The sequence below is a fragment of the Lygodium microphyllum genome, chromosome 4 (genome assembly GCF_053477565.2).
Source record: "Lygodium microphyllum isolate KBCC chromosome 4, Lygodium_microphyllum_v1.1.10, whole genome shotgun sequence".
Taxonomy (NCBI): domain Eukaryota; kingdom Viridiplantae; phylum Streptophyta; class Polypodiopsida; order Schizaeales; family Lygodiaceae; genus Lygodium; species Lygodium microphyllum.
In genome coordinates this window covers 105,447,796-105,519,884 of record NC_141138.1, presented here as the reverse complement: position 1 = coordinate 105,519,884, position 72,089 = coordinate 105,447,796, and the positions used below count along the sequence as shown (strand labels likewise).

General features: G+C 40.7%; 1 protein-coding gene across 1 annotated transcript; it reads left to right on the top strand.

Moving 5' to 3' along the window:
• The first annotated feature begins 22,780 nt into the window (after window positions 1-22,780).
• On the top strand, window positions 22,781-68,772 carry GPS1 (geranyl diphosphate synthase 1). The gene is made up of 13 exons (XM_087676368.1): window positions 22,781-23,100; window positions 23,282-23,340; window positions 46,811-46,906; window positions 47,079-47,159; window positions 48,591-48,662; window positions 48,935-49,057; window positions 49,169-49,255; window positions 63,151-63,222; window positions 64,255-64,340; window positions 64,655-64,787; window positions 67,357-67,446; window positions 67,694-67,792; window positions 68,009-68,772. The coding sequence occupies exons 1-13, from the start codon at window positions 23,016-23,018 to the stop codon at window positions 68,186-68,188; spliced, it is 1,263 nt and encodes a 420-aa protein (XP_087532494.1). The 5' UTR covers window positions 22,781-23,015; the 3' UTR covers window positions 68,189-68,772.
• The last annotated feature ends 3,317 nt before the right edge of the window (window positions 68,773-72,089 follow it).

Below are 72,089 nucleotides of genomic sequence, written 5' to 3'. Positions count from 1 at the left end.
AATGACATAGGTCAATGTCTAGAAGTGTTTAATATCCAAGTCACCACAAGACCACCAACCCCACAAAAAACCATTATGGAGGAAGTGACAGGAATACCAACAAACAAAAGCCATGACGGAAACGCCACTGGATGAGAACCCAAGGACACCTCTGCAGAAAGCACATATTGCAACTGAGCATGGCCAAAGCATAATCATCGATTACCTCCTCCTTCTTGGCCAAACTCTATGTTCAGGCAAGAGCCATGCTCTCAACAAGGGCAAACGTCTCTTCATCATCCAGGATTCAATTCGCAAGATGCTCTGCCCTTGTCCATGCACAGCTCACTCCAAGTGCTATCTCAATTGTTCGATGTCTCACATGTTACAAAGAGGTTTGCAAAATTTCAAGTGTATCTCTTCATCTCAATAACAGTTCCTCTAGTATCAAGGCTGGTGACACAATCATCTTTGTAATATCCATTCTTCATAGCCTTTGGATCCCAACATTTCTCAATCCAAATGAAAGGCTAACAGCCTCAATGTATGGCATTGATTGTATTCATTTTTTCCACCAAAAAAAAAAAGAAAAAAAGAAAGAAAAGAAAGAAAAGAAAGAAAAGAAAGAAAAGAAAAAAAAAGAAAAAAAAGAAAAAAAAAGGGGAAAAAAAGCACACACGATCACAGCACTACACCTAGGGATCCTCAAATTAGGTACATCCAGTGACCTTGGTCGGCTGGCTCCGTCCCTAATCCTCTAGCCCTTTGTATATCCCCCACAATTGTTCAAGGCACATTAAGGGCAGGACATACCTAGGGAGCTCGCCTCACCTATGATTAGACCTGTCACCCTTAACCACTTGCACAATTCTTTTGCACTCCATCTCAATGCCATTACAATCAATAGTGGTAAGCAAGGCATGAAAGACAATGAAAAAGTACACTATACTTTTCAAGCACTACAAGTAGCCACTAGCTACCAAAAGCTAAGAAATCAAGGAGCTCAATTATGCTACATTGCCTTGACAAGACCATAATGATGTCTCAAGCAATCTTCAAGTGTACTCCCCGTCTTCATCGATAAATTTTTCCATCAACTTAGCCCCTTGCTTCATTGACCCATTGCTATTCGAGGAACCAGGCCCATAGTCTTCTAACTAAGTAATAACTAAATACACACGTGTACTCACTTAATATTCACAGTGTAACCTATACACGGTTTAGGTCCTCAAGTGCAGGACAATACTCCATGCTTACGTAGAGTTCGACCTGTCTCCCAAACTAATCAAAATATGTCTTGTGCACAATAAGAAGACTAGCACTACCCCTTAAGGAGAGACCACATGAGAGGTTTCTCAATTGCAGGTATTGAAGACTCCAACAACAGTGTCATTCGCACTTCATCGACACCCAACTCTGAATTCTTATCCTTTATCGTCCTGCAAGCCCGCCAAGAATCATCATGTGCCGAATCCCCAACAAAGAACAGCCCTACCACCAACTCCAACAACCCTACCACCAGCCACCTAGGCCACCAACGTGCCCCCAATGACCTTCCTCCACACCAGCACCAACACTCCTCCACGGCAGCCACCAATGTCCCTGCCACCCACGTCTTCAGTGCATGCTAAAGCCTGCTACCTATGACGGTGAGTGCCATGGGACTGGCACTCGTCTAGGAGGGGGGAATGTTAACCGTTAGACAAACAAGGTGGAAAATCTGAAAAAGCTAAAGCAGAAGACAAAGGCCAAGGCAAAAGTGAAATGGAAGACGAAGGCACGCCAAGAAAAATATGGAAGCACAAGAAATGCAGAAAAGTCCTAAATAAAGGAAAAGGGCGCACAAGAAAAAGCGCAAATCAATACTTTTGTAAAAGAGCGCAAGCGCATCATGGTTTAATTTAAAGAGCGTTGGGCTCTCACCCGTGCAATTTGTAAAGGTAGATGGGTGGTAGGAAGGAAGCTAGGAAGATAGAAGAGCAATGGGAAAAAGGGCCTACACCACGGTCGGCCATGTAAAAAGGGGATAAGGGGATGACCGCCCAAAAGGGATTTAGGGTTTTGTATATAAAGTTGAAAAGTGAATGAGAAGCTCATTCTTGTATATGGCCAAAAGCGGCTCTCCTCTTCTTCTTCTTCTTCTTCTTCTTCTTGCTTGCTTGAGCTTGTGCTTGAGAGAGGGAGTGTGAGAGTGTGAGGGAGCGTGTGTGAGGGTGAGGGACTGTGGGGTGGAGAAGCTCTCCATCTTCTCCTCTCTTCTTCTCTTCTCTTATCTTGCTCGCGGCAATGGAGCTTGGAGCTTGGAGCAGGAGGAACGAGCTTGCTTGAAGCTTGCACTTGGATTGTGGAGCTATCAGAGTGTGCGGGAGAGGAGGCAACTCGATCGGCATGAAGGTAAGCTCACTACACCCGGTAGGCATGAGAGCGTGTAGGCTATGTGAGAGGTAGCTATTAGCATTCGGCTTGAAATTCTTGAAGCAATAAGCAGTCCATGGGTCTTGGTGGTTGAGCGTGAGCTCCCACTACAATCCTCATGGAGAGAAAGGTGATGGATGATGGCTCCACCTATGCACAAGTCCGTATCAAGGATGGGACGAGAATGGTTTAGTTTATGACAATATGTATCCATCATTTGAGAGACAAGGACTCTTTGCGTGATGCTCCTTTGCTAGTAGCAGACATGAATTTTTGTTAGGTACCCCTATCCTACAAGACAATAGGGGTATGAGGTGGGCTTAGTTCTCCCCTCCTAGTAGTGGTATACTTGCTTCTAGTTTTTTTGGGTTTTATGCAGATAATTCAATCTCTTATCAAAGGGTTTTTGACATATCAAAGAGTGCCAAGTAGTTCATGTGAAAAAAGAGAAAAGTATTTAGGGAGATAGGTATTTTATAGGATGACGAGGATATAGATGGCTTGTTTGATGTATTGTCTTGTGCACATACAGATGTAGAACTTGAGACCATGTTGAAAATTGGTGACTTGGCTTGCTCTAGTGATGTCTTGTCTTGTGCAGATACAATTGCAAAACTTGAGACCATGCTAAAAATTGGTGACTTGGCTTGTTCTAGTGGTTTCTTAGTGCATTCTCTAGAGAAGTACAATGAGATTGTTACATTTATGCATTTAGAGGCAAAGGTAGCTCAGTTGAATGAGTATAGGGTTGCTTGTATTCAATCCATAGAGTCATGTGGGATGCCACAATATGTGAGAGTAGGAGAATATATAGAGACCAAGGTGTTCACTAAGTACAAGACTATGGACAAGAAAGTTAAACCAATTGCAAGTCCGCTACCCTCAAATAAAGAGGATTAGATGAGGAGGGCTATAGGGAAACCAGTATAGATTGGCCACAAGCTCTCAATAGAGAATTTAGTAGAGTAGAAAATTGGAAATTATGAGTTTTTGCCTCCTATAGAGAAGCAATGCTTTATGGATATGTTGGAAAAGCATGGTAGGGTATTTGCTTTTTTTCTTGAGGAGATTGGGTGTGTTAGACAAAAGGTAGTAGCTCTGATGGTTATCTTTACTATTCCCCATGTTTCTTGGAATCTTTGGCCCCTTCTAGTGCCAAAAGTGTACTCTTATGAGTCTCGAAGATTTTGACAAACCAATGCATAGTTTAATTACTCTTATGAGTCTCAAAGATTGTATGTAGGTGGCAGATTCTCCTAATACCCAAAATGTTTTGCTATTTATGAGGGATCAAACTATAGGGAGAAGTAGAGGATAATATAAGGAAATAAAGGAGAACTAGTTGTTACTTATCCTCTTGTGTTAATAGGTACAATGCTAGGAAAAACAAGGTAGTGAATCTTGATTGTCTTGCTTATTTAGCTTTAAATCAAGAATACAAAGAGGCAATAGTGATAGAGGAATAAGGGATGAGGGTTTATGCCTTGTGTGGGTAATTTGCACCTTTGAAGAGTGGCATAGCCTTGTAATAACTCCAAGTAGTTGTGCCTTTTGCATATGATACCTCACCCAAACCTGCACCTTTGGGATCCATGACAGGGTGAGTGGTAATTACAAACCACCCACGTGTTTGTTGTTTTGGTCCTATAGTAGATGCCTATTCAAACAATTAAGACCATGAAATTTTGCTTGTCTAATTTAATGTGAGGATATACTTTTGCTATTGCCATAGCAATGAGTTACCAAATACAGGATCTAGTAGAACCATTCTTTTGTAAAGTTTTTCATGAGTAAGTGTAAGTTCTCATAGGTGGTGTCCGCTCGGTTATTGGAGTAAAGTATAGGTCCAATAAGTGAGATAATCACTTTGTGCGACCATCCTAAAAGACAATTACTTGCCTAATATATATATTTGCTAGAATGGAATAATAACTTTTTTGTTTTGTCATGGGTTTTTAAAATCATGATACCATTATCATAAGAGAGTTAGATATTCAAGAAGGTAGTTGCTTGAGATACAAAGTGGCCCATTTCCAATAAGAAGAAGAAATTTTCAGAGTAGTCGAACTCAAGGGAGACTCCTTTATAGATGGTGAAGATAGAATTTATTCTCCCACCAAGAAATATTGTGGGGTTAAGTACATTGATCAAGAGTAGGTTGTCATAGTACTTAAAGGTCTCCTAAAGGTATGTATGAAGCATTTGAGAATGTCATATCAATTAAGGGCTAGTAAATTTTTGTGAAAATTGTATTCAAAGATTACTAAAAAAAGGTTACACCATAGAGGTGAGCAATTGAAGCCCATAAGGATTCCTTTGCTTTTAATAATGCCATTGAGGGTAATGAATGTGTTGTTAATTATCCAAGTGTTGGGGTGTAGGTACTCATCAAGGGAAAGAGAAAGGCCCTTGAATGATTTTTGTTTGTCCAACTGCCATTTCTTTTTAATCGCGAAAAGAAATCCGTCTTCTTACAATGGAAGGCCTATTTGATAAGAGTGTTGATAATAGTAATGAGACCAAATTCTCCATCATGAGAGGAATGCTTTTATAACATTTCTTTATGTTACTTAAAAAGATGGTGAAATTATTTTTGGTGGGTTAATAAAGGCCGGTTGACTTGAATCTTCAATCCAAAAGGATTGGATGTTGATCCCAGATAGAACAACCACTTTTCTATTTATTTCTCCATAAATATTTATTAGCTCATCCTTACAGGAAGAGAGAACCTTTGCCAAGATAGTAGTATATTGAGAATAAATGTAGCTAGAAGCATCAGCAATCCATGTATTGTTAGGATAAAGTCTAGATAAGATAAGAATATGCAACATGTGAACAAAAGGATCCCATGGTGATTATCATTGTAAATATTGTAGATATTTAGAATAGGAGCTCACCTACCTCATTTAATGTACCATGTATATATATAGCTCTAATAGCAAAGAAATCAACAAATACAGTTCATTCTACTTTTTATACTATCTCTAGATCTCTCTTTCTTGTACATTGTGCATAGTATCTTCTCACCTACTTATCCTCTAGTCTATGTTTTTCATCACATGGTATTAGATCCCTTGGTAACTTCTCTGCCATCTTCAAAATCACAAATCACTTATCTCCCTTTACAATCACTAATCCAATGGCTCTTGTCAATGCCACTACCTCTCACAGTGGCCACATCAAGGCGAACAAACTCAATGGCAACAACTATCAAGTCTAGAAGTTGAGGATGAAACCATGGATATCCCAAGCTAACCTCTGGAACATCATCAATGGCAAGGAAGAATGCCATGAATAAGAAGGAGCAAACAAGGAAGATTGGATGCAAAGAGATGTAGCTACAAGGATGGAGATTCTTATCCATTGTGGAGATTGACAAGTGCAACTAGTAAGAACAATATCCACTACAAAAGGTATTTGGAAGGCCTTCAACAATAGCTATGAACACAAAGATATTGTATATCCAATGACCATGTTCAAAAAGTTAGCCACTGCCATTATACATGAAGATAAATGTGCTACTAAGTTCTTAGAGTAGTTGTAATCCCACATAGATGAAACCATAATATCTGGATTAGTCATCTCCTGAAGAACTACAAGTTATGTTTCTTCTCTCCTCTTTGCCTCTATCTTGGAGAGCCTTTATCACCACTCAAATCTCCACTAATAAACTCAAGCTTCAGCCTTTCATCAATATAATCAAGCAAGAACAAATTATGAGGGATACTCTTTCCACTTCTTCTACTCAAGAGATCAAAGCCTTAGATGTAATCTCCTACAACCCAAGACATCTTCACAAAAGAGCTCACCCAACCTAAGTTTTCTCCTTGGTCCAACTTCAAACAAATGCTTGGCAATCCTCATCACAAACCCAACTTTCATCAATCATTTCAATCCTTATCCATTTCTAGAAATCCTCACTACCTCTTATATGCAATGTTCATAAAAGACAAAGTCATATAGAAAAGGATTGTTGGCAAAAAGATAGATTTAACAAAAATCACTCAAGAGGGCAAGCTCATTTTGTTATCATTGGAAACTATGACACTAAAGATTGATTGACACCATCATTAGTTTAGCTACAAGTGATTGGGCACCTCATAAAGTCTCCAAAGAAGAATATACATGGTTCCTAAACTCTAGAGCTACTCATAATAAAACTTTCCACAAAGAACGATTGGTAAACTTCAAAGAGATGTCTACTCCACTCAGTATAGCCATGGGGGACAACAGTATCAAGTAAGCTAATCAATATGATACCATTCAAGTGGAGCTTCCATCCAACCACATCATCAAGTTACACAAAGTCTATTATGTTTCAAATCTCAAGAAAAATCTTCTAAGCATCAGTGAGCTCACTTCTTAAGCCTCTCTCACTTCTCACTTCTTCAAGGACCACTATATCTCGTAGCTACTTTCATCTTCTCTCAAACTCACTTGTCCAAAATTAGGCAGACTTTACACACTTGGTTACTCAATTCTTAAACTTCCATTTTGTCAAGCTTGTGCTCTAAGCAAAGTCACACACCTTCCCTACTCTAAATCTCATTTGATCACAACTCAACCCCTTCAACTAGTACAACAACTTGACATTTGTGGTCCTATCAATCTTGCATCACTCAGCAGAGCAAAATACTTTATGGTACTCATTGATGATTACTCTAGATATATTGTTATATATTTTCTCACAAGGAAGTCAGAAGTATTTTCAAAGTTTCAAGAGTACAAAGAAGTGGTGGAGAATAAGCACGTACACATGCAATGAGTTTGAAGACTACTAGAAGGCCTTTGGAATTCATCACGAGCTTAGCATATTGTATCATCCACAAAAAAATGGATTTGCTAAATGTAAGAATTGCACTTTGCTAAATGATGCAAGAGCTATACTATTAGTGGCCCATGTTGATAACGAATATTGGGAAGAAGCAGTTGCTATAGCAACTTATCTTCAAAATAGGTTGTATCCTACCTCTCTTCACAACCACACTCCCTATGAATTATGGTTTGGTCATCCTCCTAACTTATCACATTTGAAGATATTTGGATGTATTGTCTTTCTAGTCAACATAAACCACAAATCAAAATTCTCACCAAGAGCCACATAGCTTATCTTCACTAGATATGGTGAACCTTATGACCACAAAGCCTACAAATTTTATGACCCAAAAAAAAAAAGTCTTTATCTATGGTAGGAGTGCTATCTTTAATGAACTCATATCTTACCAGCCTTCTCAATGACCACAAACTCTCAATCTCTTACTCTCTATCCAATTGCACCCTTTGAAACAACATCTTCGAATTCATCCCCTACCAAACACACATCCCATTCTGGGTCTTGCATATTATCCTCCCACTTCTCTTCCCATAAGGCCTCAAATACACATTCATGGGATAGACCCCTTCCACTTGTTCAAGGACATTTAATCCCTCCAAGGTTCAACAAAGGCACAAATCATACTAATCTTCCTTCCAGCTCACGTTTTGGCTCTACGCCTACTACCCCTATGGCTCTATTTTAGAACCTTCTTCTCCTCTTCACTCCATGCCTTATCCTCATTATCCCCTTCTTACAATAGTAGGGTAACCTTTTCATCATCTCTAGCCTAAACTAGGCCAATCACAGGTTGTAAACCAGCTCCACTCATTCATAGAAATGGCACCTGACAATTTACACCAGCAAGCCACATCATTATTCTATAGCACACCTGTTGTCCTAGTGCTATTATGAGCTCATATCTTATCAAAAAATCCATCCCCAAATCATTTCAATACCAGCTCATTAACTACACACTCAAACTTACCTCCATTCCAACTCAACAATGGTCCCTACAATGCAAATATAATGGTAGACCCACCATACCCAGTTGTTAACCCTCAAATGACACAAGGCACAAAGAAGTCTTAAGAAGGAGCTTAAGAAGACAATCTGATGGAAAAAGAAGACCAAGAAGCACGGGAAAATTTTTAAAATCAAGAACATGGCACACAAGAAATAAAGTGCATTTTAGCCCTTTGTAAAAGAGCGCCAAGCTCTCTCCTGTGCCAATTGTAAATAAAAATGTGCATGTAAAGGAGCCATGAGAATAGAAAAAGAGTGGAAAAGAGGACCAAGGGCAAACGACCAATCATGGAAATGGGTTGGGTGCCCAAGGGTAGAAGGGCATGTATAAAAGACAAAAAGCTAATGGACCTTGGTGTGTGTGCAAACTAGCTCTCTTCTTGTTCTTATTCTTGCTTCTTGCTTGTGCATGAGACAAGGAGAGTGTAAGTGTGTGAGAGTGAGGGACCATGAAGAAGCCCTTTTTCTCCTCTTATCATCTTCTCATTCTTCTCTTCTCTTTTCTCGCACATGCGCGGCTATGGAGGTTGGAACTTGGAGCAAGGAGATGGAGCTTGCTTGAGCTAGTGCCTTAAATCATGGAGCCATGGAAGGATTCAAGGAGGAAAATGATTGCAACAACCATATTCAATAGTAAGCTCACTATATCCTTATGTGAGAGTGTGCATAGCTATATAATAGGTAGCCATTGCTACTCACTTGAAACTCTTGACTTGATAAGCGGTCCGTAGAGTCTCGACAATTGCTAGTGATAGCAACGACATTTTGGTTCAGTTGTCGAGACTAGCGAATTCAAGCTTGAGTACTTGCATGCTCCAAATCGAGCGATGAAAGAGTAGTTCATCTCCAAAACACTACTCTTGGTATAGGTAGGAAGTGAGGGAGTCGAAAGGTATTCGATCTTATTTGCCAAATAGTTTAGGTTTTGGAAGATTTAGGAACTTTGGTTAGATCAATGGTATTGTGCTTTTCATTAGTAGGATGCATTAAGGTTGAGGTAAGGAAAAAGAAAGATAATATAAGTTTCTGTAACAACTAGGAGCAGGGAAGTAACGAAAGAAAAGAAGAGAGATTTTGAATACATTAGAAGGAAAACAGAGAGTAAGGGAGGAAAGAGAGACCATTAAAAGAAGAGAAAGGGAGAGAAGAGCTCATTTTGGCATATGATAGATTGAGAGAGAGAGAGAGAGAGAGAGAGAGAGAGAGAGAGAGAGAGAGAGAGAGAGAGTGAGAGAGAGAGAGAGAGCAACAATAGCAAAAATCCATTGTATCATTACTCTCAGTGATTCCAAGTATGCTCAGAACCTTTTCTACTATGATTGATGAATAAGGACAAGATCATAGCTGGGTACACATGTGATTTAGTGAGTCATCTGTCATCAATTTTTGGTATTCAGTATGTTTTCTGTTGCTCAGACGGTGCTAGAGGCCTCAACGAATCAACCTCTCAGAGAGTCCCACTCGGATAGCTCCCACTTGGATGGTCTCTCTCGGGCAGTCCCACTTGGATATCTAAAAGTCCACTCGGAAAGCCCTCACTCGAATAGACGGCCTCAGATAGTTGAATTGTTCACACAAATGCACCCTCTCGGACTCGGAACATGCACCCTATCCGAGTTGGGCCCAATGACTTGGACAAGCCAAATTGAGCACTCGGACTGCCAAGTGAGGGGCTCGAATGGACAAAGACTTGCAACTCAGACATTCGAATTTGTAGATAACTTGAACTAGAACACATTTTTAGGGACCAACCGAACTCCCGAAACATACCAAAGGCTGTGAGCTAATCACCGGGTTACCCTAGCTAGATCCTAGACGTACAAATGTGACCATAGAGTTGACCAACACCAGAATTTACCTTGATAAGCCCAAGAATTGACCAAATCAATTAGTCACTTGCAATTTACTTCCTCAAGGAAGTTACTATATGTATATCCTCAACATCACGTGTGTTCAAGGCCTATTTATAAGTTTTCATATATGTGAATTTTTATTGAATAAAACATAACCCTTTTCTATTCAATCTGCAAAGAATCCCTTATATTACACCCTTTTGTATGTAAAAAATGGTATTTTAAATATACCTTATTCTGAATCCACATGATGCACACATATATTGACACTATTTGATTGTGTGGGCGGACCACACAACATTAGGATCCCATGGAGGGTCAAAATTGACCGCCATGTGTGATTGCAACTCGCATAAAAGAGCTGCAACAATATGGAACTGACTACTGAGGTGTGTGTGTAAATGATTTTGTTGAAGGTTGTTCATTGCATTGTAGGCACTTAGGTGCACGAGAAAAGTTGAAAGCCTGATTGTGCACAGTTCACCTTTCATTGCGCCATTCAAGTGTGTGGGTAAGCATAAACTTGTGAAGTGATTAATATAACAAGGAACACACTAAAGGGGAATTAAGCTAAGAAACAAACCCACCAGTAGGACTTGCAAAACCCGTGGGACCATGAAAACAAACCAAAAAACCCAACATTGAGAAGTGAATAGCCCCAAACCACTTGATAACCAAGCAAATAAAGGAACAAACCACAATTAGAGATGCATCCTTAGTCAACCTAATCACCCTCATTTAAACCTTAGTGGTTCAAGAGACCACCAACATGGTAGGTGCTAGCACAAACATAGATAACCAAGAACTTTACTTGGGAGATTTTCTAGTCGACATACGGCAACTCATATCACAATATGACCGTCAAACAAAAATAGCACACTAGGAGAGATCCGCAGATGAAATCCTAATTGATCTCAAGGAGGAGAGGAGGCTAGGAAGAGCTACCCTACAATGCATAGCGAACTAGAACAAGGAGCAACATGCTTTGAGGCTATGCCAAGAGATAGAGCTCAACAAGGTCTAATGAGTCCTCACCATCACAAGTAGAAATAGAGTAGGAGCAAATGCCAATAGGGAGAGAGCATTAGAAGCTAGAGTATATGATCAAAGCGATATTCCGAGCATAGATGAGGACAGTATGCAAATAAAGGGGTCGATATTGCAAGGAGTGGAGGCCACCAAAAGATTAGAGCATGTAGAGGAGCCATTATTGGGGAAAAATGATGGAGATATAGGAGTCCAAGAATTCTTTGAGAACAAAATGGACTCATCCTTTTGTGATGACATGTTTATCGACATTCCAGTGTATGCAGAGTTGTGTCAGGAGATTGACATGGGACCATAGGGTACTTCATACTTGGAGCATCCACCTACTCAATTCGTTGATGAATCGCTTATAAGGGTACATAAGATATGCATTTTAAGTAAGATCATTTTTTAAAGATTTATATTATCGTGCTTTGTATTATTTATATTGATTATGCTAACATCAATTTTTGTCTGTGCAGGTGACCTTTGTGGATATTTAGATCATCATGATGAGTCAAGGGATGAGGGACGAGGAGCTACAGGAGATCTTCACACGTATGTCTTCAGATTAGATAGCGAGATTCAGAGATATGGCGGACCAACAGCTGTCTCAGACACCATCAGGCCATTCTATTAGATCTACTTCGGCGCGCTCTAATGCTTCAGTTTCCAGTAGACGAGGTCAACGCTCCAGACTTGACCCAGACGAAGGGAATGGTTTAGGGGGATGCTGCGAAGATATGGATGCAGTGAGCTCTCGTAGGCGGTTCGAGAGAGCGTGGCTTAGGTGGTTGCTGTGGAGGTATCGACGCAGTGTCTCTGTCTCGCTGTTCTACTGGAGTTGTGTCACCCGTAGGATTTGTCACACCTATGGGGACGTCTAGTCCAGTCACTCAAGCTTTTGCTCAACTGTCCCACAGGTGGCACCCCTATGGGTGCTACTCCGAGAGATACTACCCCCGTAGGTACACTAGATGTACATAGGTATTCTGGATATGCCCAGGAGCGTGATCGTAGGTGGGAGAGGACCCATCTTAGGCATGGGTATGCCTACCTTGTAGATGATAGGACAGGAGCCATCATTATGAATGATGAGGGGAGGAGGGTGATGGCTCGTATGAGAGAGTTGTGCCAACAAGTTTTTTGGCACAACGTCTTGGATCATTGGAAGAACATACCAGAGGGAAGCAATGACTACATAGTAGCATCCTTGCATGAGGAGTTTCTGGTACTAGCCACGGCAAATAGGTTTTCCACGAGCTAGATGATGGAGTGCATACATGCGTATATGTCACACAAACGATCGGATGCACGCAAGGCACTCAAGAGTGGGGCTTCAAAGCCCGAGTGGCTAGACGCGGATGACTAGTGTTGACTTAGGGAGGAGGCTACAGATTCTCTAGGATGTTGGAGACAGCAGCGCAAGGCGGTGAGGGTACGACTGGAGGCCGAAGTGGTCCATCATCTTGGGAGTGGCAGCCACATGACATATCTGGAGGATTTTGTAAGTTTTTCTTTTGTTCTACATGCTTTTTTTTGCAATATCCTTCCTACTGACAATCGTGTTTCTAACAGTTGCATTTTGTTTTCTTTGCAACACTCCATTACAAACCGCAATCCCACCGGCCTTGAGACTCGATATGCAAAGAGGCACGGTCTCACTGCATTGATCGACCGATTGTAGGGACGCGACGGCCCTGTTAGTCACTCATCTTTCTTGTCTGTAGTTACTAAGTTTAATTAAAAATCATTATTGTATGGTGGACTGATGTGTAGTTTTTTCTTTTTTTACAAAGTGCGTTCGATGCTCCTTTGCGGCGGGACGAGGTTTCAGATGGCAATGATCTATAGCTCGCCCTTGGATCCTTGGAGCTCACATACTCTTCGTTTTTGGTCAAGTGATTTGTGTAGACATTTTCTATGTAGTAGTAGTATCTTACCATGATTGTACCGGTCGCTTTCATTACGCGATCATGTATTTATTTCATGTATCAGTGTTATGATTCAAGTATACTTTGTCTTTATTTACATGAGCATTGTACACATTACTGAAACTAATTTTTTTGCCTTGCCACAAAATTTTTTTCCTTGTTACCGTCACTATTAGCGTCGCAAATTTACTGCACGCGTCGCTATTAGCGTCGCAAAATACGTCGTTATCAGCGTCGAATATCAATGCAAATACCGATACAAATAGCGACGCTAATACCGATTGTTCTATGGCGTCGCCAATAACGATGTTTTTTGTGACGACGGGGGCAAATTTCTTTATGGACATTTTCGTCGCTTTAAACGTCAGTATAAGGCCTGTATCTTGTAGTGATAGAGGCAAAACCAACCTCGAGTCTAATCTTCTTTCTTTGAATAAATATAAAAGTTGCAACTTGGAATGTGTATGGCATTTACTTGCATATTAAACATCATGACATGTGGTGCATTCTACATGATAATTAGTGGAATCTTCTATGTGTTGTTGAGCATAAGAGTCGCGACAATGTAGGCAAGATCGTGGATAGCCATGGGTTTCACTTGTTTTATATTGGGAGCTTTGCACAACATTACTTTGGTGTGCTCATGGTTGTTCATGAGAGATTTCAGTCAGTCCTAATCAAGAATGATGTGTATGGTTGTTTTTTAATGGTTGAAATCATGTTTGAAGGGGAGATCCTATGGCAAGTGGGCCTATATGCCTAGAATGATCCCTTGTCTAGACATGGTTTGTGGGATGGATTGGCAACCTCCTGTTTAGACTAGGTTTGTTGATGGGAGATTTCAATATGTGTACTAATGCATTGAAGTATACCTTAGAGCATTCACTGCTCACGAGAGTCGTGTTTGGCATGGGCTTGCTTTGAATATTCTTAAATAAGATATTTGGTCTTGGTTTTCCCGATCCAGGATTCACTTTACATCCATCGGTGCAACATATCACTACATGGTCTAGATTGGATTGTATCTATGTCGTGCATGATGATGTTGAAAGGGATGCAGGAGACGCGGGAGAGAAGAGCACACACAATGTAGGTGCTGTCAACAATGTTATGATATCCTTATTGCACTTTCATATATATATGAATAAAGAATATGGGCGGTCACTGTACACAGGCACGCCCAAGGGCCTTTTACCCCAACAACCTCTCACTAAAAGGCCAATGGCTAGGGAGTGAAAAAACAAAACAAAACAAAAGAGACAGGCTGAGGAATCATGAAATCTCACCCAATGCCCAATCAGAAAGCAAGCTGTGCAATAAGTGGCGGGAACCACCTCACAAGAAGAGTCAAGCATCCCTTAGTCCATGACATCCAAGAGATAAGCAATCCCATAGCTCTAGACAATAGAGCAATCTATGACTGCTTCCCATGAAGCAAGCAACACAACTCATAAGTGCACGGCTATAAAGCATCAGAGTGGCACATAGCATAAAAGACAGCGGAGAGCATACAGACTCTCCAAGGTCAATTATCGAAAGAGGGCTAGCATCCCGGACACAAGGCAAATGGGGTCTCAAGATAGTATGCGGCCTCAGCAAAGCGGAAGACTGACATACAACAGTAGAATCAGCCATAAAGCACACTGAATGCGCATCAAGAGGCCTGAGAGGTGTCTGTCTCTCATAAAAGATAGCATGATGGCTGTGTAGAACCTATTGGGCATCGAGATCCCAAAACCTGTAAGCTATAAAGCCACCATCTCTATAACCAAGGAGTATGCATCTGCGTGACATAGGCTCATGTGGCATACTGACAAATGCCTGGTAGCCAAACATCCTCAAGTGATCATAGGAGATTCTGATGCCACTCCATGCCTCATGCGGAGTAATAACATCCAAAGAGAAACATGATGTCCGATTAACCAAGTAGACTTCCGTCATAAGGGCCACAGCCCAAAAGCCATAAGACAACCTAGCTATGGTAAGCATAGAAGCAATCTTTGCATGTAAAGTCACGCACATGCCATGAGCAATCCCATAATACCGTGGGCATAAGAAATCAAAGCCATATTGCTGACAAAAGATCTGTAAGCTGGGAGAGATAGCATGACTCTCATAATCCATCTCCAAGCATCTAGGCCTGCTACTAGCATAATCCATAAACTTGTCAAGCATAGTAAGAGCATCCTCAATCCGTACCAAAGGGTAAGCCCAAACACGGTGGGTAGCATGATCCATGAAGGTCACAAAATACGACACTCAACCAAGTGACTGGGAAGACATAGGTCCATATACTACAACATGGACTAGATCTAGAGGAGCAGGCCTCACACGATCACCATAAGCCAAAGAGGCTTTGCATGGACCATACAATGAGGGCACGTAGCATGGGGACCAGGCAATAAGCCCATATCACATAAAGCATCCATCTCAGTGTGTCATACATGGCCTAGGCGACAATGCCATAACAATGCATGTGGTATCTGCGTAACTGCAACCATAGAATCTTCCACATGAGAGACATGCACTACATAATCACTACCATATCTAGTACCTCTGGCCAATACCAAGCAACCACGATGGATTTTCCATGAAGTATCCCCAAGAGAGATATAATATCTTGCACCATGCAACTGACTGACAGAGACCAGGCTCTTACTTAGCGTACGTATATGCAAGACATCATGGAGCATAAGAGGAGACCCATTTGGCAAAGCCAAGTGTATATCCCCTGTACCAATAACATGACAATCCTACTCAAGGCCCAAAGAAATACATCTTTCAACCTCCCTGTAAGAAGAGAACCAAGCTCTATGCGGAGTAACATAACAAGATGCCATACTGTCTAAAAGCCAATCAAAGGTATAGGCCGTATCACTGAGCAAGTAATCTACAGGTAACACGATGCCAGGAGTCTAGGCTCAGTTGCATCATCATGGGTAACTACATGCACCATACCACTATCAACAATGGTCTCACCTACTATATCACTGACACTGCTCTCATGTCTAGTGCGGCGCAATCTTTTCTACTCTCTTATCCACTTGAAGCATTTACGCGTCACATGCCCTGTCTTTCCACAATGAAAGCAAACAGAACCTGTAAAACCCGTAGAAGAGGACAATTGCTGTGTAATAGCATGAGTAGGGTTGTCCAATACATCCAAGGAGCTCAAAGAATTAGGGGAACTCTCATAAGAGAGAATAGGCTCATCAAGAGGACTGTTTGCATGACTAGAAGAGCTCGAAGTCATCATAGCATACTGCAAAGGGGACTCATCCAAACCAGAAGGGGAGAACACAAAGGCATCAACCACGGATGAAAAAGCTCCCACACAGACAAGCCTAGCATACAAAAGCATGACATATCCAACCACTATATCTTGCAGCCATAAAAGCATAAGCATGCCTCAGAGCCATAAATGCATAAGCATCCCCGAAACATAGGAGTATACATAACTTTGGAGTGTTTCATACCATGTACTGAGATATATGTCCAGCCAAGAACAGAAGGTGGCAAATAAACCTACAAGAATCAAGCTCCAATAAAAGCCCAAATATCTGTGTAAAAGCATCTAGGTAAGAGGCTCTTTAAAATACATAGCGGCAGACCATGTGCATACACGGGTGGCCATAAAGATCAACTACTCCTTGACATACACGGACAATAGCAGCCCAAATAGCATAGATGTCATACAACAGAGAAGCAGGACCGCCATAACTATAAATCTCAAGCACTATCCAAGTCCACTGATCAGTAAGTATCCCGCATATCAAATGCAAATGAGCAATCACAGCTCAATAGGCAACTGCCAAAACAAGGGAGCAGTTCATTGCTCAATACCTGTAAGTGCATCCAAGTAATAGCCAAGATCCATAATCAGAGCATCAAATCCCATATAACATCCAAGGTCGTAATGGAAAAAAGCCAAGTCGTAACGGAAAAAGCCAAGTCAATGTCCAACTGCTCAAGGGAATATTCAAATGAATGTCAAGATGACGCTCAAACAACTCCCATCCACCACAGCCAAACCATAAAGCATTCACCAAGTCATCATAACCCGTACTGGGTAGCCTAGGCATAAACCATGTCATAGATGAAATGCCAGGTGTAAAGAAGTGACAATCAAACCCAAATCAAGCTCTAATCTTAGCTCAAAATCATTCCGGAGCATAAACAAGACATGTGGCATAGTCCAAATACATCATGACATCATACCGAGTAGCCGGGAGCACCCCCTGACCAACAGGCATAACCCAACTGTAGCATAAATAGCTTCAGTCTTGAAGTTTCCAGCAGTAAATAATAGTCCAAAACTGAGCAAAATAATGCTCAAACCAAGCTCAAATCAAGTGCCAACTCATAGGATACATTCCCAGACATGTAGGCACCAACCAGGCATAATCGGGCATCAAATGACCATGTAACATAAGCATAAAATGTAATGACAGGGGGCTGCCCTTTTTTGGGCTACTTGTGGATTGTGTAAAATAGTCAATGGCTAAGCAAGATCAGCTCCAAAACCATCTCACATGATAGGCATAGATTCCCACATCATTCGGGAAGCATTCGGGACAAACCGGGCGACCAATGTCAATGCCAATGTGGCCCAAACATAAAATGCTAACGTAGCATTGATGTAACTTGTCTGTGAATAGTCCTGGATTGAAGTAAATTAGCCCACAAATGAATGCCAAGTCAAATGCCAAGTGCCGGGGTCAAATGCCAAGTGTCGGGGGGTTGATCACGTGCTGTCCAGGGCATGCCAAAAAGTGGTGCAAACTGTCATAAAGGGGGTTGATCACATTTTTGATGAAGGGGGGACTCAAGGGAGCCACAAGGGGACTCAATAGGTGCCAATGAAGGCCCAAACAAAGCCTCAACAAGCCAAGCAAGGCGGGAAGCTTCAAGCTTCAAGGGGGAAGCTCATCAATGGCTGCCCCAACCTGTAAACCATGCTGTACCTGTGTGGATTGAAATGAATGAGAGAGAACAAGATCTCATACCTCGTGTACATGCCCAAAAGAGCTTGCGAAGAAGTGGCTCTGATACCAGTTGAAAGGGATGCAGGATACGAGGGAGAGAAGAGCACACACAATGTAGGTGTTGTCAACAATGTTATGACAACCTTATTGCACTGTCACATATATATGAATAAAGAATATGGGCGGTCACTGTACATGGGCAGGCCCAAGGGCCTTTTACCCCAACAGATGCCTTCATACAGAGATCTCGGAAATGTAAGTCTTACAAAGCTATGCCTTATTAGGTCATTTTCCTATGCATTTTGAGATGCTTGCACAATCGCTGGTTCCTTTTTGTGCAGCTTTTGGGCAAGCTTTCATTACACTTCAAATTGTCGTCTTATTTGAAATCCTAGTTTTCAATGGTTATATGGAGCAATTACTTGAGCAATTCGTGTTTGATTTCATTTTGAGAGGAGCTCACTCCTTTGAGCAATTGATTGTTGGTAGTGTACAAAGGGTCACCCAAGAATATGGCATCAATCATGCATCTCTTTGCAAACATCATTGATAGGTGGTAGAGGAACTATTAGCCTTGGTGCTTTCATTGTTTCTTTAGTCCCTAGATGATACATTCTTGTCCTCATAGGTTATGAGATTGGTTGATTGCAGTTCCAATTGAGATCGTATCAACAGGCTAAATTGAAAACTTTGACTGACAATTTGCAAGATGCCTCATGCCAGTCTCATAAATTCTTTCGAGGTCTGTATCCTTCCCTTGCCCATGAGAATATGGTTAGACTTCAGCTTCCAGATGGGCACATGGTTACATATCCATAGTCCATTATTTACATGTGTCACACCTATTTTTTGAAGCTTCTTGGTTTGCCCAACACCCCTCAGAGCATATTTTGATGGCCCCTTCGACTTTTTATGATTTGGTTCAAGGCACATTTCATCTGACATACATGTTGCATTGGAAAGTGACATTCATGAGGATGAGTTTGCACTTACCCATGGGTAAATCTTCAGTCGGGATGGCCTCACTAACGAATTTTTCAAGACCTATGCTACTCATTTGGTGAAACCTTTGGTTGTGATGTATCAATAGGTTTGGGAGATGCAAGTTATGCTAGCATCATGGAAGGAGGGAGTTATTAAATTGATCATGAAAGGTGCCATCTCCATCGATGTTGAAACATTGGAGACCCATCTCCTTAATGAGCTTAATGTAAAAATGTTTCTCTAAAGTGCTAGTAATTTGCCTTTATATGCATCTCCCTACCAATGTGCACCCCAATCAATATGACTTCATGAAGGGGTGGGATTATTTTGCATAAATTTCTAAATGTGCAAATGGGAATTGACTGTGCCAAGCACTCTAACTAGGAGGTGATATTAGTGTAGTTGGATTTGGAGAAGCTTTTGATTATTTGGACTGGTGCTTTATTGTAGAGCCGATGCTGCATACTATAGGTTTTGGGTAGTGTATGTCTTAGTTGATCTATACCATGAGTGTTGATGGTTCTTCCAAGGTTAAGTTAAATGCTGGCATCACTAATCCCTTCCCCGTGTCACACTCGATCTGATAGGCTTGTCCATTGAGCCCTTTGTTTTTTGCATTGGCAACGCATCCATTGCTCATCATGTTATTCCGTATGGTGAGCATTGGGCAGTTGGTAGGTTTATCTCTTTCTTTTTGACAACATTTTGTCACGTAATTGCTAGTAGACAACACCTTCATGATCTTGCATGTAGAGAAGGACAATATTTCGCAAGGCATTGGATGTTTGGACATTGTGTCAGCATGCTTTTGGTCTCCATGTTAATCCTCAAAATCATCCCTCATCAGTTACACTGAATCAGACATCCAATCCTTGGGATGACATGGGGTGGTAGTGCCCCATGGCAATGTTGTTAGATAGTTGGGATATCCTTTGGGTGTTGATGTTTAGTCAAAATACTTGTTGGAATAGATCTCCCAAAAGATGGAGGCAAAATTTATCTATTGGAAAACACAAGCATGGCCCTTTCATGTATGCCTCAAAAGCAACCTAGCAAGCCATAATGCTACCCATGCTTACCTACTTTTTACTACTTCTATCTTGGAACACTTCTTCTTTGAATGTAATTACCAAACATATTTGTTTTATGTTGTGGAAAAAGGACTCCTTGCATGCAGGTATCTCTTGGATTTCTTAGATCCATGTCCGCATCTCCAAAAGCATGGGTAGTGGGGTAAATTTGGATGTACAAATCCATATGGTGGGGCCCTTCGTTGGTCACCCTTCAGAGCAATCTATATTGATCGTCATCCTTGGGTCTTGATAGTCCACTTTTTTCTAGAAGATCAAGGTATTGTACATGGTAACACCATCATATAGGCTTTATGTTGGCACATTCTTAATTTTGATGATCACTTTCCCACATCCTCGTCCATTTTGGTGAATGGATTGGTTTCTTCTTGGTAGCTCATTCTTCCAGAAGACCTACTAGCATCCTGCAGAAGATTGTTTGGAGGCAAATTCCTTTCACTTGGACTTGTTGCCAGTGTCAACTGCTCTCTTGGGACAGGAAACAAGAGGACAAGCCCAAAGTTCAATCATATGGCACATTTGGGTTTGTATTCTATTACAAATGCCACTTTGATGAGCCATGGGGGCTTGATGTCTTTCTGCATGGCTAGGAGACTTTTCTAGATTCCTCATGGATACCACGACTTATGGGGCCGGATTGAAAGGTTGATGTAGCCTATGCATCCTTTTTCTATATTTGACTTGGATTGGCCTTAGCAAGATTGGGATCTTGCTAGTCATCTTTGTCTTCAAAAGGCTTCAACTAACTGGGTGTATCATCTCTTAATTAAGGACAAGCATTGATTAGTTACTAAAGCCAATGTGATTTGGGCCACGCATAAATCCAAGGCTTGGTGGAAGATCTTTCTTTGGAGAGTTATCATTGGCGGGCTTTCCCTTGCTTTGGCCCTTTCTAAGCACGAAGTCTCAAATGGCAACCACTTTTGTTGTACAACTAGCATAAAACCTTCGTAGCATAGTATTATTTCTACCCTTTGGCTAGGAAAATTTGGGCTCTTCTTATAGACATTTGGGAAGCAACTATTGTTCTATCATTGCCCTTTTGATTGGATTTTTGCCAAGGCCAAATATCCCACCCCAATGCAGCCGCATATGAAGGTCTTATTTCATTTTTTGAGATTTTGGGGTTGTTGGCATAGATGGATTGCTCAGAATTCTTTCATCTTTAACTCTACTGTGGGTGTCCAGGGACACATAGCCAAACTCAAGGGTTTTCTACACTGGTAGTTAGATATTGTATATGACGCTGATCTTCTCCCTAGGAAGGATTTAGCTCCTTGGCATACAACAATCTTTGATGCTTTTTTGCCATGACTTTGTACTGTTTCAATTATTTGATATTCTCTAAAGCGAGTTTACGCATGGGAAATGGGGTATGGTGCTATTTACCTAGCTGACATGCTTTACAGTCCTCTCGAGATAGCTTCAGACAGGGAATGTCATCAATCATCTGGCGGTAATACTAGAGACACTTAATGCTTGAAGGCTCCCGTGTAGTGGCTAAAGCCTGGAAGCGATGAAACTTCGAGTTCTTCACCATCAGCATGGTAAGAAAGTGCGTCATGTGATAGAGGCCATTAGGCTTTGCCTTGCTGTGAGCAATGACTAAACCAATCTTGTCATCAATGACTTTGACGGCAATTGATATAAAGAAGACAACTCACTTCAATTGACAATGCTGTTGAACAGACAATAAGTTCACCCTAAACTAGGGGACATGATAAACGCCATCTAGCATAGCAGGGTGGCCTAGAGCCATGTTGCATCTTGTAATCACATAATCTTGTACCTTTTTTGTATAATTAATATTATTACCTATTACAAAAAAAGATAGAGAGTATAGCTCCTCCTTCTCCCCTCATATATATGTGTGTGTGTGTGTGTGGAGAGAGAGAGAGAGAGAGAGAGAGAGAGAGAGAGAGAGAGAGAGAGAGAGAGAGAGAGAGAGAGAGAGAGAGAGAGAGAGAGAGAGAGAGAGAGAGAGAGAGAGAGAGAGAGAGAGAGATTATTAAATAAATTGCCTATGAAAACAAGTTGCAAGGATAACAAAGTTTTAAATTGATTTTAAGTTTCCAAGGAAACACTCTATTTGCCATGTTAGCAACATTAGGTTTGATAGCAGCTTCAAGAGATCTTAAAATAATAGGTAGTATAAACCATTACCATTCCATTAAATATTTAAGAAAATAACAAATTCAAGCAAAAACCGAGACAAAGAAACCCAAAAGTAACATTATTTATTTCACTTGTCATGTTAAGTGTTTAAAGACTAGGGAAAAAGGGGCCAATAGAGTGACATCTAAAGGTCTCCCACTATAATATTTTTATCTCAAGTGAGTTACATAAATGTTTTTTTCATAGCTGAATTATATATACCAGATGGAGCTCAAACAGAAAACTTTGGGGTATTTTGGTGAGTGGTAGTGAGGGCCAATAGATTGGCACTCAAGGTTGCATCGGTTTCAAGGTTTTATAAAATCCAAAATATAGAAAATATATGTGGTTCAATTGTTTGGCTAACATTAAGCTTATAAGTAATATAAAAAAATGTGTATCATAATATCGAGTGGCAAAAAAAGCTACCTTTTTTTTTTTGGGGGGGGGGGGTAAATTTGTAACTAGAGCGGGGTGGGACGTGTTTTGCTTTGGGGGTATCACTTTAGTGGCTCCCTTCAACCGAGTAGTGTTACATAAGGCTCATTTAGAGGCACGCTGTGCCTATGTCCTGTGACACGACCAAAAGCCCTGCAGAACTCTTTGCGATGGTTTCTTACAAGCGAAACAAAAGAAAAAAGGGAGGCGAGAGAGGAGTTGAGAAGGCATGAAGACGGAGGACGAAGAACGTGATCTTTAGGTTCAAATCAATGGAATGATATTTATTCCCGATTGTTGAACGCTTCTTTGGCGGCATGGCTGCTCGTGCTCGGTTGCTCTCCTGGAGCGCCAGGGTTTCACTCTGCAAAGGCTGCCGCAATTTCTACTCTCGCCATTGTGGTATGCTCTTAATCGTAATTCTTAAATATGAGAGAGAGAGAGAGAGAGAGAGAGAGAGAGAGAGAGAGAGAGAGAGAGTGTGTGTGTGTGTGTGTGTTCGTAAGTATCGGCAGCTCTTCTTTGTGTAATTCAATAAAAATGTGTAATCAACATTGATTGACACACATCGTCATTGATGCAGAACCACATGATCAACTAGGATCTTTGTTGCCAGGTTCAAACAACTGGAAAGTCAGGGAGGTAAGGCTTGCACGCGTGCGCACACACACATACACACAATTTTTAAGGAAAGCTTGTATTGATTCTCAATGGACAAAATGGCTATAGAGTCGGAATGAGTGAAGCCATAAAAGTTCAGAAACATTGATGAAAATTAGCATACGTTGAATAAGTGTAGCATAAAAGATCAGAAACAGTGGTGAAAAAGATCATAGCGATTGACTCACATGTATGTGTGCGCACACACAATCTCTGCGTGCGCGCGTGTGCGTGTGTGTTTTTCAAGTTGATAATTCAGGTGGCTAGACTTTTCTCAGGGCTGTTATATAGCTTTCTTGGCCTCAAATTATCTCATCTGAGTGCCAAAGGTATTTGTGCGATTCATGGCAGCAGTTGCAATCTTTTTTCATAAAGCAGCATGGGAGTCTAACCTTTAAGAGGTGGAAGAAGATGAATCAAGTGTTATGTTTAGTACTGTAACTTAGGACAATAGATGAAGATTATAGAGCCAAAATGAAAAATCCCCCCATCTGTCATTGGATGGAAGAAACACATTAGCGACAACCTTCACACTCATATGTAAAGTTCCTGTAACTAAAGGGCAGCAGATTGGTTGTGCATTCTGGTTTTGAAGCTGCCTACAACACTTTATAACAAAGATAGAACAGATTTCAGATCTGTTTGCAGCAGCTTATATGGAGTCCAGAGAAGACTTAGACCTGTTAGCAGCAAATCAAGATCTCTGTTTGTTCCTTGGAAGTTATATTTGCTCTAGTGAACAACCCAGAAAGTGTTCTCACTCACCCTGTGTGTTTAGCCCACTTTGAGCTTGAGGTGATCAGTGCAAACCGAGTTTGAGAGCCTATTAGAGTTTGTTTTCTTGAACAGCAAAGACCTAGAATGTCAGGATTTTCTTTCTTTTCTATATGTCTTCATTGATATAGGACATGTTTCTAAGGATGCAAAAGGTGATGCAGGAGCAAATGGCTGCCTTACACAGGATGGAAGATCAATGCATTGTCAATGCCCTTTTGTCACTGCTTGGACACTGCTATAGAAGAAATAGGATGTGCACCTTCTTGTTAGCCCAAACAAGTGGGGTATACGAACAGGAGCCATTAGTTAACACAACTTTGATGCATGATTGACTACTAGGAAAACATAAGAAGTAGTAGAGGCTTAATACTTTTGTAATGCAAAGGCCCACAATCAAGCTTGTTGGATGGCAATGAGCTCTCATTTGGAAAAAATGAATTCGGTTGAGAGAATGGGGTAGTAGTGTGAGAGATGGCAGTGGAAGAAGTTGCTCGAGCAGGATGAATTGATGAAGACAACAAAGAGAGAACTCAGCTCAATACAATGGAAGCTGAATACAGTGCTCAACTTCTCCAAGTGCTATATTGTGTAGATGGAGTAAGGAGTGCTAGAAGTGAGAAGGCAGGATGTAATAATGAATAGTGAATAGGCAAGAAATCCTATAATACTCTCGTCCCTTGCCAAAACCATGGATGGGACCCAAAAATTGAGGCAATAGACAATTAGACCAAACGTGACAAAAAAGAGTGGACCCGGATTGAGCTCCTAATGTCCCTCACCAAGTTAGTTGCGTTAGTATAGGGCTCACAACCAAAAATGACCATAACTAATAACATCCCCTCTTGAATCTTGGTGTACTTGAACATCCAAGGGAGGCAAAAGATGAAGAACCGAAGGCAATGGATGAGCCTTCGTGAAGATATTTGCCACATTGTTTGCTATAGAATAGTAAACCAGCTCAAGCTCCTTGTCATGGATGTGCTTATAAATTGTTAGACTTATTGTGTTCCTCCTAAGTTTTGGTGCGAATGCTACCTTATCTCATTGGCACTTTTTATCTTCTTGCTGGATAAGGGTTCTTCCTTTGTGTGAATACTTGTTAGTGAGTGTGTTAAATAGTACCTCAGGGATTGTACTTTCATTCATTCTCACATAGTGGATGTGACCTTCCGACACTCTCTTCTCTCTTGGTATTCACTTGTTCACTGTGGATGTGTGAGTGTGCACATGCTGTTGAACCCTAACCTAATAATGGTATCGGAGCCATATGAGCTCGCACACCTCCATCACTGCCATTGAGACTTGTGCTTGGTTGCTCTTCTCCTTGCTCGTCGTCATTTCTCGATTGACTGTTGCATTCTTTGACTTGCACCAAAAGCCTCAAAGCTAGGCTCAGTGCCCCAAAGACTTGTGTGGCATGTTTTTCCATTGTGCTGCCCATTAGGAACCCGACAGTTTGCATCCTTCCTTTGCCACGTCAAATTCTGCAGTGCTCTTGTTGTCACGCATCGTGTCCACAGTTCATTTTCCGCTCTCTGCCCCAAAGACTTTTGTGGCCTTTTTTTCCATTGTGCTGCCTATTAGGAACCGGATAGCTTGCATCCTTCCTCCGCCACGCCAAATTTTGTTGCGCACTTATTGTCACGCATCCTGTTCACAGTTCATTTTCCACTCGATACAACAAACTGACAAGATTTGTCAACCTTCGCCACGTCAAACTACTCCCAACATGCACAATAGTTTCAATTTGTATTGACAGTCTCACATCTGCTTCATTAGTAACCTTCAAGAAAAAACATTAAAATATTAATGTTCTCTAGCCTTAATTAGCATTTGCCAACATAAAATAGCTCTTGGTTGTGTTCAATGCTTGTTAAGCACAAAATTCCCGTATCTTATCAAACTTTTGGGGATTTTGCACTTGATGCTAAAAAATTGCTTGGTTTTGCGCCAAAATCTGGGGCTTTTCACATTCGAGCTTAAATTTTACTAAATTTGTGAGAGAGGATGGCAGCATCGAAGCTCAACACAGAAAACAATAGACAGTCTGAGATGAAGCACGACACCCAATGCAATAGTTGAAAGAGTGTAAGTTGAAAGTACAAGGGTACAACCCTTAAACCTTAGGGTTGTAGGGGGTGTTCACACTCAAACACGGTAAGTGCCTATAAGTGTGTGCCATAAGCATATACGAAATAATACCATAAGTCTGGGGGAAAAAACCTCTCCTACGGAGAGTAAAAAGTGCCCCAGTGTCCTACTGATCACTGACACTCCTATGTGAGCGTAGGCGTAAGTAAGGCTTGAGTGAAATACCCAACAAACCCCCCTGGAGTGAAGAATGATCAAGAGTACAAGGATCATCCGCCACCAAAGGAGAGCAAATTTAAAGCATCGCGAAATGCTTCAAATTTGTCACGAGGAAGAGCCTTGGTGAAGATGTCTGTCACATTACTGGTGGTAGGACAATAGACAAGGCTGATATCACTTGCATGTAGCCTCTCTCTGACAAAGTGATAATGTATCTTAAGGTGTTTCATACATGCATGAGACATTGGGTTCCGTGCCACTGCAATGGCACTTTGATTGCTAGTGAACAAAGGAGTAGGCTCTGTAACAGATGCATCTAGATCAGGTAGCAAGTGATAATGTATCTCAAGGTGTTTCGTACGTGTATGAAACATTGGGTTCCGTGCCACTGCAATGGCACTTTGATTGCTAGTGAATAAAGGAGTAGGCTCCGTAACAGATACATCTAGATCAGGTAGCAAGTGTCTAATCCATACGCATTTAATTGTGGTAGTGAAAGCTGCCTTGTATTCAGCTTCACATGATGATGTGGCAACAGTGAATTGTTTCTTGCTAAGCCAAGATATGCAAGATGAGCCAAGAAAGAAACAATTGCCACTAGTGGAGTGACGTGAATCATACTCACTAGTCCAATTAGAATTACTATAAGCATGTAACTGCAGTGGTCCCCCCTTGGCGTAAAGCAATCCAAGAGATCTAGTACCCTGCAAGTAACGGAAGACACACTTAATAGCTTGCCAATGTGACATGTGTGGCTGATACATATATCTGCCCAGGGTTGAAACTGCCAATTATATGTCCGGCCTAGTGTTGCATAAGTAAATAAGACATCCAACTGTTGGAGCATATGTGTGTATATCAAACAAATCACTATCATCATGTAATGATAGTTTTAGTCCAAGTTGCATTGGTGTACAGACTGGCTTGCAATCCTGTAAGCCAAACTTCTCAAGAAGTTTACCAATGTATCTTAACTATGATAACCCAATACCTCTAGTATCATGTATGAACTGAATGCCCAAGTAATGATGCAAAGACCCCAAGTCTGACATGTCAAACGTTTTTTGTAAATTTAGTTTAAATGCTGAAATCTGATCAGCACGTGTCCGTGTAAGCAAGAGATCATCAACATAAAGACAAATGATAAGCATGGATCCTCCCTCTTTACATACGTAAAGGGTAGACTCAGATGAGCTGTTTACGAACCCTTGGCTAAGTAAGAGAGCATCTATCTTTGCATACCAAGCTCTAGGATCTTGTTTCAACCCATATAAAGCTTTTTTCAGCTTGCAAACCAAGTGTTCCAAACCCTCAACTGCAAAACCAATGTGCTGCTATACATATACTTCCTCGTGAAGTTTCCCATGTAAAAATGGAGTTTTAATATCCAACTGATGCACAGTCCATCCATAATGAGCAGCCAAAGCAACCATAGACCTGATGGTTGTCATGGGGGAAGTAGGAGCAAATGCCTCCTCATAGTCAATGCCTTTTTTTGTGCATAGCCTTTAGCTACAAGCCTTGCCTTGTATTTGTCAATGGATCCATCTGCATTCCGTTTCAGCTTGTAGATCCATTTTGTTCCAATGGCTTTCTTTCCAAATGGCAAAGACACCAAATCCCATGTTTGATTCTTAGTGATAGAATTCAATTTAGCTTTCATTGATGCCATCCAATGCACACATTGTTGTGCATTCTCAGAACATTTAGGCTTCTCATCATCAAGGGTGCTTGCTGCCATAACAAGCTCCATGGTATGTGCAATATCATGCATACAAGCTTGCCTTCTAGTACAACCAGCCATGGGTGCATCCAGATGACCATCTTTCATAGTTTGTAAATACCATCTAGGCATTTGTCTTGCCTCCTGACTGTGTATAAGCTCTTGCTGAATTTCAGTTTCAGCTCTTTGTTGAATATTCAGATCAGCCAATGGCTAATTTTTTACATTTTCCAAAGGAGCAGTTGACTGAACATTGAGTTCACTTGTTGAAACTCCAGCTGAATCACCAAATGTAATGGGCAACAGCCCTCCAAATACATCACGGGCAGCCTGATATGTGTCTAAACCAGCCAGGGACAATTTTGATTTTTCATTAAATAGTACATCCCTATTGACAAACACCTTTTTAGAAATAGGATCATAGAGTCTGTAGCATTGAGTTCACTTGCTGAAACTCCAATTGAATCACCAAATGTAATGGGCAACAACCCTTCAAATACATCACGGGCAGCTTGATATGTGTCTGAACCAGCCAAGGACAATTCTGATTTTTCATCAAATAGTACATCCCTATTGACAAACACCTTTTTAAAAACAGGATCATAGAGTTTGTAGCCTTTGCTCTCACTGCTATATCCCACAAAAATGCATTTAACAACCTTGTTATCCAACTTTTTTATGAGTACCTTTGGAATATATGCATATGCAAGGCACCCAAAGGTACAAAAGTGTCCAACAGAAGGTTTCCGATTGTTCCAAGCCTCAAAAGGTGTAATTTTCTTCAAAGCTTTGGTTGGGCGTCTGTTCAAAACATGGCAAGTACACATGACGGCTTCCATCTAAAAACTGTGAGGCAAGCTCTTTGCCTTCAGCATACATCTAGCCATCTCCATGAGTGACCGATTCTTCCTCTCTGCAACCCCATTCTGTTGTGGAGTATAAGCAGTAGTGTATTGATGGACAATGCCCTTTTGCTTCAGAAAAGAATTCAGCATAGAGGACATGCATTCCCCCCCTCGGTCTGAACGGAGAGTCTTAATTTTACAGCCAGACCGGTTTTCAACAAGTGCAATAAAAGCCAAGAATGCATCACACACTTTTGACTTTTTGACCAAAGAGTAGACTCAACAAAATCAAGTAAAGTCATCAATAAAAGTCACAAAATAGTAACATCCTCCCAATGACTTTGTCTGCATAGGTCCACATACATTTGAATGTACTAATTGGTACTTGGCTGTTGCTCTAAAAGCAACATCATGGGGAAACGAAAAACGATGCATTTTCCCCAAAATACATCCTTTACACAAGTGCTCAGGAGGTCTCTCCAGTAGAGGTAATCCATCTAGCATCTGTGTACACTGTCAAGCTGCCAAAGTTCACATGCCCCGTCCTAGCATGCCATAACTTTGTCTGTATCATATCAGGAGTAAGAGTGGATGTCAAATACGCTGATTGATCAACTGAAAGAGCATCCAACTCGTATAACCCATGACATAAAGTGCCTGTCAAGACCAAAGTCATGTGTTCTTTGTCTCTCTCATGCATCTGTCATCATCAAATGTGACTTGCAATCCACAACATGCCAAAGAAGAAATAGAGAGCAAATTCTTCTTTATGCCTGGCACAAATAAAGCATCTTGTAGGCAGAGAATAGAGCCATCAATGGCTGTGAGCACAATCTCCCCAATACCTCGAATAGGGTATGATGCATTGTTGGCACACTTTACAGGCTTGCCAACTGGAGATGCACTAATAGAAGCAAATAAATCTCTGCGAGATGTAATATGCCTAGAATTTTGACAAGTGCTTGCATCCTCAGTAGAGCTAAATGCTCGATCAGCCCAAGAGGTGTCATAACTGCATGTGTAAAAACAATAGTCCCTGTTTGCAACAAAGGACACAGACTCAGTAGCAGTGGAAGGAGCATCAGAAACAGACATTCTTGACTCCTTCTCCTTGGCAATGCGCTTTCTGCACTTAGTGATGTAGTGACCTGGCTTCTTGCAATAATGGCATTTATCCTTTTTGGCTTGTGTGCCTCCTTGTTTTTTATTTGTTTGTGATGTGCCAGAAGTCCCAGAACTCTGCAGAGCATTCTTCACTTGGCTGCCTTTGCCCTTCTGTCTAGCCATAAAAGCCTGCTTAGAGGCTATAGTATCCACACCACTATTTCTTCTTGTTTGCTCCTCCTCTAGAAGCAAACTAACTAACTGAAGAAAAGTGATTGGCTGTGCGGCAATCCTCATGGTGAGGTTTAAGGCCGTGTGAAAAGCCAAGTATGAAGGAGGTAATGAGTTTAAAGTGGTAGGTATCATCAGTGGATCCGAATAGTACTCATCAATATTCATGAGTTGCTCTTGCAATTCCTGAATTTTGTTCAAGTGATCTTGAATAGAATCACCTTCATCCATTTTCAATGTCTCTAGCTCTTTCTTTAAAAAAAAGATGCGAGTCTCATTCTTATTTGCAAACATCTGCTCCAAAGTTAGCCAAGCTTCTCGTGAAGAAGTTGCTGAACGAATGTGGGGGGTGATTGACCGCTGAACTACCAATGTAATCAGCGACAAAGCTTGTGCATCTCGTGTATCTCATGCTTTTTAAGCTGCCGTTCTTTGGGGAAGTGGCTGAAGTGGAGCATGCTGAGGTGCCCGTTGGGCACATCCTCCTGGAGAAGGAGTAGCTGGAGCCACAACTCCAGGTCTAGCTTCTTCTCCATTGACATAATCCCAAAGATTTTTCACCACTAGTACATTCTGCATCATGAAGGACCAAAGTGAATAGTTATTTCCATCCAATTTGTCCTCCTTGGATACATAGGTGAAGACATCTCCTCCCTGATTTGCCATGGTTATCAATTACCGAAAAAAAGGTAAAAGAGTAGGAAATAACTTTCTGCAATTAGTGTACAGAGGTGCACTCTATCAAAACTGTCTGTAATGCACGTAGTCCAACGTGCAATCAGTGTTCAGCAACACTGTACCAGCAAAATCCCCAAAATTTCTTGCCTCAAATTTGTTCAAAATAGTCTTTCTGTGACTGTAACTGCAGTGCGTATGCCAATGTCCTCAGAAAACATGAAAGCCCCAAAATTTTTGATGAATGTGCCCAAAAAAATTTGCATCCAATGTGTCCTAGACACGCTTCTGAATGTTGTGTCTGCTGCGTAGGAACCCTTGCTTTCAGAAACTTATATTGGAATTTAAAAAAAAAAAACGTTTACGACAAAAATTACGGGTTGACTGGCGCAGAGTCGTTAGGCAGGTGTCAAGCAGGCATAGTCGGGGCTTCAGATGGGCTGTTTGTGATTGTCGTGGCGAGGCAGTGTGACGGGCGGCTGTTCTCGGGCGTAGGCAACGTGACTGACAGGGGTGTGCAGCAATTGGTAGGACGTCTGAAGATTGGATAGGGACGGTGCAGTAGGCGAGAGCCCGGGCAAGTTGGCGACGGTTGACGTTTGGCGAGAACTTACGACTGTTTGACGGGATGTCTGGCAGGGCACGGTAGTCTAGCAGGGCGTCTGGCGTGGCATGCTGCTGATGTGGGAAGAAGCATGCCAAGTTGTTGCAGTACAAGGCATTGATGTGCAAGGCAGAGGAGCACGGCGTTTCCTTCTGAAGGTTGAGGCTGAGACCTGAGCAGAGAAGCTCCTCGAGATTGAGCAGAGCTGAGCCGAACTAAGCCTCAGCTGAACAGAGCCAATGCTCTGATACCAAATGTGAGAGAGGACAGCAGGATCGAAGCTCAGCACAGAAAACAGTAGACAGTCTGAGAGTGAAGCACGACACCCAATGCAATAGCTGAGTACAAGGTACAACCCTTAAACCTTAGGGTTGTAGGGGTTGTTCACACCCGAACACGGTAAGTGCCCGTAAGTGTGTGGCATAAGCACATACGAAATAATACCATAAGTATGGGGGAAGAAACCTCTTCTATCGAGAGTAAAAAGTGCCCCAATGTCCTACTGATCACTGACACTTCTATGTGAGTGTAAGGCTTGAGTGAAATACCCAAAAAAATTTCACAATTTAAATTTGGGGCTTTTGTGAAATTTTCCCAAATTCATTTGATGTTGAGGCCAATTACACCTTCTACATCGACATTTGTGCACATTGGAGCCCTTTCAGCTGAAATTTTTCATCAACACCATCAATTGCTTAAAAAATTCTAAGTTTTTGGTCTTTTGTTTGCTTTATTTTTGTGCTGCAATTGCATTTGTATTTTCGACAATTGTTGGTTACAAAAAAAACAAAAAATTTCAGCAAGCAATGGCGGGGCAAAATGATTTGCTCAACATGTTTGGGGACTTCAATAAATTAGATGGCATTGATTATCCCATGTGGCCATACATGATGAAGCATGTACTTGTCGCTAGCAGCTTTGGAGTTATGTACATGGTTTAGAAGTTAGGCTTGTAAATCGTGCTACATAGAATGTCATAGGTTCTTCTAGCTCAGATCCACCTCCTCTTGTATCTCCCATAGCAAATTAGCTGAGATGGGATGGGCGTGACGCCCAAGCTCATGCTTTGATCGCACTTTCATGCAAGAGGCTAGTTATTTCACATATTCGATCGTGCATAGCGGCCAAGGACACTTGGGATAAGCTTGCTTCCTTGTATTAGGTGTGCAATGAGGCTCGTTTAGACTATTTACGTAAGCAAGTTGAGATGGCACACATGATAGGGGGTGATTTTGTGGATGCATATAGTACATGCGTCAAGGACATTACGGAGCAGCTTGCTACTATTGATGAAATAATTCCTGATGCATCTCTTGTATCTACAGTCTTGGCTGGTCTACTTGATACTTATCAGAGTTTTGCCACTACACACTGTTTACTTGCAAAAGGAGATGCTAATGCTTACACATTTGATGCGTAAGTATCACTATTATTGCAAGAAGAGCAATCAAGGCTGAATCGCTCTAATATAAGTATGGATAATCAAGCATTGCAACCAGCCATCGAAACAAGGGGAAGTTATGGCAGCCCTCAAATTCAAAGGGAAAAGGTAAAGTGACTTCTTCTATGGACTCTTCAAGCACCAAGGATGATGGTGCTAAGAAAAAGAGGTGCAATTATTGAAGGAAAAAGGGGTATAATATTGAAGAATGTAGAAAGAGGATGGCAAGTGAAAAGAAGAAACAATTGGGCATGATTGTTGCTGAAAATTCAGTATATGCAGAGGGTGCAACTGTACATTTGGCAAGCTTGGACATGGGTCGGTCTTATGCTTTTATTGTGTATTGTTCATATATCCTTCTTCACATGAGCATGGTCTTTTAGTTGAAAATTGCAGCACATGGTATTTTAACAGTGGTGCTTCTAAGCACACAACATCCTTTTGTGACTTGTTTGTATCATATGCAAATGTACAAAAGGGGGGATCCATTGTATGTGCAGGCAATGCTTTGTATAAAATTCAAGGCATTGGTTAGATTCCCATTATTGCAGTAGATGGGAAAACTATCATGCTTGAAAAGGTCTTGTATGTGCTAGTGATTAAATAAAAAATTGCTTTTAGTTTCAGCCATTGCATGTGTTGGTTTTGTGGTTAAATGCTACATGGATCGATGCAGTGTCTATGACTATAGTAATGGGGATGCCTTCATTGTCACCGGTACTTTGTACAATGGACTCTATTAGCTCGATTTATATGAGAGGGGAGCATAAGAGAATGCATTACGGGTTGATGCCACCATTGTGGATGACATTGTGGCATGCTTGGTTTGGTTATCTTAATTATGGTGGCTTGCTTTGCCTAAAAAGCAAAAATATGGTACTCGATCTCCCTTTGTTGAAAGCACCTACTCACAATGTATGTGAAAGTTGTGCACTTGGCAAAATGCATCATGCTTTGATTCCTAAGGGTGGTTCCATGTGTGCTGATCAGAAATTACAGTTTGTGCATAGTGATGTTTGTGGGCCCATTCGTGTCAAATCCATTGAAGGATACTTGTACTTTGTTACCTTCATTGATGACATGACTCGTCATTGTTGGGCATGTGCTTTGAAGCACAAATCCAAAGCGTTTGCATGCTTTAAAACATTCTTGGCCTTGGCTAAAAATGGCAGTGTACATATTGATTGAGGGGGGGTATATATGTCACGGGAGTTCAATTCCTTTTTGGCTGAAAGGGGCATTACCCATTAGTGTACTATGCCTTACCACCTCATCAAAATGGTGTGGTTGAAAGAAAAAATCACACTTTGATGGAAATGGCACGTGGTATACTGTCACACAATAAGTTGCCCCAAAAGTTTTGGCTTGACGCTATCATGTGTGTAGTGTATGCATTGAATCACAACCCAACTAAAGCATTGGCTGAATGTACGCCTTATGAGGCTTGGAATGGCTGGAAACCAGTGGTGTCACATACCTGTGTCTTTGGTTGTTTGGCATATGCTTTGGTGCCACAACCACGAAGACATAAATTGGAAGACAAGGCTATCAAATGTATCTTTATTGGTTACATTACAGTGCAAAAAGTAAAGGGTACCGCTTGTACCAACCCTCCATCAACAAATTTTTTGTTAGTAGAAATGCGGTATTCGCTAAACATGTTGGTTAGCTCTTCATGGATTGCAAAAATCAGCCCAATGTGGGGCCTATGGACATGTTTGATAGTTTGTTGCCTTTATTTTAGCAAAGTGCACCTGATTTTGGTCAATTTCAGCAACCTATTGAGGGTTTACAGCAGTGAAATCAACAGCAAACACATGCTGAACAGCAGCCTGATTTTTAGCCCATTGATCAGGGCATTGTTGATTATGAAATGGTCGATGAGAGGGCTACTATTCAGGAAGCTGAAATGGTCCCTAGATGGCTGTTAGATACATTACAAGATAGAAAACAACTTGTTCCTCTTCCTAGTAGAACTAGAGTTGCTGCTCGTTGTGCATAGGGTAACTTGGTTGCACAGACACTTGTAGCTACTGCATGCAATGAATAACTTGTTGTTAGAGATATGGTCATCTGGTCATCCCTTGGATGGCATGTGTCCATGCATTCGAGAGTAGTTTGTCAAAGTTTGTGTGTTGTAGTTTGTACAACTTGTACTATCATCGCATTTATTGCTGGATGCCATCTTAGCAATTGGATAGGATGCCATGCTAACAGTTGGGTAGGATGCCATGTTAGCAGTTGGATAGGATGACACATGGCAGCTGTGCAGTTGGACAATTTTCCTGCATAGTCGGCTGCATTTAATGCAGCCAACTTGTGTAGATTTATTCTTTTTTATGGGCTATATAATCCAGTCAGCCCTCACACATTCCGACACTTTTGATTGCAGATTTCTGGGCTGAGTTTGTGGAGATTGCTCTGCAGACTTCAAGGTGTATAACAGGGTGACATCATTGAGGTGGAGATATGCAGGCATATGCACTGCGCCTGTGTACATATCTGCATTCCTTATTCAGCATTTTGCATATTGCAGATCTGTGTTCCTCTCTCTCTCTCTCTCTCTCTCTCTCTCTCTCTCTCTATCTCCGTGTTCACTTTGTTTCCTAGTGTCGATCATACGCTTCTGCACTATTGCACTTTGACATGGTATTAGAGCAGTGCAAAGATTGGTCGATTGTGGGCAGACTAGAAGAGGAGATTTTAGTGCGATACAGGCTGTGTTTTCAGCATTCAAGGGCGAGTAGGAGGATTGCGCATTAGAACAAGGGCGAGGTGAGCATGCATGTGCAAAAAAGGAGGAAAGTTGCTGATTTTGCTGTTCGGGAAGGAGGAAGGTTGCATTTTGAGTCTTCAATTGCAGATTTTACCTTTTTATCGCCTTGGACAGGTGAAGGAGGTGTGGGGTGAGTAGAGAAGAGCCCTAGCAGGCTGCGTTCTACAGTCTGAGGGGCTTGCTTTTGTGTTTTTGCAGGCATACTAGGTAAAGATGTCTTTTGAGGCCGATATGGAGTTTCAAGCGATTATGGATTGGAAGGTGCTCGACCTACTGGCTCTTCCATTAGATTAGAAGCTCGATGGCGAGAACTACTGCATTTAGCACGTTACGATGCTTGCTATCTTGAGGTCCTATGATTTAGCGGAGCTTGTTATGGAGGTCATTGACCATCCTGCATCGAGAGATGAGTCCAAACTTTTTGCAAATGATCGTGCGGATTTAGCAAAGGCTCATGCACATTGGGTCAAATTGAATACTCTCATCCGCTCGTTTCCCTTGCTTTCATGTACTACAACGGTGATTGTCCATATTGAGCAGCTCGGTCAGTTGTATAATTGAATGACCGTTATGAAATGAGTGTCTTTGGAGGTGCAGATGAGGACATTGAACCACAACAAGTCATCTTCTATGCGAGAGCATATGAACAAACTAGGGCAACTTCAAATGGAGGTTTAGAATGTAGGGAAGGTGATCACATTTGAAGACATGGTGATAACTCTTCTTTCATAGTTACTGCCTAGGTTTGGTGCTTTTTACTTGGCCTCGATTGCTTTAGGGTGAGAGTCAACTCTTCGGTAGGAGGAGTTGGTTCCTATGGTCTTGGATCAAGAGGAACAATTTAAAGGGTAGAATGCTTCCAAGTTGAAGGCCTTGACAGGTCAATCCTCTCAGAAGAAGGGGAAGGACAATAAGAAGAAGAAGGACGATAAACCAAAGGACAAAGAGAACGAATCCACTTGTCACATCTATGGTAAGACAAGTCACTGGAAGAAGGATTGCCCTGACAAGGCTAATAAAGACACCAAGAAGGAGAAGGCTCTAAAGGATTTCGGACTGGTGGCCGCTCTCTCATGAGCTGCTTTCCTCCATTTGGAGGTGGTTCAGGTATTGACCCTCAAGGCTTCTGATGTTGCGTTTTCGGTCCCACACCCTTGTGAATGGATTGTTGACAGTGGTGCCTCTTGCACATGACCTCTTCTTTTGTAGATGTTGCCCATTTGCGGCCTTCGCATGGGCAGATTCTCGTAGGAGATAGCTCTCCAGATGTAGACTTGATTCGGGAGAATGTAGATCATTGGGTACACAGGTCTACACACTTAAGAAGGCAGCCATATAGGTATGACCCCTCTTTGCACTATGTGATGCTTACAGATGAGGGTGAGTCTCTTACATATAAAGACGCCAAGTCATGCAAATTCAGTAGCAAGTGGGAGCTAGCTATGCAGAAAGAGATTGAATTTCTGTATGCTAATGATACTTGGGATCTTGTTTCGTTGCTCAAAGGAAGAAAGTCTCTTCCAAACAAATGGGTTTACAAAGTAAAGACAGTTGATGGGAAATCCAAGTACAAGGCAAGACTAGTTGCCAAAGGGTATGCACAGAAGGAAGGGATTGACTTCCAACAGGTCTTCTCACCTGTTGTGCAGATGATCACTCTACGCATGCTTTTTGCTCTCACTGCTGTATTGGATTTAGGGCTGTACCAAATGGATGTGAAAACAACTTTTCTGCATGGTGACATTGATGAGGAGATCTACATGAAACAACCTGAGGGCTTTGTAGTTCTTGGAAAAGAGCAGTTGGTGTGTAAACTAAAACACAACTTGTATGGGCTGAAGCAAACACCATGACAGTGGTACAAAATGTTTGACACCTTTATGCTCTTTCATGAGTTTACACGCAACCATGCAGATCATTGTTTATACATGAAAAAGGATACAGATGGCAAACCCATCATACTTGTTTTGTATGTGGATGATATGTTGCTAGCTGGGAAAAGAAAGACTAGCTTGGATGCTCTCAAAGATCAGCTGAAATCAGCTTTCTCCATGAAAGATTCGGGGAATGTAGAGCATATATTGGGCATGAGGATTCACAGGGATAGAACGCAGAAATTGCTGTTCTTATATCAAGAGAAGTACATTGAAAAGATACTGGACAGATTTAATATGACTGAAGCTAAGCCTCTTGGGGTGCCCTTACCTCCATATCTTAAGCTTAGTAAAGTCAACAACCCAAATGACATGGAAGCCAATGCTATGAAGGGAGTCCCTTATGCATCAACTTGTGGCTCTCTCATGTATACTATGGTGGCTACTCGTCCAGACATTGCTCATGCAGTGGGAGTTGCTAGCAGGTTTATGTCAAATCTTGGCAAACCACATTGGGAGGCTGTCAAGCGTATTTTTCGATATTTAAAGGGTACACAAAGAAATTGTATTTGCTACGGCGAGGGCGCACTTAGTCTGCAGGGTTATTGTAATGTAGACATGGCAAGTGACTTGGACACTCGCAGGTCCACTAGCGGGTATGTCTTTATAGTTACTGGCGGGGCCATTTCTTTGTGCTCCAGGGTTGCAGAACATCGTAGCACTGAGTACTTCTGAAGCATAATACATATTAGCTACTTGAAGCTTCCAAGGAAGCTACATGGTTGAGCAGACTTGCAGAGGATCTTGGCATGTCTATCAGTACTCCAGTGTTGGGATGTGATAGCTAGAGTGCTGTGTATTTGGCTAAGAATGCCATGTATCATTCACGCACAAAGCATATAGATGTGCGATATCACTTTATCAGATAGATTCTAGAAGACGGTCTAATCACATTGACCAAGATCAAAACACACGACAACCCTACAGATATTCTCACTAAAAGTTTAAGCAAGGCTCAGCATGAGCATTGCATATGACTAGTGGAAGTTGGTTAAAGGTTTACTTAGGATCTTTAAGTGGGAGGTTATTAGGATGTAAAGGTCCTTTATTCATCTTCGTGTATTGTACACGTGTATTATTATGTTGTATATGTGAATGCACCCTTATGAGCCCTAAGTATAAATACATTTTATTCTTTGCGTACCAACACATTGTTGGTACACCTAAATTAAATCGTACTCTCTTTGTCTCGCTGACTCACAATGTGTTGGTACATTCAAATTAAATCGTACTCTCTTTGTCTCGCTGACTCACCTGCACACTTCTGTTTTGCAAATCTTCGTCCTTCCGCTAGTTGCACACGTAACAATTGCTCCACTTGAGGGTTGTCACATTTTGCTTGGTATTCCATGGTGTCATCGTATGCATGGAGTGATTGATTCTCGTGTAAAAAAAATCACTATTTAGCATAAGGAAAAGGTACTCACACTTGATGTAAAGTTGAAAGATGAATCTATCCCTGCTGTATTTGCAGCTGTCATTTCTAAAGTAATGAAAAATCATCTTTTAGTGTACTTGGTTTTTACTGAGGATAAAGATGATAGTGAGAATGTTGCGAACATGTCCAAGCTAGAGAAGGATTGCATGTCATTTCTGAAAATGTATGCTGATTGCTTCTCTCAGTCACTTCCAGGGCAGCTACCGCTTGAAAGGCTAGAAGATCATGGTATAGATCTTATCCTTGGAAGTAGCTCACCTAATAAGCCACCCTAGAGAGTTAGTGCAGGCTCAACAGGAGGAGATTATGAATCGGGTAAATGAGCTGTTAGAAAAATGGTTGATTCAACCCAACTCATCTCCTTTTTGTTCTCTAGTGCTTTCGGTGTAGAAAAAGGATGGCTCATGGCGTATGTGCATTGATTATCGTGCTCTGAATAAGATTACAATAAAGAATCGCTTTTCGATTCCTCGGATCGATGATGTTATGGATAGATTGCAAGGGATAGCCATATTTAGCTGTATAGATTTGAAAAGTGGGTATCATTAGATACGCATTAGATTGGAAGATGTACCTAAGATAGCTTTTAGGACATCTTTTGGATTGTATGAGTTTCTTGTTATGCCTTTTGGACTTACGAATACTCTAGTTACTTTTAATTAAATGATAGATCGTATCTTTAGGCCACATAGAGGATTTGTGGGCACTTTCTTTGATGACATAATTGTCTATTCAAAGAATGAGGTAGAGCATAGAAAACACTTGGACATTGTGTTCAATAAATTGCGTGAGCATAAGTTGGTTATCAATGATAAGAAAAGCGAATTCTTCTTGCATGAAATCCACTTTTTGGGGCATATTGTATTGGCTGATAGTATTCGAATTTCGCAATGACCTTGCAAAGGTTAAGGCAACACGATCATGAACACCTTTGAGGAGCGTGTGTGAGATTCGCAGCTTCTTGGGTGTATGTTCTTACTACAGGAAGTATATACGTGGGTTTGCTAAAATTATATCTCCATTGCATGCCTTGCAAAAGAAGGATGTGCCATTTACATGGACAATAGTGGAAATTTTCAGCATTTGAAAAGTTAAGGAAAAGATGACTTTAGATCCTGTGCTTGTGTTGCCCGATCTAAGGAAGCCATTCATAATTCAACATGATGCATGGGGTAATAGCATTGGGGTTGTTCTTATGGAGAACGGCAGAGTTGTGGCTTACGAGAGACGAGTTCTCCACGATGCAAAAAAGAATTTGCAGGTCTATGAGAAAGAGCTCTTGGTTGTAATTCATGCACTGTCTATGTGAAAATATTATTTGTTGGGGGTTGATTTTACAATGCAGACAGACCATAAAACTTTGAGGTACTTTCTGACGCAGACAAAGTTGTCAAAGAAGCATATGAGATGGGCAAATTTTCTCTCTATGTTTCATTTTCGGATTGTACATATTGATGGTAAAAAGAACATTGTGGCTGATGCACTATCATGTAAGCCACAAATTTCAGCAATCAACATGGTTTATCACACTGAGTTGGATGCCATGAAAGAGCAGATGTTGTTGATTTGGACTTTGCTAATGTTTATGATCAACTTTGCAATGGCCAAAGACATGGACACTTTGTGCTAAGAGATGGATTTTTGATGATGCATGGACGACTGTGTATCACAAAGCAGTTAAGGCCTAGAGTTATCACTGAAAGTCATGCTCCTCAGTATGTAGTACACAGAGGTATTAATGCCACGGTCAAGGCAATGGAGCATTTCTTTTATTGGCTAGCTTTAAGGCATGATGTAGAACAGTTTGTTATGACATGCATCATATGCCAGAAGGTAAAGCATGATAGGCAAAAGATGCCAGGTTTGTTGCAGCCCTTGTCTATTCTAGATAGGCCTTGGCAAGGCATTGCAATGGACTCTATTTTTGAGCTTTCTAAGACACCTATAGAAAATGATGGGATATGGATTATCATTTGATAAAATCTTTGAGGCTGGATAAAATCTTTGAGGCTGATCGTTATGTGGAAAACTTGGATGTAGTCTATGCAAATATAAAATATGCACTTTAGAGATTGCAAGAAAAGCAAAAGGGAGCAGCTGATCGCCATAGACGTGCTTTGCAGTTTGCAGAGGGTGATTATGTATTGTTGTATTTTGAAAGGGTAAGGTTGAAAAAGATGAAAGGAAGAGAAATATTACTATCTGAAGTTGAGTATGATATACTATGGGCCCTTCTAGATGTTGGAGAAGATCAGTGATGTGGCATCTCGGCTGAAATTACCTCCACATTGGCGGATACACAATGTCTTTCATGTCAGTTTGTTGAGGCCTTTTCATGGTGATGTGCCAGAGGATATGTCTGTTGAAATTCAGCCTGAGATTGAGGAGCTAGATGAGATTTTGGTATGTGAGCAGATTTTGGCACATAAAGAAAGAAAGGTCAAAGGTAAAGTTTCCACGAGATACTTGGTGAAATTTTAGAATTATTCACCAATGGATGCCAAATGGATGGAAAAGGATGACTTGACAGACCATCCTTAGTTGTTGCAGCTTTACCTAGATGCCTTTGAGTTAGAGTCGACTTTAGTCTGGGCTTTGTCAGGTTCAGCAGAGCAAGGGTTTGGAGTATTGCCTGATGCTCAAGGGGGAGGTAGCACTTCCACTCCTCGAGTTATGGACAGCTCTCGTATGTAGTGGATCTCGGATGTATTCAACATGCATCCAAGGTATTGTGCTGACAGTATGTTTGCCATGAGGTCACTACTTAGTGTACTAGTCATTGTGACATGTATGTAGATGAGTATGAGTTTCACTTGGCCACTGAAACTATACTTTTGCATTAGCTTATGATTAATTTGACATGAATTTTGCCTCAATTTTGAGACAAAAATTTTGATTAGTTTCAGCTCAGTTTTTGATTAGCTTGAGAATCATTTATGGTCACTTTTAGGATCAGTTTTGCATCAGTTTTTGCATTAATTGCTGGTTAGTTTTTGCAATGAGTTTGTGATCAGTTTGGAGTCACATTTGCAACAGTTTGTGATAAGTTCTCAGATCAACAAGTGATCAGTTTATGATCAGATTATGCTCAATTTTCATGGTAATATGCCAAAGGATATGCTTGCTAAAATTCAGCTTGAGGTTGAAAAGTTGGATGAGATTTTGATACTGAAGCATATTTTGGCACAGAAGAAAAGAAAGGTCAAAGATAAAGTTTCCAGGAGATAATTGGTGAAATTTTTGAAATATCCACAAATGGATGCCAAATGGATGGAAGAGGATGACTTGACAGACTATTCTCAGTTGTTGCGGTTTTAGTTAGATGCCTTTTAGTTAGAGCCGACTTTAGTTTGAACTCCATCAGGTTCAGCAAAGCAAGGGTCTGGAGTATTGCCTGATGCTTAAGGGGGAGGTAGCACTTGCACTCCTGTTGTTATGGACAGCTCTTGTATGTAGTGAATCTTAGATGTATTCGGCATGCATCCAAGGTACTGTGCTGACAGTATATTTGCTATGAGGTCACTACTTAGTGTACTAGTCACTGTGAGATATATGCAGCTAAGTATGAGTTTCACTTGGGCATTGGAACTATACTTTTGCATTAGCTTATGATCAATTTGGCATGAATTTTGCCTCAATTTTGAGACAAAAGTTCTAATCAGTTTCACCTCAATTTTTGCTTAGCTAGAGGACCATTTATAGTCACTTTTGGGATAAGTTTTGCATCAGTTTTTGCATTAATTGCTGGCCAGTTTTTGCAACAAGTTTGTGATCAGTTTGGGGTCACATTTGCAGTGATTTGTGATAGGTTCTCAGATCAGCAAGTGATCAGTTTATGCTCAGTTTTCAATGGTTTACATCTAGTTCCAAGGACAACATCATATGCTATGATGCCATTGATGTTTTAGCCATGGTTTATGCGTCGTTATACTATGCTATGGTTTGGTTTTGCCAGATGAGTTGAGCTCATGAGAAATAGATATGTCACATGATAATCTGACAATGTATTTTTTTAATAAGATTCTTTGTGAGTCTTATGGTTTGTTATGATTGGTTGGTAATTTTGAGCATGTGTTGGGTATATGGAATGGTTCAGCAATAATGCACAATGTTGTGTTAACTATGATGTCTTGTGGAAATTGCAATCCACTATTTTCCTTTTGATGCATTTGACAGTGCAATTGTGGATGATTGTAAGGATTTTAAGGGGGGGAGTTGTTATGAGGACATGTATTTTTGAAACCTCACTTAACATATGGATTAATTTTTAAATTACATGGATAAGTAAATGTTGCACATGTGAGGTGTAATTGGGGTTAGAGTAAATTTACGAGCTTAGGACTCTAGCAAATCACAGGATGTTAAATACAAAACTTGCTATAAGTTATACCGCACAGGTACTTGGTGGTATTTGGTGCTAGTTGTTGGGCTAGGTCATTCATTTGGCCATAAATGTCAGTTGGTGACACTAGAGAAGTGGTGTTTAATGGTACCTAGCGCCAATCTGATGGTCAAAGATGGCGTAGGGACACATGGGAATGGAAGTTGCCTAGCCAATTTAATTATTGACCTGCAGATTATTTTTCAGGGCACCGAAATAATTATTAGATCAATTTTCAATATTTAAAGATTGAAAATCAATATTTAATTATGGATAATGCTGGAAAAACCATTTGGGAAGACTGCCACTTGTCAAAAATGCCCATGCAAGTCTTAAAAATGTCTTTAGAGGCTAGAGAGAGGCATTTTTAGTGTATTTAGCTTGCAAGAGAGAGGGAGGAGATGCTACTGGTCTGATTTCCAGCCATTGGAGGACCTTCTGAGGCTGCCAGGGGTAGGAGAAGACCAATCAATAGCAAGTAACAACATCTACAAGCTATTGAGACATGACAGCAATAGTAAATGACATATTTTCTTTCAGTTCTTTGCATTTGCAAACTGTTGAGACAGGGCAGTAATAATAAATGACAGATTTCTTTAGTTCTTCGCGAAGAAAGTCTCAATTTTCTCTCTCCTCAGCATTCTCTCTCATCTCCTAGCTTTTCTACAACGTTGCTTCAAAAATTGTAGCATTGAGATCACCAAAGGCTGAGAAATTTCAGATTTCTTTGCTGTAAACCCTAATCTAAAGCAAAAATCAGGGTTTAGCAGTATCCTTGGGAAGCGTGCCAGAAATTGGAAGCTCCAAGACTTGGATTCAACAGGGCTGAAGGTGTTTTTAGCCTATTGAAGTGGAGTGACCAGCAAATAATTCCATCTCCATCAAAGTGGGTAAAGGCCAATTGATTGCTCAAATCAAGGGGCAAATCAGATTAAACACTTGTTGGTCATTTTGAACAGCAAGGGGAGTTGATATAAGGAAAGGGATTGGGAGAATTCCATTGTACATAAACTTATTCTTCAATTAAGTTAAATAAATACCGAAAGGGGTGCCAGTTTTGGGGCAAACAGGGTGTCCAATATCCAAGATTATATGGTAAAGTGTACTTTTCAGTTTTCTGAATTTGTTAATTGCTGTAAATAGTGCTTAATCAGGTTATTTACCACCCTATCCGAGGAAGGTTGGTTATAGGTAGAATCCTTGAGAGAAGGAGATGATTGTGCGGATAACAAAGGCAAAATCAAGAAAAAATGACATTTTTTTTCTTCTCCCTGTTTCAGTTGGAAGTGTCCATTCCGCTTTGGGGCTGCCAAAATCACCATTTGGTTTTGCATAGTAATCACCACATGGTCTTGCAAACACCACACCGGGGGGTTCCATCAAACATGGGTGCAACATTTAGGACCTGTTCATCTTCAGTTTCAGCTGGTGCTCATGCACCTTTGGGGGAGGCTCGGTCTACACACCTTTGCGTTACACCCAGCATGGGGTCCCTAACCTTGCTTACCTAGGTGTCAATCACATGTGAGAGAAGGAATGATTGAATTGTATTAGTTGTCGCGAACTTGATAGTTTGAAGTTGACGGTAGAGGGTCATAGCTCACATGGTTGACTTGATCCATAGAGGGTCACAATTGTGACCTTAAATAGACTACATAGTGACGGGGCTCCAAGCTTTCGTAACAACACACCAAGCAAGATAGTTAGGTCCCTTAAGCTTATCATTAGTAGAGCAACATGGAGGTGCTGTTTGGGGGAAGTAGAGAAGATGAAAGTGGGGGGGGGGGGTTTTGAGAGAGAGGGACTTGTGGAGACACAACCCAATACCACGAGTTCAACAATTCAACTAAGCAATTCAAAAGATCAAAGAGGAACAAATGTGAAGAGAGTAGTGATAGAAGCACAACAACCGACACGTGTGATTGTGCCTTTGGATGTGTCTAGATCATGCTAGAATGCAAACTTGGTGAAAACGCAGGCTGAAGATGATGGAGGAAAAGCAGCCTTGCAAAAATGAAAAAAAATGGAAGTCAATTGCAGAACAGTAAAACATCAGCTGATCAGGCAAAAATGGGAGCACATCTGATGAAAACGTAGGCAGAACAGCAAAATGTAGGGATCAGCAGCTAAAACAAGGTATCTTAGGGCTGAAAACTGCTGCACAGCACTGTCTGGAGTCTCCTGGACCTGCTTAGGTGAAATCAGTAGCAAAGACAAGCTTTTGTAGAGTGGGAGCAAACCTGAAAACAGCAGTCAAACACAACAAGCAAAACCAGAACCAAGAGGCACAAGCATTGATATCATGTTGGAAAAGTGTGAAGCAATGAAAGCAGAGCGAGAGTGCTGAAATAGACTGCAATGAAACACGAAGAACAGAAAACAGAATACCAAGAACACAAGAACTTAGAGGGAATAGACTTGCGAATCGGAATCTGTATACCAAGGCTCAAGAATAGTACAATGGCATGGGTGTAGTGAGTCACCAACAAGTGTGCACCAGTCTCCCTCTCTCCCCTGGAAGCAATTGTGCTGATGGAATCGTATGATGATTACTTAATAGAGTGGAGGAGGGACTACCTATAAATAAATAGGAATAATGGCACAAAAGGTACCAATTGGCCATCTACAAATGGTGCCCGAAATATAGGTTGGCTACCCTAATTTGGCATAAAAATGAAATGCACATTGATTACAAACTCTAGCACCCAAGATATGCACTTTGCTGACAAGATCATCCACACTCTCCATTGGAGATTGGAGAGGATGTAGGGCAGCTCAGAGGATGGGGAAGAAAAGAGAGGCCTTCTTGCGGACTTGGGGCTCCGGCACTTTTTCCATATTGCCCCTTAGATGGTTTGAGATTATAGCCCACTGGATTGGTTGTTCACACAACCATCGCATTTGTGATGTACTTAGCTACTCTTTAAAGAGTTTCTTGTACTTTGTATTGTGCTTAAGGGGGCCTTTTTCTTCACGGTGTTATTGATAGTTTTTTTTTTCTTGGATAAAAAAGATCTTTCTGGTGGTGTACTTGACTGATTCTAAAATCATCTTGGATATATTTGGGTACAAACTCTGCACTGCTTGTTAGGATAATATTAGTGATCATTCAACCCTACAAGTCTGTTTTATATACCACACAGAAAAATCCTCTTTGGGGTTATTTACGATCGACATTTTCAAGTTTCAGACTCTTTTCTGTATTTGAATCAGGTGGAAGGTTGTGGACATCAGTTTAGGGTGGGGACATGTGGATCATTTCAATCTGCTAACCTACATCTTTTTGCTCAAAAAGATGCTGGGGAGGAGGTAACCTTGTTTGTTTCATCAGCTTAACTTTGCAATCAGAGTGCCCACTAAAAATCTCAATTGCTCTTAAATCCTTGGTGAAATGGCTTCTGTCTTTCTTTAAGAACAATTGGTTTTATCTAGAACAAAATCCATTAACAATCCCTTAAGACAATGGCCTTATGAACATCAGGAGAAGGTTGATCCTTTTTCCCTGGTTGCTGATGAGCTGACTTCGATCGCGAACAGGCTGCGATCATTGGTGTCAACTGAGGTATTATCGCTATTTCTTTACTAGGGTCTTATAAATTTTATTTGATGAGTTTTTGGCTCAACCTGTGATTACCTATGGTATTTCTTAATCAGGGCTCTGCAGCCAATCGTAGTCTTACGAATCATGATGTTTTTAGATTCTTGTGTTACTCTGTTTTTTCTTGACAATAGTTGAGCATGACTTGTGTGCAAGCTTTTCTTTGTTTTGACAACCCTTCTAATTGTACGTTCCCATCTTTCCCCAGGCCAGCGTGTGGCTGGCCCCCTCCTTCACACAGGATTCAAGTAAAAATTTTGGAGTAGAGACACAGGAACAAAAAGAAGGCCCTCCTTCACCCATTGGCCGAGCCAACTTTCTCCCTCTCAGGTTTCTCAATCAAGATTTTGGGAAGCTGTTTGCCAAAATTCTCCACAAAGACAATACCTCTCAATCAAGATGTTGGGAAGCTGTTTGCCGAAATTCTCCACAAAGACAATACCTAAACAGAGCATTATCCTCCTCTAGTCAGCTCCGCATTCAACAGAAGCAAGTTCTCTCTCTTAGGAGATACCTCAGAAGCCCACATCAGTCATGCACAATGCCAGATGGCCAAGAATGCAGAACTCAGATCTAGTCAGCTTTTGGATGAAATCTGTTGAGAAGAATTGGAATAGAAAGGCTGGACTAGGAATACATCAGCCCTGGCTGGTGGAAAATGGAGTGTGGGCAGCCTCACCTGATGTAGATACAGCAGAAATCTAGATTGATTAAATAAAAGCAATCCCTGAGGTAGCAATCACAGTTAAATGACTTACTCAGGCTGTGTGGAACCCTAGACAACTTTGCCTTGAAAAGCTACTTTCCAGCGTTTGATGAATCGGTTCAGAAATTTTTGGGGCATTTTTAAGCTTTGGTTTTAGAGTTTCCAGTTTTTCATGAATTTTTGATTGTACAGCTGTTCTGAAGAAAGAGGGTTTAGATGATGTCACATCTTTGGAACAAGTGAGCTCGTAGCAACACCTTTTAGTTCACGACTTTTGAATAAGGGATTTCTCTGTGCATAGTGGTCCTTAACACACCACTTCTCCTTTTTTACTCTTTGGACATTGTTTGTGCTTCTAGAAATCACATAACTCACTAGCTTGTGCGGTCTGGCATCACAGATTCCAATACTCCGCTGTTGCATTGTTTTACAGAGTTCATGTACAAAGTATGGATTGATGTGATCAGTATTAGCCTGGGGTTAAGCATAATGTATCTATCTTTTTTTATGGGACTATGATTGGTTATTTAATTGCTCATGGTGGGCCTTACATTCATACATTTTTGTAAGGCATAAAATATTATTTATTTTATGCATCATCATTTATTTTTCAAATCAGTGACTTGTGAACACCATTCCTTCCCTGTTTTGGATGAAATGTTGAATGTGCTGTACTCTTTTGGCTGAAGGTTCCCAAGTTGGCCTCTGCTGCCGAATATTTTTTCAAGTCGGGTGTTGAAGGCAAACGATTTCGACCCATGGTATGGTCTACTCAATTGTCAACAAAGCTTTTTTGGATTGCACCAATTTAAATGTAGTCAAACTAGCACGCCGCAGATCTCAAATATTTTAGCATGAAACACTTGTTTTATTGTGAATGCTAAACAGCTTTGGAGCTTTTCTGAAAGCTGTAAACTAAGAATGCATCTGGTTCTTTTTTTTAACAATGAGATTACATGCATATAGCATGGTACAACGTGATTTTGTGACATAATTATTAAATCTGATTGTCTTTGTTTGGTAAATTTTCCAGGTTTTACTTCTTATGGCATCATCGATGACAATAGTGTTACCAGATATTGGTGTGTGTCAAAGCGCAGTTGAAGAACAACGATTCAGGCAGCAAAGGATTGCAGAAATAACGGAGATGATTCATGTCAGTCACCTTCTTAACTTTCAGCTTTCTTATGGTCTGTTCACATTCCATGTCTTGTTTGTACAAAATGAATGGATTAGCACCTCATTAATGTCAATTTGATTTGCACAGGTGGCTAGTCTACTTCATGATGATGTATTGGATAGTGCAGAAACACGAAGAGGCATTGGATCTCTTAATTTTGTCATGGGGAACAAGGTCCTTTCTTGGAAGTCTTCTCCATCCTACTTGTGTATCCCATCTCCTTTGAGTTATTTCGTGTTTAGAAAGCTTGCTTTGATGAAGGCAAGGGCAATGGAGAGTGTAGCATTAGGGAAACCCAAAGTGGAATTAAAGACTTTGTTTCTTTTGTGATATAAGTGTATGTTTTGTAACACATTAACTATGAGTATTCAATAGTGTGATCACATTGTTGTTTGCAATCTGTGTGCTGTGACCTTACATCTCAATGTTTCATGAAAACTGTATCAAAGTCAAATTGAGGATACTATATACAAAGTGTGCGTTTGAGATAGAAGTTCAAGGGCTTCCACATGCTGTAGTCTTCCTACTGTTCATGAACGCCATTTAGTCTGATGGATATCTTGCAATTTGACTACGTATCTACTCCACCCTTATGTTTCATCAAGAGCAGGTTTGGCAATTGGGTCCCTGGAATAAAAGAACAAATCATAAGCTGGCACAACAGGAGAACCAACTGAACCAAGTGTCTTTTTTCAAAGAACAGAAATCTCTACTAATAAATTAGCAGAGGGGGCCATTAGCATGAACTCAAGGATAATAATTAAGAGGTAACTTAGGATTACAAGGCTCAATCCTCAAACCGAAACAGTAATAGTATAGACTGAAGTCTCTCTCCTCTTGTGCTCTCTTTTCATTTGGGTTTATAGCTGAGAGGAGGGTGTGATTGGACTGTGATCTCAAATGGAAGAGTGGAGAGAAGAGAAAGAACAAAGATAAAATGCAAAAGAAGAGAAGGAATAGTGATCTGAAAACATTTATGCAAGGCTCTCATGATCAACCCTTGCACACTAGAGACGTGCATGAGTGAGGGTGGTGGACTGATGGCAGAAAATCTGAGCAGAAGATCTGACTGAGGAAGACGTGGGAGAGTGATGATGGTTGGAATGATGGATGATGTGGGAGGCATGAACTGGGGCAGCCATAAATAGAGGATGACCAGCAAACAGACCAATCTGCTCATCATGATGTCTGACCAGCTGATCTGGCCAACCTGAGGCTGAAAATGAGGCGCCCCTACTGCCACAAGACATAAGTGGCAAATGCACCCACTAAACAACAGTGTGCAGTGTGAAGAGGCTGGTGGGAGAAATCTGAAACGGAGAACGAACTCTAATCTCCATGTAATGTGCATGAAAGAAGAAAATTAGCACACGAGAATGAATAACAGTCTGAGATAGTGTTAGAGCTCTCAAAGTCATTGCCTGATCTAGATTGAGTCTCAAGATTGAGGCTCACAAATAGGAATGTACACAAAAGAAGACATTGTACAACATGTCTGCTAACAAAGGGAAGAGACTGCCTCACTTAGATCGCTAGGCTTGACTAATGACATCTCTGAATTTGACCTTAAATCCCCTCTATAGTTGCCAAATGGAAAAAACTATGTATCTTCATATACATAATAGAATATGATTCCTGTTACATAGCAAACATAGATTGATGATGATTCATGATGCAAATGAACATTCAACATAACATCAACATTTGCATGCGTTATAGTCCATTGTCCACGACCAATATCAACTTTAAATATAGAAGAAACATAGATGGACAATAACTCAAACAAATTTCTTCCAATCAATACCAATTATTAATAATAATCAGTGTATCAAATAAATTCATGATAAATGTTAATTGAAAAAAATTAAAAATCTTTTTTAAAGGGCTGGGCATTTTATTAAAAGTTTAAAATTGCCATTTCATACATTTATGAACACCCAAGTATGAAGGAGTTTCTTAACTATATGAAATGGGTTGCTTGGCAACTCCCAAGATCTTTGGCTTTGATTTATTGGAAGATCTAGGCTGCCATGGTCCTCCAAGAGCATGTGTAATTGACTCTAATCTCCATAGCAATAGCCTTTTCCAAGACTTCTAGCATGGAAGTATGAGAGTGTGCAACAAAAGAGACAACATGAACATGGAGAGAGAAGGGAAGAGAAAGACTACAATGAAAGAAGAGAACGGAAAGAGAAAATCTGCACTGAACTAAATGAAAGCTGAATACAAAAGAAGACTGATCAGTCCCTGCACGCAACCCAGGGTGTCAATGAGGGAAATTGATCAGGCGGATGATGGAAGGTAGCTCTGGAAGACGGAGAAGAGTCCTTGTATATTGGTGTGTGCTGAAACCTATAAGAATGAATCTATGAATAACCAGCCAACTGACTGGGCCGGCTATAAATAGCAGGAAACGCACAAATCTGGCCAACCTGGTCAAAGTGACCCCAGAAATGCTGGCCGACCTGAAGAAATGATGTTGCCTAATGGATCAGCTGGTCGCCTCATCCCAGCCAGTGTGAACACAGTCCAGATCCATTGAAAAAGAAATACAAAGGCTAGAAACTAAGTAGCCAATGTGAACAGGACTAAAAACTGACTGGAAGAGAAATGCAAGTTCGCTTCCTGTGGTCTGTAGTGTCAATCTCTCTTGTCTCAGCCTGTGCCATCTCACGACATTCTGTCCATAACCTGTTTGCTGCCTGTTCATCATCTGTCCCTGTTGCAATAATAGCCTAAAGGGTCGCATGGTCTGACAGAGCCATTCTCAAGCACCGCCGGCCTGCAAATCGACAGGTAGCCTGCATGTCATTCTGACAGCCTGTTCTTGGATTTCCCCTATTGGTTGACGCTTTTCATGCCTGAAGTCTGACAGGCCGACAACATGTTCTTCAATTGCCACGTCATGTAGCCTGACAACACACATGTCAACAACCTACAACATTAAACACTGACATTTAATGTTAGTTTCAATGTTAATGAGTCTTAATCTGCATTATTCTCAAAAACAAGTCCCTATTGATACGGAAAACACACAAATTAAATTTTTTTCTTAGAAATCTTTAATCTCTCTCTCTCTCTCTCTCTCTCTCTCTACTCTCAGCCTGTGCCATCTCATGACAGCCATAACCTGTCCACTGCCTGCCCATCATCTGTTCCTGTCGCAAAAACTGCCTAAAGGGTCATATGGTTTGATGCAGCCATTCTAAAGACACACAACAGATATGAGTAGAACAAAGATTGCTTTAATTTCAAGCAAACTGATATAAAGATGGCTTTGTCCACCCGTGTGCTTCCACTATGAAGCGTAGATGGCGATCCAGATAGATGATAGGTGAAGAGCTTAAGGGTAGCTGGAAGAACTATGATTGGGTGAAATATAGATTGACAATGGCTTTAGAGGGGTCTTCCTTTTATAGCCCAGGAAGGTAGTCTGATCGGCATGTCTGATCGTATTATGAACATTTCCTAGCTTGCCAAGGAATATTCGAGGGAATATTTCCTTTATTACCGGGTTGGGGGCGTTGCCTCCAGACCCTTGTTAGGGGGGGCTGGTGGCCCCCTGAGATCCCCCAACCAAGGGCCGGTTTCGTGGCCCTAAACCCCAAAATAGAGGTCCTTTATAACTCCCACGCCCCGTAGCTAGATGTATCGTGCCTTGAGTTGCTACCATGATAACTACTCTATCTAACCTAAAGGCTAGATTCACTGAGGTCACCTTTTTGCCATCTGGTCACACAGACCTCATCTGACATATAATAGCTAACACTCCCTCTCAATGTCCACTCGTAGGTGAACTACATTCTCGGTCCAATGCCGAGTCTCTAAAGATGAATTCGAAGGAGATCCTTTGTAAGAACTTTGGTGAAGATATCTGCTCCATTCTCCTCCGTTGGACAGTAGACCAACTCTACTATCCCATCTTTGATCAAGTCACACACATAGTGATACTGGATCTCAATGTGTTTGGTGCGCACATGAAAAACTAAATTTTTGGCAATGGCAATGTAACTATGATTATCACATCTTAGCACTGTTGGATCTTCGTCTTGTATTTCCATATGCCATAGAATTCTCCTTAACCATACCACTTCACATGCAGCAAATCCAACTAAACTGCCTTGTCCTCTCCTTCGGTATAGAAGACAATGCCACATTTGCTTCTTACCGATTCAAGAGAAGATTCCTGAACCTAAAGAGAAACAGTATCCAGAAACTAATTTCTTGGAGTCACTGTCACCTGTCCAATTCGAATCATAGTTCTCTATAACAACACTTTTGGAATTGTATGTGATATTATAGTGAAGAGTTTCCTTTAAGTATATGAGTACTCGTATCCTAGCTTTCCAATGACTTTCTCGTAGATTGTTTGAGAACTTGCTCAAAACACTAGCAGCAAAACTGATATGTGGCCTAGAGTTACACAAGTAAATGAGGTTGCCAACCAACCTCCTGTACCTCCCAATGTCTACTAGTGCTGATGTATCCTCAATGGATAACTTTACATTGATCTCCATAGGTGTAGCTATCTTCTTATACTCAGTTATACCAAATGCTTTTAGGATCTCCCATGCATACTTTTTTTGAGAGATGAAGATCTTGCGAGGCTCTTGACTTCAATTCCCAAACAATAGTGCAATAAGCCTAAGTCTATCATTTCGAACTCAGAGCTCAAAATCTTTTGAGTCTGATGGATCATATCTTCATAGTTACCTATAATAAGAAGTTTATTCACATACAAGACAATCACTATAGACTTTTCACTATCCTTGTAAACATACAAGTTAGCATTTAAGGCACATTTTTTGAAATTCAATCCTAGAAAGAATTTATCTATCCATTGGTACTATGCTCTAGGGGCTTGTTTTAGCCCATATAGTGCATTCTTTAGCTTACAAACTTTGTTCTCAGAATGGGGGGCCTCAAATCTTGGTGGTTGAGCCATGTACTCCTTCTTCTTGAGGTCACCATTCAAGAACTGTGATTTGATATCCATTTGGTAAACTGGCTATTTTTTATGAGCAGCCACTGCAAGTACTATACAAACAGTGGTCATTTTAGTAGTTGGAGCAAATGATTCTTAAAAATTAAATCCTTCAACTTGTGAAAATCCATATGCAACTAATCTAGCTTTATACTTTTCTAAGCTGCCATCAACCTCGTACTTTACCTTCCAGATCCACTTAATGTCCATAATCTTCCTATTTTTTGGCCAATCCATTAGCTCCTAAGTACCATTCTTCATTATGCTATCATACTCAGCTTGCATAGCTACTCTCCATGCTAGATGAGCAAGTGCTTCTTCCAAATTTGCTGACTCCTTTACTTCTCTCATAATCTTAGCCATCAAGGCTATATTAACTATGTGAGCAGAAGTCTTTCTTTGCTTCTCTATTCTTAGAGATCTCCTTGGTCCATTTGCCTTTTCCTCAACTATGGTAGGCATGGGTTTACTGTGATCATAGAGTTACTTCACCCATCATGGCAATGGCTTTTCCAATGACGTGATTGCAGGTTGGTGAACTTTGTCCTCATTATCCAAAGATGATACTTCCTCCTCCTTGAGAGTAGAGATGACTCGTAGGATAGGTTCATAGTGGACTATTTCTTTGCTGGATGATAAAGTGGAAGAACTTATATTCTTCTTCTTTATTGTATGTGGTTGCTCTTTGAACACCACATTACAACTCGCTATGATCTTCTTTGTCTCTTGGTTATACAATTTGCAAGTCTTTTGTTCATCACTATAACCCAAGAAGATACATTTTGTGCTTTTTGGATTTAACTTGTTTTTCTTATTCTTTAAAATATGTGCATAACATTCACATCCAAAAGTTCTAAAATGTGAGACAAATGGTTTCTTACCAAAATAGGCCTCATGAGGAGTTTTTTCCTTAAGAGCCTTTATGTAACTCCGATTGAGAATGCAGACTGTAGTATTAAGAGTTTTTGTCTAAAACTAGTTAGACAATCCTTGCCCTTAAGCATGCACCTTGCCATTTTCACAATAGTGCGATTTCGGTATTCAATAAGGCCATTTTGTTGAGGTGTATGAGGTGCCTTCAATTGACGCTCAATCCCTTTGCTCTTGTAAAAGTCTTTAAACTCCTTTGAGTTGAACTCACCACTACCATATATTTTAAACTTCTTCACACTTTGCCTTGTTTCATTCTCAACAAGTTTTAGCTATTCTTTAAACTTACCAAGAGCTTGAGACTTATCACGAAGGAAGTACGTCCACATCTTCCTATGTAGTTGTCGACGATCAACATAAATTATGAAGATCCTTCCAAGGCTTTTGTGGGCATTTTACTACCCAAGTCAGCATGTACCAACTCTAGAGGAGCCTTCACGTTGTTTTTGCTTTCTTGTGGAAATGCCTTTTTCTGTTGCTTGCCCATTATACAAGCTTCACATGGTTTCTTCATTTTAGTTACTACAGGTAAGTGAGCAACCATACCTTACTTATGCATCTCCTTTAACACTGCAAAACCAATGTGACCAAATCTTTCATGCCAAAGTTTACTCGTTTCCACACCAGCGGTGGCTGTAAGAGCACTTAGCTCATACAGGTGGTTCTTTCTTTCTCCTTTGTCGACAACTTTGTCAGCACTGTTGATAATTTCTGCACTTGTCTTAATGAACCTCACCTCATGGCCAAGATTAGTTATAGAAGCACTTGATAAAAGATTTCTCTTAATCTTTGGAATATACAACACATTTGGAAGATTCTCAAGTTTACTATTTGCAGTAACAAAGGAAATAGTACTTGTGCTCTCAGCAGGTCATTTTGCATCGTTTACAACCATCACAGTGATGGATTCTTGCAAAGGCTTCATAGAACTACATAGACCTTTTTTGTTGGTCATGTGATAGGAGGCACCACTATCCAATACCCATGATGTAGTGTTAGATATTTATTGTGCCAAGGAACACAATTCCTTAATAGTCACCATGAATAACTCCTTGTTGCCATATTCGTGGGCCTTCGCTTTCGAAATCCAAGTGGCTTCTTTGAGAGGGTGCCCTTTCCACTTAGTGAGGTACTCGGGGTAACCTTTTTGTTCCTGGCGCCGAAGGATTGCTTCTACTTTGAAGGGGCCGTTAGAATGAAGCGATGGAATGTGCTGCCCCTATTGGGTGTCGGGGTAAAACTTGCACAAAAGGCATGCATGGAATGGATTGTGAACATAGATGCTTTCTGGTAGGTCTAGCTTGTATGTGACCTTATTCAGGTCCATAGTAGGAGTGGTTGAACTTGGGACTCATATTCTTTGGAAGGGACATATGCTTGGAGTTGATCAAAACCACGTCTCCTTTGTGAAGAGGATTGCCTTGCATTTCTTGTTGGCCTATTCAATCATGCTGATTTTGCTCTTTTCCAAACTCTGCTCAAGGGTTGCATTTCTTTCCCTCCATTTCTTCAAGAAGTCTTCTGCATATTGATCTTCGACTTTGGTAGCTCTTGAGGCTAAGGCTAAGGGTGTGATGACTTCTTTCCCTATGGCTAACTCAAAGGGTGTGCAACCTATTGCTGAATGAATTGAGCTATTGTAGTGGAACTCGAGTACATCAAGATACAAGACCCAATCTTTTTGGTCCACCTTGGAATAGCTTCTGAGATAGTCTTCAATGCCTTGGTTCACTCTTTTTGTTTGCCCATCTCTCTCGGAGTGGAAGAATAATGAGAATCTCAACTATGTTTCTAGAGTCTTAAAGAGTTCCTTCTACATGTCACTCATGAAGCGACCATCTCGATTTGATACAATGGCTAAGGTTAGCCCATATAACTTGAAGACTTGTGTGAAGAAGAGGCGGGCTATCTCCTTGGCATTCAAGGGTGGCTTGGTAGATATAAAGTGGGCTTGTTTGGAAAAATAGTTGACCACTACAAAGATGATGGGATAGCCATGGAATTTAGGGAGTTTCATAATAAAATCCATGCTAATAACGTCCCATGGCCAGCTAGGTACCGACATTGGTTGAAGTAAACCTGTTGGCTTGGAGCGTAGTGCTTTCACTAGTTGGCAAGTGGGGCAAGTGTTGACATAGTTTGCGACTTCCTCCTTCATGTTTGGCAAAAAGAACTGTTTTCGGAGGTCCTCAAGTGTCTTGCTCTATCCCTTATGTCCCCCTAACTTCCCATCATACACTTCATGTAGTATGACTTACTTCAACTCCACACTATTAGGAATGTACAATCTCTTTTCTACAAACAAAATTCCCTCCCCTAGGGTATAGATGCCATGAGGTGTCCTTTCAGCTCTCACCTATTCTATGATCTTGTGCATTTCTTGGTCACGTTCTAAAGCCTCTTTCACTAACTCAAGGAGTTGCTATTGACTACACTCATTGCCTTTAAATTAGCCTTGTGACTTAGTGTATTTTCTATTTTGTTTGTGGAGCCTGGCTTGTGTTTGATCTCCAAGTCAAACTTTGCTAGGAAGTTGAGCCATCTGGCTTGTTTGGCAGACAACTTGGGCTAGGACTGAAAGTATTTGAGTGATATATTGTGTGTGAACACAACTGTGTGTTTGTCTTGTACATAGTACTTCCATTTTCTAAGGCAGTGAATTACTGCTAGCATTTCCTTCTCATGTGTGCTCCCTAGTTTCTGTATCTGTGAACTTCTTGAATTGATAAGCTACGGGGTGCCCATCTTGCATTAACACTCCCCCAATGCCATACTTCGATGTACTGTGGAGATTTCGAAGGGCTTGATAAAGTTTGACACTTTGAGTACGGGGTTTGACTCATATATTCTTTCATGAGCTCAAAAGCAGCTTATTGCTCACTCCCCCATGTGAAATTTCCATCTCCTTTATCTAGATGGGATAGTGGAGTGGTTACCATGCTGTAATTCTTAATGAATCTTCTACAAAACATCGGAACTTCTTCGTTGCAGCTACTTTCTTGGGGTCTACTTTGATGGCTTCCTTGCCTACGATGAATCCTAGGAATTTTAACTCCATTCTAAACTCACATTTTTCGGGTTTGGCATACAGTTTCTGGTGTCTTAGCTTCTCAAAGACTAATCTTAAGTGTTTTTGTTTTCCTCTAAGGTTTTGCTATACACTAGGAGATCATCTATGTAGATAATGATAAATACATTTATCTCTGGCCGGAATACTCCATCCATTAAGCCACAAAAGGTATCGAGCACATTACTCAGTCCAAACCCTAGGATGGGCCACTCGAAGCTTCCATATTAGGTACGAAAAGCTATTTTGGAAGTGCCTTCTTTAGCTATATGGATTTGGTGGTATCCTAACCTAAGATCTATGTGGCTGAAATATTCGGCTCCATGGAGTTTATCTAATAGGTTTTCAACCAAGGGCATGTGATGCTTGTTCTTGATGGTGATCTTATTAAGAGTCCTATAGTCTATATATAATCAGAGCCCCCATCCTTCTTCTTGATAAACAACATTGGGCACTGAAGGGGGATTTGTTGGGTTGGATAAATCCTTGCTCCTCCAATTCATGTAATTGCTTCTTCAACTCCATGAGTTCAGTGTGATTCATGCGGTATGGGTTTCTAGTTGGTGGGATTGCCCTTGGGATTAGCTCAATCTTGTGGTCCACCTCTCTTTTGGGGGGTAGGCCTTTGGGTAGTTCTGCTAGTATTACATTTGCATATTCCTCAAGTATCGCTTCCACTTCTTTGTTGCCAACTTGTGGTTTGGGCTTCTTGGCGACCTCTTGCTCTATAGGTTGGATCATGCATAAATACACCACGTCTCCCTGCTTTATTGATTTCTCCACTTGTTTGGCATTGCAAGTCATGTTGCGGGGCTAAATATTGGTAACTTTCTAAGGTGTTACTTGGACTGGTGCTCTTGGTTTATTAGGTGCCGACTTTGCAATTTGGCACGAGACTCCAAACTTACTCTCCTTCATTTGCACTTTGATTGATGTCTTGCTTGGGAGTTGTGTTCTTTCATATGGTACTCTTACACTCTCTCCTTGCATATCCAGTAGCATTTCATTAACTCCTTTTTCAAACATTGCAATGATATATTTGTCATAGAACTCCAGGCCCAAAATGACTTCAAAGTTGTCTATGGGTATGACTAGAAAGTTGAGCTTGGCCTTCCATTTACCTGCTTCCACTTGCACTGCAAAGACTTGCTTGATCTCCTTTGCTTGACCTTTGTTAATCCTTTTGGGGTCTTAGATAGTTTGAGTCTATGTTTTGTTGCACAATCTGGTGTGATAAAATTGTTAGTGGCTCTTGTGTCTATCACGATTGCTTGATTCCCTTCACTCACTCTTCCCTTGAGGTATAAGTGTTGTATTGTTGCTACCCGAGCCACCATGCATTGGGACGTGCACTAACTGTTCCGACTCTTGGGTGGTCTAGGCTCTCTTCACTTCCATTGGGGATTTCCTGGATGCATGAGGGTCATGGCTCCTCTTCTCCATAAGCACTTGTGACTATGACCCTAGATCCACTTGTTGGGATGGTTTTCCATGGGGCATCCATTTTGATAGTGGGGTTCCTTGCACTTGAAACATCTAACCTTTGTGGTTAAGGCTTGGGGTCTCCACCATGATGTATTTGATTGTGCAAACCCATAAAATGCACTAGGGCTTGGTGTGTAGTGATTGTTTCCCCACTATCCAATTGCTCCTCTTGGTAACAAGGCTATTTGCGATGTGGTTGGGGTTATTCTTGAGATTTGGCCTCCAACCTCTGAAATGGAGCCTCTTAGGGGATTGGCAGCTATATTGGATGTCTCATTCCCTTTAGTCTTCACAATGCCATTCTTTTCATCTGCCTTCATTTGCCTTCTTAACACAACAATATGCAATTGCATGTCCTTTTTTCTTGCAGTAGAAACACTCTCCTTGAAACTTTTTCTTACCACCCTTCTTCTTTTTGTCACCGTTGGTAGAGGAACCACCTTTGTCTTTTGCATTGGTAGAGAATGCAACATCTCCACCACTGCTACCTTCTCGGGCTTTATGCCGCAACTCTTTCTTTATTAGTAGTGCACAAAATTTCTCAAACGTCAAAGCTTGGATCTCACCTGAGTATTTAAGACAGTTACCGATGCATCAAACTTTGATGTCAAATCCGAAGATACCTTTGAGCTAGCTCCTCACTAGTACCATACTTAGGGAGATGTCTTGCAGGAGGTAACCGTCAGTAGAACTTCTTTAGAAATGCATCAAAGAAGAGCAAAATAGGCATGTGCATCATCTGTATCCCATGTAAGTACAACTTCCTCATGGTTGTCCTCATGAAAATCTTTAGGAAGTGGAAAAGGGCACTGAGGATGGAGAATAGCTCCACAAATAATGTACCATAACCACTTCTACACAAACCAAGCTTTCATGATAGCACTTCATGTTAGATAGTCAGGTCCATATAACTTATCATTTGTAGAAGTGCATGGAGGAGCCATATGGAGAGGATAAGAAGAGAAGACAGAGAGAAGGCAGCCAACCAAACAGTATAGATTGCACAAAATATAGTGCACACACAATATTTATAGGCTGATCACAAAAACACAAAGCTGTTAGCACCAAAATCTGCAAGAAAACAATCAGAAGATGTTGCCAATAGTGGAGAAGTGTCAAAGGCTGAAAACACAGAAAATTTGGGTTAAACACAATAGGTGACAGCAATACAGGAGCCGTCAGATGCTGCCAGAGGGTTGCAGCCTGAAAATACATATCCTGGGAGGGCTGACGTGAGCTGATACTGCAGTAAATGCAGCAAACACAGAAGAATCAGAGGGAAATTTGCACGGTGGACAGCAGCAACCAGTCGCTTGATCAACAAATGAAGGAGAAAGCTTGAAATTAGTAGAGAAATCATAGCAGGGACCTAGATCTTGCAATTTGATACCATCTCAAAAGTGGATGCAACAATGGAAGTGTATACAAGTGTTGGAATAGACCGTTGAACACAAGACATCAAAAAAAGAAGAACACTGTAAAGGAAGAGAACTCAGAGATGTGGTTGGGAATGGAATCCATATACCAAACATGAGACAATTGCGTACAACAGTAAGTCACTGGTTGTGTGGTAAAGCCACACAAATAAATCACAATAAAATGCCTAAAATAAGGACAAGTGTGCCCAGCCCTAATTGGCATGCACTGACTTACACATGAACTAACAATGTTGCTAACCCAAAGAATTTGCAAGCATACTAGAAAATTTGCATTTTGGTGTCAAGCTGCCCAAACGGAGGGTAAATCAGCTACATCTTGCAAAAGGAAGTTGTAGTTGCCCTACACACTATGTAAAAGGCCCTTCTTTGCGATACATCTGCTCCAAACAGCAAGCTGAGTGTGGTCTTCTCTTCCCAGAATCTTCAAGTCCTCACATTGGCGATGATACCATGTGACAGCAAAAGAAGAAACATGAACATGGAGAGAGAAGAGACAAGGAAGACTGCAATGAAAGAATAGGATGGAAGGAGAAAACCTGCACTTAACTAAATGAAAGCTGAAACAAAAGAAGACTGATCAGTCCTTGCCTGTAGCCCAAGGTGTCAGTAAGGGCTCTGGATCAGGCTGATGATGGTAGGCAGCACCTGAAGACAAAGAAGAGTCCTTGTACACTGGCGTGTGCTAAAACCTGCAAGAATGAATTTGTGAATAATCAGCCATCTGATTGGGCTTGCTATAAATAGCGGAAAATGCCCAAATCTGGCCGACCTGGTCAAACTGGCCCCAAAAATACTGACCAACCTGAATAAAATAATCAAGAAAATGCTGTTGCCTACTGGATTGGCTGATCGCCTCGTCTTGGCTAGTGTGAATGTAGTCCAGGTCCATTGAAAAAGAAATGCAGAGGCTGGAAACTAAGCAGCCAGTGTGAACACATTGAAAACTGATTCGAAAAAAAAATGCATGCTCGAGAAAGAGCTACCTTCTCTGCCAAAACACAAGACTAAATGTCAGAGCTCCTAATGTCCCTGTCTGACTCAGATTGAGGCTCACAAGTAGGAGATGACTATGCTACACACTCATGACTGCTAATAAGAAGAGATCCCAAACAATAAGCTTCACCAATATGGCCTTGCTTTGGCAATCTGGGTCAATGATCTGCAAGTCATCTCTAGATTTAAGGTGAATGATGGCATCCCAAGCTACCTTTCCCTTGGTTGGGCTCCCATCTCCTCTCGACCAAATAAAGTTCTTGATGAGGGGCTTCACTTGGCCAATACGGTTTTATGTGTGCCATATGTTCTATACAAATTAAGCACAATTTAGCCATCATTTTTAGGGCTTCATGTAAGCAAGCTTTAATCTTCTTAGGTATGGTGAATATCAATTACTCTAGGATTGTAATGTTATTGAACTATGATTTTAGACTGATATTAAGCAAATATGGTGCTCCTAGGAGGGTTATCCTAGCAACTTGCATAGTCTGTAGGACTAAGTGAATTTACCTTTTTGTTTTTGAGATGTGCCTTACCATGGAAATGCAAAATGTGTCTGCTTTTGATTGCAGCATGTTGCTTCAGTGCCATTTCTCATAAGTGAATGCATGAAGCTCTTTTTAAGTAAGATTGCCTGCTGATGAAGTTTGTACCTTGAAAGCTTTTTAAATTAGCACCGGCATATCTCTTGTTGCTTTCGTACATTGTCATTCACCTGATTTGTGAATGATTTTTGTAAATTGTGGCCTACACTGGTGCGATCAATTTGAATGACTGTTTATAGTAGTACTGAACAGTTTGCTGTTATCCAGCCTGTTGGAACTTATGTAAAACATGAATAAAGTGTCACTTTTGGTGGCAATGTGATTGACTATTTGAAGGAATGCTCACTGAGGTTGTAAGTTAATGCACTCTTGTTACTCTTTTCAGCTGTGTTGACCTGCTTTGTGAATGATTTTGTTAATCGTGTGGCTTATTCCCACTTGACCTATTTGAATCACTGTTTGTAATAGTATCAAACACTTTGCTGTATTGGCCCATTGATAAAATGTGAATCATATCACCCGTGATGGCAGTGTATGGACTATTTGAAGGAACCATACTAATGTTTATGCACTGAAAATGCTTGATTGCTGTGCAGTCTCCTGACCTGTGGCTTTTGTGCCAGCTTGCAGTGTTGGCAGGAGACTTTCTCTTATCCAGAGCATCAGTGGCACTTGCATCTCTAAAAAATACAGAGGTAATTCTTGAGTGGCTAGTCAATCAATAATAAGTGAGTATGCAGTGAACAGAGTTTAGGGGTGACATTTTGTGATATGGTTGATACACATGCTATTCCAGAGAGTCTCAATGAACCTTTAATATTATTTATCACACTTTCATGCCACCGTTTCTAACGAAAAGGATCAGGATGTTCTGAGACTGATGCTGATCTGTAAAGATACTCCGCTCATTTCTTTTGACAGCTACATTCCTCATTGCAAGTGTTTTTGTACAATTTTCAGTCTAAGTAAACAAGTGAGAAAAGAAGCTTATATCAGGTAGCACTTGGTTGACATGTGTATGTAGGTAACTGCCATGGAAAAGAGACTAATTTATGGCAAGAGAAACATGATCAAATGACATACAAACTTCTTTGTTTTTCCAGATTGTCAAATCCTTAAGGGCTTAGATACTCAATTTCTCGAGTGTATAAGAGGCGTGTATGTAAATCAATGAAATGTTCTTTAACTATGTAATGTGGCAATGCACTCTGCAGATTCTTTATCCATGCTTGCAATATAGATGTCTAAGTTTTGCATGATGTTCACTGAATGCTGATCATTCTGTGTTAAAGGCCATAACATTCAAGACCATAAAGCATCCATCAGTGTTGAGACAAGCTTTCTGGCCACTAGAGCAAAGGGGCCAGTAGAAAGGGGCAGGAGTGTTCTTTGTGAGTCTAAAGGGGCCAGTAGAAAGATGCCCCTCCAATATGAAAGTGGGTGCAAGTCCAATTTTTAAGGATCTCTGTATGCTCTAAGCCTGAATAATATAATAATGTGAAGCATAATTACCTCTGCAATGCGTACAGATGATTTACATATTGGTGTTTGCAGATTCAATGACACATTGTTTTCTTTTTGCAATTAAGAAAAATGAATTAAACCATATTATCAACGTCTGAAAACCTAAATTTCCTTGTTTCTTGGCTTCAAGTAGAAAAAAAGACAATTTTGTGAATTTCGTGTCGATTTTTCCTTCCATTTTTTGGGTGGTGGGGATTCTGTAGGTTGTGGAACTGCTATCCAAAGTATTGGAACATCTTGTTACAGGAGAAATTATGCAAATGACTTCTAGCACTGAAAAAGTATGCAGGTAAGCCTCTTAGAAACTGGTAGTTACGTAGGGCTATTCACGGAGAGAAAATTGGGATACCTGTTGTTGACTGTGGAGACTAGGATTGAAGTATTTCTGCTGAATGGTTGCTTCCTGTTTATCGTTCCATTTTCTGGGATCTTTTTGATGGGAGGATGCCTATTATTGTACAGAAAAATCTTCACAATGTATATTTTATAATGGAGCTATTATGGCTTGTAGATAGGTATTGGTGTATATGTTCTTTGAAAGCATCTCAATGTATTCTGAGTTATCAGAATTGCTATCTGACAGTTTTTTGTTATCTTTAACAGCATGGAGTACTACTTGGAAAAGACGTTTTATAAAACTGCATCTCTTATGGCAAATAGTTGCAAAGCGATTGCTCTTCTTGCTGGGCAGTCAGGAGCAGTTGCTACATATGCTTATGATTATGGTCGGCATCTGGTAATCATGAATTCTCCCTGTCTTTACAAACAATGTGATGAATCTGAGCATTCTCAATAGCTGAAGACTGTGCCGTAATCTAGCAATAAATGTTCAGACTCTATATCTTAGGCCAACCATTGCATACGTAGCATGCCAAATTGGGCTAAAGAATGTTTCTTGCAAGGTAGGAAGAGTTTATGATCCTCACCTCTCTAGGTAGGAAGAATAAGTCCAGCCAAGCTAGATTGGGTGGAGTAGCAGAGGACTGTGCAGTCACTTTCTGGGTGAGGAGCACTTTTCTGTCTTTTTTACCTGAAATTCTGGTTCTGTTGTAGGCTTGATCATGCCAATCTCATTGACTTTTAATCAGTGTAATAGGTTCGGTATGTTTTGTACGTATGTAATGAAGTTAATGTACCTAATCATTAATGTTTCAGTATGTGGCAGCTTTTGGGGGTTTCTCCAAACTTTGATAATTTTCCCAGATGTTGACATTTTGCCTTGACTTACCCTCAATGTTGGCCATTTTTTCCAACATTAATATTTTCTTCAAACTTGGGGAAATTTTGATTTATGCATATGCTTTCCAATTTTTAATATTTTGGGTAGCTAACATACTGATCATATTTGACCTGACCTAAAGTATAATTTGCAAACTCAAAACATCCCTTAATTGTATTTTGCTGGAGTATGTCTCCGTGGTGCAGTTTATTGTCTTTATGCTTTTTGATTGTAGTTTATTCTTTACTAGGAGGAAATAGCACAATCTCTAAAGATGATCTCTAAAGGTGCAAATCGTTCCCACATGCACATATGATCGTTATTCTCTATCATTAGGTTGCAAAGTCCTTTGTTCAAGGGCTTAATGACCTTTCTGACTTTCCAAACCAGAGAAAAATGTTTTGCCTGCAAAAAGAAACCGAATCATTACTGACATTAAATGATATAACAGTAACTGAAAATGATTATATTTAATTAGTTCAAGTCACATGGTCTCTGAGTTTGTGCACACAGCAACCTGATTGGAGATCTCATACAATCATTTCACCCTGGTTCCTTGTGGACCATCATATTGGATCTGACATAACTTCAGAACAGCAGCTGGCTCCCCCCTCATTGAGCATTAGGAAGATTCTTGTTATTGGGGCACAACCAGTCTACTTCTAGCAGGGATCATGGTGGTGGCTAAGCAGGTTTTACTAGCTATTATGTGGTACACTAGCTCTTGTGCATGTGCACTCTCAATTTAAGGCAAGGGAAGCATATCCTTGGACCCTTATTTTTGTTGAAGTGCCTAGGAATGGTATGCTTTGATACCATGTCAAGAAATGGTATGGTTTGCGGGGAGAAACACTGAGACAAAGAAACTCAGATACATTGGAGAAGAAGATGAATGAAGAATGATGAACACTGAATCATACTGAATGAATCATGCTGATACAAGGGTGCAAAGCTTGGAGACAACAGCATTATCCTGGCTGATCAGGCGACAGCACCTGGAAGGAACCTGCACTGTGAAGGGAGCAAAACACACTCCTTCGAGTGGGGTGTCGATGATGAGGAAAGGAGCTGCTATATGGAGGGAGTGTGACACAGTCCTCTGGGCAGTGGAATAGCAGAGTAGACACTACAAGATGAAGGACAGAAGTAGAGGGAGCGAAACATATTCCTCAAGGGTTGTTAGAGATGAAGGATATGCCGAAATCTCTTCAGGATGATGGTTGCCGCCAAGGCAACTGCTGGGCAGCCCTTTAGTAGTGAAGAAAACACAAAAACGTAGATATTTGATGTAGGGCTGATAAAAAAGGTGTAACTTGCTGTAGATGGCATGAATCTGCTGCAAAGCAACCTTCATAAGTTGCTGATGGTTGGGAACTGCCATGTGCGTGCTGGGGTGGCAGCAAGAGCTGGAAACACACATTAACGATGAAGATGATCTATTGTACTAGTCCAGGCAGGAGCAACAATGGAAATGATGAACAGGTTGCCAGGCACATGAGTCATTGAATTGTTCAAGTTTTCTGCGTAAGCAAGTAAACCCATAGCTTTCTAGAGTGATCATCAATAAAAGACGCAAAATAACGGGAACCACTATGAGTTTTTTTGGGCATGGTGCATACATCAGAATGGACTAATCCAAAATACATGCCTTTCTAGAGGCTCCATGAGAGTATGAACTCTTTACATGTTTCCCAAAGGTGACTTGCCATACAATGCATTTGGATTTATTGCCCCAGAGCTGAAGAGGTGTAGAGCTTGTTTTTAGAAAGAGGGATGGGATTGTGAGTATTGTTGCTGTGCTTTGTGAAACTCCTCCTTATTACCACACCTAGAGATACCATTGAAATTGGCAGCACAGTAGATCTTTGTAAAACTTTAGTTCTATGTTTCTGCCCCAGCTCCACGGAACTGCAGTTGGAAGCTTATCTCAAATGTATGTGGTCCCTCTACTGCTGAAATTTAAATGTGTTTGCATTGCATCCTTTTTCATCATCCCAGTACTGAGCCATCCAGTGCCTGATTGATTGGATCTAGGAGCCCAAGTAGTTTATGCTCAAGTTTAACATAGAGCATCCTTTATTTGCAGGGAATGGCATTTCAGCTTGTAGATGATATGCTCGATTTTACTGGAACCACGGCATCTCTTGGCAAAGGTGCCCTTTCAGATATTCGACAAGTAAAGAAGACTTACTTTCTCTTCACTCTTATGTGCATGTTTGGTTTGCTTTTTTGTTTTGTTCAGCTTGTTATATGTCATGTAAGGAGTAGAATAACAAGGAAGTTTTACTTTGTTGTACAAAATCAAAGCTACGTCGGTCCTTCACAAGTTACTACCATTCAGGGTCTAGATTGAACTGGGCATTTCTGAAGCTTGAACGAGATATTCCCATTGAAGGACTCAGTGCAAAATGTTGGTTCTGCAGGGAATTGTGACAGCCCCATTGCTTTTTGCTTTGGAGCAGCAGCCACAGCTATATGAGTTGATTAGTCGCAAATTCAAGAACACAGGGGATGTTGACCTGGTAAGATCCTGTTTATTTGTTTGGTATTTCAGTCATTAGACAGTGCTTGAGAAATGACCTAGATAGTATTTGAGAGGGATCTTTCCCAATTCAAAATTTCGTTGGCTGTTCTAAGTGATTCATTTGTCATTGCAAGGAGGATTCTATGACTTAGTGGAGCTAAAGTTTTTCAAGTGCAGATTTTGGTGTAATCTGTGAAAACTTTATTTTTACTAGGCTGTAGAGTTGCTGAAACAAAGTGATGGCATTGAGAGGACACGCAAACTAGCCTCTGATCATGCGACACAGGCAGCTGCAGCAATCAATGCTTTGCCAGCATGTCACTCAGAACGAGCAAACAAGTGCAGAAAGGCACTAGTTGATATCACAGAGCAAGTGGTCACACGGACAAAGTGATAGTGATTTGCTATGTCTCTTAGCAAAGGGCTGCATATTTTTTGTGTATAATTGGTAAAGTGTTGAAAGGCTCGAGGCAATGCTAGACTTAAGTAAACAAAGAGTTGTATGCCCATAAGATACTTTGATGCTTGGAACTAGCCAAGCATGGAGTTTGGGGATATAGGCATGTTTATCATGATTGCAAAGGCAATTAAAGACGAACAGGAGTCCACTGCTTTGTAGACTGGCTGGAATGAGGAGTTATTCACAGGAACATTGCTCATCATTGAGAGTTCGATTAAGAAATTTCTAGTTGCAGTTCATACAGGCAGTATTAAGCAACTTACAGCAAACCTTGCCCTAAAGCTCCCAGCATGGTATCCAATTGTACTACCTACTGGTCACTGTGGTTTACTGGTTTGCTGCTCAAATATCATTTGGGGCGGTGTGGAAGCTTTTAGATTTCTGTTGTATTTTGACGGTGAGAATTCTAAGATTCTCTAATAATTATGGTGTTGTATGAACTTCTGAATTCCAATTGTTATTTTTGGAAGTCTGAATTTTTTGGACCTACACATCTCTGAACTGATTAGCTGTTTGAATGTTGGCAGCACCTTGTGCAAGATATTAGGAGTCAGTAAGATTGGTTGAAATAGTGTGTGGATTGATTGTTCAGGTTAAATTTTTTTAATTCCTTCCCAGCTCCTAATTGTAATCTTTGAACAATCTTTCAGTTTGAGATTCCTAGTTCAACATAGTTAAACCAACCATGAGTTTAACATAGTTAGCCTAGAATGAATTTCTGAAAGCTTGATAGGCTGTAATGCCACATGTCAAGCTAAAACAAAACCCGAAAATTCACAAAAAGTTATCAGTTTAAAAAAGTCATAAAGAAATACCAAAACCAGTGTTTAGCCAGAAAACGCACCAAGATGTTTTCAACATTGTCATCTCATTCTAACCGAAAACACAGACGTGCACGCGTGTGTAGAGAGAGAGAGATTTTTGGTTTCTCGAAAAAAAGAGGGATGGAAGCGGGGAGGGAGGGCAAATAGACTTATGGGAAGTCAATGTATGACAAGGCCATGTCAAATACCATGCAAACACAAAAAAGAAACAATGTCTAGTTGAAGGCATCCTACATAGTACAATCTTGATGGGAAATAAAAAATCTATCACTAGCTTCATTCAATGGATATGGCCGAGTGTAATAAATTAAACAGCAAGAGGATTCCCATATCTACTTAAACCAAATCTAGCCTCTAAGATTGTTCGATGTGCCAAGATTTGATCAATCTATGCTTCATAGGGCCATGGTGACTTTCTTCCATGTAGTTTGGCTCTTCTAGTTGTCTTGATGTGTATTATACAAGCCCTTGTTAAAAAGAGAGTGATATGGAAGGGGGGTATGGCATGATGGAGGAAGCATGCAATTTGTTGTTGCTAGGATGTATGGCTCTGTGTATGTAGTAGCCTCTATTTGTCTTGCAATTCTAGAAGGAAAAAAAGATGGTGTCTTTGGTCATGGTAGTTTATCACTTTACGAGTGGCCCAACGTTAAGCAAAATTATCCCTTGGTAAAGCGATCATCAACAAGTGTAATGCACATTTGCTTCTACATCTCTATTGCAAAGCTTGACTATCCTATTTTCATTGGTCAACAGTTCTCATGGAATAGGATATATGCACATCTATGTAATATGGTTGTTTGACAAAGTTATTGTAAGGAAATGATCTATATAATGTTGTGTTTTAGGGGTAGGGAATTCAATTGAATATTTGAAGTATGCATCTATATTAGATTGTCTCAAAACTCTCTCTCCTCTTGAGTTTTGAAGCTTTCATCATGTTGTAAAGGTATGGAGTATGAGTATGCATCTATATAAGATTGTGTCCAATGGAACCTCCACTAGCATAGGGAGTCTGAGATGCAGAGTGTGCAAGTTTCTAGCAATATTCAATGCCTCATGAGAAGGGATAAAGAGAGGAGGGGTTGTTGGCTCTATTTTGATTATCTAATGTGGCAATGTTTACCATGAATCATCTTGGAGATCGCAAGCATATGAGGTCTCTCCATTTGTTGTGAATCATAAGTGACAAAGTTAGAATCCCATGCAAATGCTAGTTGGAGTGATTAATGTATCGTCATTTTTTAATATGGCCCTTTTTTAAAAGTTTTTGGCGATATTGTTGCTCTATTATGTGCAAGTGAAATACATCATTGTGTAAGTCTATCCTATGATAACTCATGGAAAGTCTTCCATTTCTAGTAAGAGCAAGTCTTTACATAAGAGCGAGTCACCTTTGGTTGATCACTCTATGTAATCTCTCTTAGGGACTTGCTTGGATGTATGGAAAATGATGGTTTTGATTTTGCGTCAAAATAGTGCGTGGAATTTGTCCGGTGTAACCATGTGGCAATGTAATCCCTTGTGTGAGTTAGATACAAGATAATTATACCATCAACCTAAAGTAGTGGCCATGACTCTAAACACTCATGCATCAATGCCATTTTCTCTATCTAGGCACTCCAAGAATTTCATCAATATGTTGGCTAAAAAGTGTGAGTGGTAACATTGATTCTACCTCTCAGTGCTTTATATCTCATGACAAACCTCTTGGGTGGATCTAACTCACGCACTACTCTCATATAGTACAATGATTCCCCATAACATCTTTTATCATATATCGAGCACTTATTGTCTCTCTCGAGAAGTCTATGCCATGGCATTATGTCAAAGATTTTCCAGAAATCCAAAAAGCAACAACAATAAAGTATGTGTCCTCGTGCCTTTCTCACTTAATCAAACTCAAGTTGCACATATGGTAAAAATTAGTATAAAAACCAAGTCGATCAAAGGGGCTCAAAGAGCTTTTCACTTTGTTAAGTTGTCAACTCTAAGTGTTGATCCATATAGCTTGCCAGAGATATGCCCAACGATGATAACCTTTGATTCCTTGGATCCATGGGTCATTAGATTTATGAATAGTAGTGAATATCTTTTTGTACCATACTAACAATGAATAGTGTTGAATTTGTGCATCTAGGATCACATTGGGCTTGTTTTGGGACTCGGTAAAGGGATTCTTTGTAGGCATGCCAATGGTAGGATCAATGGAATGAGGGGATGGGGCCATGATCTTTGCTCCTAATCATAGCGTGCAACAACCCAAGTGTCTGCAAACATTTTACGAACGGGATCCCCCTTGAAATCAAACATTATGCAATGTTTGCTAATTATCCTTGCAATTGTAGTCATGCACCAATAGGGCTTTATCAAGCCTTAGATACTATGTGGTCTTGTTAGAGAGTGCTATATGGTTTGTTGAGGCAAAACCAAGACTCAACACAAATGAGGCATGGGTGGACCTATTATTCCTTCCTAAGCTTCTACGCCCTTTCCTGGTCTCTACACCTCAATTGAGATGCTACTTATTTATTCTCACTCTCAATATCAAGTAAGCATGGTTTCCTTATCTCCAAGCAAGCAACAAGCTAGGTTAACCTCAAATGAGACACTAAATGCTTACCAAATCCATCTTTCTCTACATTGTACATCAAATGGCAGAAGGAGTAGATTCGATGCTCCTTGATCTTATGGAGTCTCCCATGGCTTCAAGCTCCAAGCTTCAAACTCTCTAACTCGAAGCTTCGATGGCTTCAAGCTCTAATTTCTCACAATCAAGAAGAGAATAAGAGGATGAGGAGAGAATCTCTACTTCTTTCACAATTCAAGATCCCTCCCTTACACACTCTCACTCTCTCACTGGCTATGGCTGATGAGAAGGGGAGCAAAAGATAGAAACCAAAGCATGAATACACAAGAATGAGTTGTCTATTCATTTTAATATATTATGTACATAGAGTTTCCCTATTGGGTTTCCACACTTCTAGTTAGCCTTGTGGCTTCTCCATTTT

Excerpts from the sequence above, each read along its gene's own strand:
- GPS1 (XM_087676368.1), top strand. The coding sequence starts at position 23,016 with ATGGCTGCTCGTGCTCGGTTGCTCTCCTGGAGCGCCAGGGTTTCACTC. Across the intron at positions 46,907-47,078 it reads AAAAAGATGCTGGGGAGGAG|GAGAAGGTTGATCCTTTTTC; the intron begins GTAACCTTGTTT and ends TATGAACATCAG. Across the intron at positions 67,793-68,008 it reads ACACAGGGGATGTTGACCTG|GCTGTAGAGTTGCTGAAACA; the intron begins GTAAGATCCTGT and ends TATTTTTACTAG.